Source organism: Narcine bancroftii, chromosome 11 (assembly GCF_036971445.1).
Source record: "Narcine bancroftii isolate sNarBan1 chromosome 11, sNarBan1.hap1, whole genome shotgun sequence".
Taxonomy (NCBI): Eukaryota; Metazoa; Chordata; class Chondrichthyes; order Torpediniformes; family Narcinidae; genus Narcine; species Narcine bancroftii.
Window position 1 is genome coordinate 69096351 of NC_091479.1, and position 72089 is coordinate 69168439.

At 43.3% G+C, this 72089-nt stretch overlaps 2 protein-coding genes across 9 annotated transcripts in view; both read right to left on the minus strand.

The window, feature by feature from the left end:
- Positions 1-3231: 3231 nt before the first annotated feature.
- On the minus strand, positions 3232-44466 carry LOC138745859 (transcription factor ETV6-like). 7 transcript variants are annotated; one of them, XM_069903278.1, is made up of 8 exons: positions 44332-44466; positions 34702-34825; positions 26096-26260; positions 20138-20269; positions 17393-17938; positions 13824-13966; positions 5122-5222; positions 3232-4616 (listed from the first exon to the last, which is right to left on the minus strand). In XM_069903278.1, exons 2-8 carry the CDS (start codon positions 34787-34789, stop codon positions 4511-4513), a joined length of 1281 nt encoding a protein of 426 aa, XP_069759379.1. In that variant the 5' UTR covers positions 34790-34825; positions 44332-44466; the 3' UTR covers positions 3232-4510. The 7 variants fall into 7 exon arrangements, with proteins under 7 accessions (XP_069759379.1, XP_069759380.1, XP_069759376.1 ...); XM_069903279.1 differs by lacking the exon at positions 44332-44466 and adding an exon at positions 44134-44298; XM_069903275.1 differs by lacking the exon at positions 44332-44466 and adding an exon at positions 44046-44129.
- A 25763-nt stretch (positions 44467-70229) lies between these two features.
- The window catches only part of pex26 (peroxisomal biogenesis factor 26), a 6461-nt gene continuing 4601 nt past the window's right edge, over positions 70230-72089 (minus strand). For both annotated transcript variants that reach the window (XM_069903285.1, XM_069903286.1), the window contains exon 5: positions 70230-70985. In XM_069903285.1, coding sequence (XP_069759386.1) covers positions 70882-70985 — 104 coding nt within the window. In that variant the 3' untranslated portion in view covers positions 70230-70881. The remainder of the gene's footprint in view (positions 70986-72089) is intronic.

Sequence of the window (72089 nt, forward strand, 5' to 3'; positions counted from 1 at the left end):
CGACAGAGCCACGCTATCCCTCTGCTTCCCTGGATATCCTTTCGATACACTGAGTATCCTTGGATATTCAGTTCCCATACGACAGCCATTCATTAGCCACAACATCCCACTTATCAATCTGTAGCTGTACTGAGGTCAGCTACTTTATTTCTTGTGCAGCGTGCATTTAAATACAAAACCTTTAGCCCTGTATTTGTCACTCTTTTTGACAGTGTCCTTGTTGCATTGCAACACATCCCCTTGACTGCAATTTTGACCTATCAGCCTGTCCTTTCACTCAAACTCCCTACCAATTACTTGTGCGCCAACTGCCTCTTCCTCTTCACTTTGTTTCTCCTGCTCTGCCAATCTAGTTTAAACCCCCCACCAACAGCATTAACAAACCTCCCTGCCAGGATATTGTTTCCCCTCCAGTTCAGGAGCAAAACGTCCCATTTACACAGGTCACCCCTTCCCCAGAAAAGGTTCCAACGCTCCAAGGACTTGAAACCCTACAGTCACTCATTTATTTGTTCTGAGATTATATTCGGAGTAATCCAAAGATTATCACCTTGGAGGCCCTGCTCTCCAACCTTTTTCTGAACTCCCTAAACTTAATTTGCAGAACTTCTACCCCATTCCTGCCTACATCATTGGAACCAATATGCACCACAACCTTTGGCTGTTAAGAATATTCTGCAACTGCTCAGAGACATCCTGAACCTGAGCATCCAGGAGCCAACACTATCCTGGAGTCTCTTTTGCTGCTACAGAATCTCCTATCTGATCCCTTAACTATAGTGTTCTGTGACTATCACTGAGCCTGACTTCATCCTTCCCTTCTGAGGCTCAGAGCTGACCAACAGTGCACATGATATACATTAATGATATGTAAGAGGGGACAAAGTGTGGTGTTTCAAAATTTGCTACTGACACTAAATTGAGTGGAAAAGCAAATTATGCACAAGTACAGAGGGACTGCAGAGATACATTAAGTGAGTGGGCAAGGGTCCGGTATATGGAGTACAATGTTGGTAAATGTGAGCTTTTCCACTTTGGAAGGATAAATGGAAGATCAGATTATTATTTAAATGGCAAGTGATTGCAGCATACAGAAGGTGTGCTTGTGCATGAATCTCAAAAGGTTAGTTTTCAGGTGTGGCAGGCTTTCAAGAAGGTATTATTAAAGGAATTGAATTTAGGAGCAGGGAGGTTATGCTGCAATTGTACAAGGAACTAAATACTGGTGAAGGCCGCATCTGGAGTACTGTGTGCCATTCTGGTATCATTACTTGAGGAAGGATGTACTGGCTTTGGATGTGGAAGAGTGTTGACTCCAGACATGAGGGGGGTTAGCCTATGAGGAGAGATCGAGTTGTCTAGGGCTATACTCGTTAGAATTTAGAAGAATGAAAGGGTATCTTAAAAATATATAAAATTATGAAAGGCATAGATAAAGGTAGGTAAGTTGTTTCCACTGATAGGTGAGACTAGAACTAGTGGAGTATCTCAAATCCTGGGTAGATTTAGGACAGAAATGAGGAGGAACTGTTTTCTATAGAGGGTGGTGAATCTATGGAATTCGCTGTGCATTGAAGCCATCTCAGTTAATATATTTAAGACAAGGTTGGATAGATTTTTTAATAAAATAGAATTAATGGATATGGGGTAAAGGCAGGTCGATGGAGATGAGCCTATCATCGGATTAGCCAGGATCTCATTGAATGGTGAAGCAGGTTCAACAGGCCCGATGGCCTACTCCCATTTCTTATGTTTTTGTGTAATGGCCTGGCTTCCACACACCTTCCCCCCACCCCCAGCAGTATCCAAAGGTGTATACAGTACTTGATGCTGAGGAGAACAGCCACAAGGGTGCACTGACTGCCTTTTCACCTTCCCTCTCCTATCATGCATTTACCTGCTTCTTGGATGTGACTGTCTCCTTATAACTTCAGGGAATCATGTCCTCTGCCTTCCAAACGATCCTTGAGTTCATCCAGCTTCAGTTCCCTAACACCACAAGGAGCTACAGCTGGTGCACTTCTTGCAGGTGTAGTCATCATGGACAATTGTACTGTCTCAGATTTCCCACATCCTGCATGGAGCATTCTACTGCCCTAGCTTCCATCACTACTATCTACTCTGGGTTACTATGAAAAGATCTTACCTGACCTTAAATGTAGTACATCCTCAGTCTCTAATCACCGAAGCCCCTCAAGCCAAAGCCTCTAACTTCCCACTCCTACACTTAGCCACTCTCACATTGGCCGCTCCACTTGTGGCTCTATTCTTTTTATTTGTTACTGGCTCTCTCTGTAGCACAGACTCTCACCAATTGCTGCTCTGCTTCACTTACAAATTCTCCTGAAGGACAGCTCCCAATGCTCACAAGTAGCAACTATACTCATTTCTGCCCCAGACTCTCTTGAATTTCTGGCCCATCAGAAATTTCCTGCTCAGTTATATAGTGTGGAAAGATGCCTTTCAGCCCAACTTGCCCATGCTGGCCAAAATATCCTACCCAGAATAGTTCCACCTGTCTGCGTTTGTCCCACATCCCTCACAGGAAATATGTTGTCAAGCTGGGAAGGGATGAGGGATCTCAAAATCATGAGGAATAGATCAGAGTCTTTTGCCCGGAGTAAGGGAATCTGTAACCAGAAGACATAGGTTTAAAAAAAAAGGGGGGGGAGAAGAGATTTAACAGGAATCTTAGGGGTTACTTTGTTTTAAAATACATAGTGGGTGTATGGAACCAGCTACTCGAGGGTTGACTGCAGGGTTGAGGCAGGTAACTATTGAAATTGGAATTGATGCATGGTCAGGATAAGGGGTTGTGAGCCAAACACAGGAATGTAGGACTAAAATGGATGGAATATTTTGGTCAGCATAGATAAGTTGGGCCAAAGGGCCGGTTTCCACACTGTATGACTCTATCCTGACTAAACTGTTTTCCAACCTTTCTAAAATGATATTTTTAGCTGGGCAGCCAGAAGTGTGGTCTCATCAACAAGTTGCGCAACTGCATCATGCTATCCCACCCATTGGAAGGCAAAGGTGCCAAACGCCTTCTCACCCTGCCCACCTGAGTCACCACAGAACATTAAAATTACTAGAATAAGGGATTTGGTCGTGTGAAAAAACAGCAGAACCTGACATATTTTGATAAAAGATCAAAAGGAAATTGCAAAGTGGTGTTTAAAATTCCAATTCCAGTGGCAGAGGACACAAATTTCAATTAACTACTAAAACTTGCATCGTAATGTTTTTTTTTACATACAAATGATTGTGATCTTATATTTACATACTCTGAAAAGGTAAAAACAGCTTAAAAAAATTCAGTAGAGATGTTTTCTCCCACTGCCTTCTACTTTTCTCCAGTCTCGATAAAGGATTTGTTATAAACATTGACTATTCTTTTTTTCTCACTGAGGTCTGACAGCAGAGTGTGTTTAGCTTCAGAAGGGAAATGGATAAATACTTAAGTATACTGAATTGGCAGTCAAAGAGCAGGTGACCAGGATACATTTAATGAGGTACACAGGCACAGATGGTTCAACCTGCTGTTTTGATGATTTAAACAGTGCAGAGAGCCTGTGCACCTTAAGGTTGTTAAAAATATCCATCATTTGAGTGGTGAAGGGAAGGGGAGAAAGGGAGTACCCTGACTTCAGTGGCCTGAAATTTGCAGCTCATATGCAGAACTGGTGGGGAAGATCGCTTGTTGGTTACAACGTGCAGCCATTGTTTTATGTTCAACACCCATCTACCCAAACCATGAGGTAGAGGAGACTTGGTTAAGAACTGCAACACTCAAAGACTGATTGAAAGTGGTGGCTCGCTCTGAGAGTGCATGATTCGCAAAATCACTCTCCGTGAATGCAACCCCTACCCTATACAAGCATGCCCATTTCAATTCCATTTTCATTTTAATTGAAGGTGTAGCTTTGTTTAAAAAGAGTTGATACAAAGTGTGTTTTGTCAGAAATGTGAATTCTCGGCAGGAGCTCAGAGAGGGAAAGAGAGCGAGAAATTGATTTGCGCAATTTAAAAATAAACTCAAAATTCAAGTTATAACTATCAAGAGAAATAGTGCATTGGACAGCAGGATAACCCACTCCCCCACCCTAGCAGGCTGACACAGACAGAGTTCCAGCATAAGATCTATCAGCCAGGCCTGGCTCTATTCTCCTGGCTCCTTCGCTCAGAGGTCAATTTTGATCAGGACATCAGAAATGGCAGCATCTTTTACTCCTTGTGAGCTTCTGGGTCCAAGTTGAACCTCGACTTGTCCTTTGTTACTCCCAATCACTGGTCAAATAAATGGTTGAAGGTCCTCACAGTAATGAAACAGCAGGTATAGAATAGATATAGCAATACACTGGATTACTAGGTGAGCCTCAAGTGTCTCCAGCACTTCACATAGAGCTATTTCCCGCTCCAAAACTTGTGGTTGCCAATCCAACAGCCATGAAACCTTGGCATGTCATTTGCATCCAGTGAGCATACCCAGTTCCCCCCACTGCCACACTCAGCATTCCTCGTCCTGGTACAGTGGCTCCTCCATTTCCTGGCACTCCAGGTGTTCCAGGCGGTCTGATCGGCTGTTCACAATTTCATCTGGCGTTTTCATAAATCTGACAAAAAGCCAGGGAAGAAAATTAATTTGAAGCACAGGTTAGGACTGTCCACCTCATCGTCTCTCCACTCATTGTGCCCTCAAAGCTCTCAGACGCAACACTCCCATGCTCCCTAACTTCCTTTTGTACCTCTTTACTGTCTGCTCACCACCTGGAAATCCTATCTCACCTTGGACCAACTGTCATTTTAATGCACCATTTTTCTTTTTGTCTCTCATTTCACTTTCCTATTTCTTCTTCTCCCATTTCACTCGTTCCCTCCTCTCCCATTTCATCCTCTCATTACCTCTTCTCCTACTTCATCCTCTCCTGTTCCCTCTTCCCCAACCCTCACCAGCCAACCTCCTCTATGACCCAACCCCATTCATACTTTCACATTTTATCCCATTTTCCCCTTAATGTTCCATTCCCCACCCCTAGAGACACATAGTGCCTTGCCTGCCAGCATAACATTTCCATTCCCATCTCTCAAATTTGAATGATCACCACATGTGCTTCATACCTGAATAGGAGCCGCTGGCCAGGCTCCTTCTTGATGATGTTGAGTTTGTAGTAATGACGAAGAGCCCTTGACATTTTCTCGTACGTCATGTTTGTTCTGTTCTGTTTAGGAGAGAGGTTTGGTTCATTAAACAGCTGGTACACTTTGAGCCTTTGTATCAACTATAAACTCTTCTAGCTTCTCTCCCAGCAAGTACATCATGGCTCACAGATTAAAATTAATCAGGCTGGATCTCAGTGGAAATGCCAGCTTGAGCTGCATTTGATGCTACATCTACTTAGGAAGCTGAAACTCGAGGGCATCACAAGGTCCTATACAACTGTAGAAAGCCCTCCCTGTTTCTATGCAGGCCAACATGCTATTTGTTTCCTTCTCCTGCTATACCTTTAATGGCTGATACACCATGACACCCAGGTCTTATGGCACCTTCCCATTTCCTAATATGTCACCATTCAGTTAATCTGTTATCAACACTAAAGTGGATAACCTAACATTTATCTACATTATACTACATTTTCCTAATCTGTCCAAGTCACTCTACAGCTTCTTGGAATCTTGCTCACAGCTCACTCTGCTATCCGGCTTAGTGTTATCTATAAACTTTACAGATATTACATTAAATTCTTTTTAGATCATTAAATAAATATGCGAATAGCTGGGGCCCAAGATCTGAACCTAATGGTATCCCACTATCAATTGCCCACCAATCTGAAGAACCCTTTTATTTACCACCCTCTGTATCCTGCCTTTCAACCAGTTTTCTATCTGTAATAATAATTATGCCACACTGTCTAATTTTGCACACCAATCTCTTATGCAGGAACTTAGTAAAAGCATCTTGAAAGTCCAAATTATATCTGATCAACTGCAATCCATTCTGCTGGTCACATTCATAAATCCATGCTGACCTGAACTAAACCCATCACTCCTTTCCAAATGCACAGCAGTGACATCTTTGAAAATTGACTTCATCATTTACCCCACCACAGAAGTCATATAATTCCCTGGTTTCTCTTCCTCTTTTTTTTAAAATGTAATGTCACATTAGCAACCCTCCATTCTAAAGGAACTGATCCAGAGTGTAGTGAATGTTGGAAAATGATCACTAATGTATCCTCTCTAGAGTCATCTTCTTAAGTACTCTGGGATGTAGACGATCAGGCCCTGGGAATTTATTGACTTTCAATGCCATTAATGTACTGAACACAATTTCAAAACTGATAACAATTTCCTTAAGTTCCTCCTCCATGCTCGCCACTCAGTTGCTTAGTGTCCCCTGAATGTTATGTGCATCTTTCTTATTGAAGACAGAATCAAAGAATTGATTCCATTTATTTTATCTTTTCTTTGTTCTGCATTATGTATTCCCCTGTTCTGACTGCAAGGAAACTACCTTTGGTTAAAGAACCAGTCTCTTCCTCTTACCTATAAAAGTTTGTGCAGTTATTTTTCATGTTCCCTGCAAGTTTACTTTCATACTCCATTTCTTCCTTCCAATTGGATCCTCTGTCTTTGTGTGCTAAATTCAAGGTTTAATGTGGCTTTATTGTCATGTACACTATATATAAATAAACAAAATTTATCTCCAGCAGTCCACAGCCTGGTTTGCACTTGTGGTCTCCTACCATGTAGCGTCTTCTCCCCAGCAGAGGGAGAGGGAGAGGGATGTACTCCTGCTCTGTTGCCCTGCACTGGTCCACCATGCGCCTGGAGCCCACAACCCTTGTAGTCTGGGTTGCTTAACAGGGACATCACCATTTTTGGCACAGACCCCATGGGTTGCCCGATGCTTTTTAAAAAAAATAAGTGCTGGTCCCATTATACAGATGGTTTGACCATCTGACGCAATGTCTGGACAGTTGGACCCTGTGAAGGAGAGCTGGAAGACGTGTCTCTGCTCCTATTGGGTCTACAACAGCTGCTACAGCACCACCACCTTTCAAATTCTAAATTTCTTCCAGTCCCTAGGTTTGCTGCTTTTCCTAACTGATTTACATGTCCTTTCTTTGGTTTTAATACTATCCATTAGCCTTCCAAGTTTTATTCTTATGGCAAATAGTTCATCCACGTGACCTTTAAATATCTGCTAGTATCTATCCCCCATCAACCCATTTTGACAGTCTATCCAAGCCAATTACCATCTCACATCATTACAGTTACCCTCTAAGTTCTAGACCTAAGTCACTCTCCATCCTAATGGAAAATTCAATCACATTGTGGTCATTCACACAAGATAATCCTGCCTCATTACACAACACCTCGTCTTGCATCGCTTGCTCTAAAATTGGTTCCCTGACACTTTTCAGGAAACCCCCTCCTCCTTTGTCTTGTTACCAGTTTAGTTCTCCCAGTCCACATGCATATGCGTCACCCTTGATAACTCCTGACTTTTTTGCATGCTTCCCTTATTTCTTGCTTGGTGCCATCCTCAATCTTACTACCACTGCTTGATGTAAAAACACAGTAATGGAGAAAATCAGCAATAGAACCTGCATTAGGAGAAATTCAATCAACTAGAAACTCAAACAACCGGCAAAATAAAAATCCGAGGAAATAAATAAATAACTACAATTAAAATAAATAAAATTTTAAATGAAAGTTTAAATAGGAGTGTAAAATTGTAAAAGTGAATGTTCTCCAAAACAACACACAACCCCTTGGTGAAGATGGGAGTACACATTTAGCCAGTGGAGTGCCCCGGTCATTCACCACCCACACCAGTGTTTGAATAAAAAAGTGTGGCAGATGATGTTTGTGCCCATACCCCATCATGTTGAAATAACGAGACCACACCTGAAGTTGTCAGCCAGCAAAGAGAAGAGTGTTTATTACATTATCAGGCTTGATAATAGACACACAACATGGACCTGGCGTCATGACATCTGAAGTGCTAACGACCTCATGACGTAGCTCCGTTGAGTAGACCAAGGCTTCTCAGTAGACCATGGGTGCTGCTGAGTCACTACACCTCGTGGCTGTAGTGGATAGTTGCCAGTAGAGAGCAGGCTGTTGTATCTAGCTGTCACAAGACAGGAGCTGTTAGCGCTGGTTCTGCCCGCTCCCTCCACGTATACCACTACAATAGCGTCACCCAGGAAGAAGAGCCGGCCGATGCCACTCAGCGCTGGATCAACTCTCCCATAGTATCTCACTATCCCTGCCTCATAAGAATCTTTATCTTTATTATTATTAGGAGATATATTATCTGTAAATTTGAGGGAGGGGGTTAATTTTGATGGCAGCATGGTTAGCATAGCAGCCAGCGCAACACTATTATAACACCAGCGACCAGAATTCAAAATTAAATTTTGTAAGTTACAGGAATTACCTGATTCAAGTGAACTTTACATAATTAAATAGTATATACTTTATATTTTGCATAGTGTGCCTCAGTTGACTGGAAAATTCACATTTACGGCATCTGTGATCCCCATTGGTGCTGGATAATGAGAATTTTATTGTACTTTATTTAGCAAAGATAAAACACATAACTAACATTTTGGGCTTGAGCCCTTCTGTTTGATGGTTTACACATCAGTCCCACCAATGTTTTCTGCCCACTGATGTCCCACAACTTAACTCAGATGGATTCCATATTATCCAAGCTGATGTGCTTCCTTTTCATTGCTTTACTCGGCAACCGGTGAATGTCAGGAGCTGGACGTTGTTACAGGAATGTTTAAAAGGTAAGTGGAGCAATGAATGGTTGGAGTCTGGGCTACAGATAGAACCTGCACCATACAAAAAGATGGGAAGCTCAAGCAGAGCACCAGTGTGGGGAAGCCCAGTGTCTGAGGTTTTGGCTCAAGGGCTTCAGTGAGCAGAAGCCGAGGATGTACAACAGGTAAGAACTTTGCATAATAACAAAGAGTAGGTCGTGCAGATGACATCTAAGACAGTAGAATGCTCTGATTGCAGGATGTGGGAAATCCAGAAGAGCACAATTGTTCCTGATGATGACTCCTGCACGAGGTGCATCCAGCTGCAGCTCCTTATGGACAGTATTAGGAAACTGGAGCTGAGGCTCCATGAACTCCAGATCATTTGGGAGGCAAGGGGTGATCGAAGCTATAAGAAGACATTCACACCAAAAAGACATGCAGGGAACTGGGTGACTTTTAGGATGGGGAAGGGGAATAGGCAGTCAGTGCAGAGCCCCTCTGTGGTCTTTCCCTCAACAATAAGTATAATGTTTTGGATACTGTTTGTGGGGGTGGGGTAATGATCTACCAGGGACAAGCAGTCGTGGTAAGCTGTCTGGCACAGAGACTGGCCCTTTGGCTAAGGGGGGAGGGAGGGGAAGAAATAAGAGAATAGCAAAAGTGATTGTTAGGCAAATAGATAGGAGGTTCGGTGAACAAAATCGAGACTTCCGGATGGTACGTTGATTCCCAGGTGTCAGGGTCAGGGATGTCTCAAATCTAGTCCACAGCATTCTGAAGCGGGAGGGTGAGCAGTGAGATGTAGTGGTCTATGTTGGTACCAATGACATACATAAGAGTAGGGATGGTGCAGGGGATAGGGGTTCAGATTTGTGGATGATTCGGATCTCTTCTAGAGAAGGTATGACCTGTACAAAACGGATGAGCTGCTCTTGAAGTAGAGAGGAACCAATATCCTGGTAGACAGGTTTGCGGGAACTGTTGGGAGAGTTTAAACTAGTTTGGCAGGGGGGTGGGAACCAGAATGTGAGGACAGGGAGAATAGAGCACAAGGTGGAAAGGATGATGCAATGCATTGTGGGTTTGGGAGGAAGGACTGGCAGGGGAGGAAGCATAATGCAGTCAGCTGGGGGGTTTTAAATGTTTTTATTTCAATGCAAGGAGTATTAGGAGTAAAGGATATGAACTTAGAGCATGGATCAGTATATAGAATTATGATGTTGTGGCGATTACCGTGACTTGGCTGACACTAAGAACAGGATTGGCTGATGCAGATACAGGGATTAAGATGTTTTAGAAGGGATAGGATGGAAGGTAAAAGGGGGATGGGGTAAGTAGCATTACTGGTCAGGGATAGTATCACAGCTGCAGAAAGGAAGGATGCTGTGGAGGGAGTGGCTTCTGAGTGGGTGTGGGTGGATGTCAGAAATGGGAAGAGAGCTATCACTGTACTGGGAGTAGTTTATAGGCCCCTAAATAGCCTGTGAGACACCAAGAAACAGATAAGTAGGTAGATTTTGGAATGGTGCAGAAATAACAGGGTTGCTGTTATGGGAGACTTCAACTTCCCAAATATTGACTGGCACCTCCTTACTGCGAGGGATAGGTGGGGCAGAATTTGTCAGGTGTGTCCAAAAAGGATTCCTGACACAGAAGGTGGACCGGACGACTAGAGGAGAGGCTATTACTGAATCTAGGGGAATGGTCAGGTGAGTGGAAGGTCGTGTCTCACGAACCTAAATGAGTGTTTTGAGGTGATAACAAAAGAAATTGAAGGTAAGGCAGTAGATGAGGCATATAGGATTATAGTAAGGCATTTGACAAGGTCCCCCATGGGAGACTCGTTCAGAAATTCTTGAGGCATGGGAGCAGAGAAAAAGTACTTTGCATGGAGGTCAGTGACTAGTGGAATTCCACAAGGATCAGTTCTAGGACCCCCTGCACTTTACGATTTTTATAAATGACGTGGATGAAGTAGAGAAATGTGTCAGTAAGTTTGTATATGCTACAAAAGTTGAAGGTGTAGTGAATAGTATTAAATGTGGTTGTAGGTGATCACAGGATATAGACAGGATGCAGCATTGGGTGGAAAAGTGGCAGATGGAGTTCAATCCTGAAACGTGTGAATTGATGCTTTTTCAAAGATCAAACTTGAAAGCAGAGTACATGGTTTATGGTAGGATACTTAACAGTGTGGAAGAAGAGGGTCCTTGGGGTCCAAATGTGTACATTTGTCAAGGCTGCTGTGCAGGTAGATAGGATAGTTAAGAAGGCTTATGGTATGCTGGGCTTCATTAGTCAGATTGAGTTCAGGAGTCCTGGGGTGATGTTGCAACTCTATAAATCTCTGGTGAGACCACACTTGGAATATTGTGTTCAGTTCTCGTCACCTCAGGAAGGATGTGGAAACTGTTGAGAGGGTTCAGAGGAAATTTACCAGGATGTTTCGATTGGAAAATGTGTCGCATGCGGCAAGATTAGCAGAACTAGGGCTTTTCTTTATGGAGCAAAGGAGGATGAGAGATGATTTAATAGAGGTATACAAGATTACGACAGGCATAGATAAGATCCAGCACCTTTATCCCAGGCACAAGGAGTAAACACCATAGGACATCTATACCAAGTGAAGGGAGGGAAGTTTAAGGGAGACAAGAGTTGTGGGTGCCTAGAATGTTAGGGGTGATGGTGGAGCCTGGAACAATCAGATCATTTAAAAGAATCTTAGTTAGGCATGTGGATTAAAGAATATCAGAGAGTTATGAGGTAGGGTGGGTTTAGTTTTTTTGGGTAGATCAGCACAACACTGTGGGCCTGTATTGTGCCGTAATGTTCTATTAATCTACTTAATGAGTAATCCTACCCAAACCCCTTTAGCTTTCAGTCTATCCTTTAAATGTTGAGTGCCCTTGAATATTATGTCCCCAAGCAAATAAAAAAAATTACTGGAGGAGTTCAGTAGGTCAGACGGCCTTCATGGGTAATTATGGCTATCAACTTGTCAGGTTGGGACTCTTTATCAAGACAAAACGAATATGGTAAGCTTAGTTTAAAAAAAATATGGTTGGGGTCAGAAAGTTTGGGGGGGGGGGTTCTTAGCAGTGGAGGTACAGTACATTAATGTGCAACATTCCAAAGGACACTAGATAAATACCTAAAGGTATGTGGAAGGGCCAGAGAATTGAGCCAATATGGACTCAATGGGCTGAGTGACCTCCCTCCACCAAATCTTTCTGTGATCTCTCTTTGTGGTATAGGGAGACAATATGGGCAAGATGCAAACCATGTCAAAGGTGGTATACTTTAGATCTTGGGCAGTTCCTTTACACCTCCTCACTTTGCTCTTGCGGTCACTCTGTTACAGGTTAAACTTGGTCTCAACTGTCCATTAGACTTTTTTTTAAGAATGCTATAGGCTTTCTTAAATACTTCCTGGCGAACTGTAATCCGGCCATCCTTTCTGGGGTTAACTGGTGGTTCGCATCTTGTAGTGCAGCCTCTATTTCTGTTCCTGAAGTCTTCTACAGACCGTAGTCATTGGCACATCCACATCTGCCCACTGAAGAGTTCTGATCTTTTGGAGATATGTTTGGGGAGTTTTCTTCATTATTATGAGAATTCCTCTGTCCTCAACAATGGAGGTCTTCCTTGGAATACCACTCCCTTTGTGATTACTCTTCTTAATCATGTTCCAAACAGTTGATTTTGCTAAACCTGTTTTGGGTGATGTCACTTACTGTTTTATTTTTGTTTCTCAGCCTCATAATGACTGAGTCTTTCTTTGCCACAACTCTGGAGCATGTTGAAAAATGGCAACTACGGACTTCAAAGGTGATGAAAAGCTTAGAAGCAAGCTTAGTTCTCTTATACCTGCACCAATGAATCAATTAAGCATATCCAAGTGCTCAAACACCTGTGAAGGCAAATGTCCTAAACATTATGGTGTCCTGAAATGAGGGGACTATGTATTAAAGAGTGCTGTAATTTCTATATGGTCAAACCAAATAACCTTGAATAAAATCTGAAATGTGCACTTTAATTACATGTGAATTGTTTGATTACAAATTTTAAACTGTGGAGCACAATAAAGGAAAAAAGTGTCTTTGTCCCAAACATTATGGAGGGCACTGAACAAAAAAATAGGATATCAATAAATGTGGAGGAACAGAGGGATCTTCCACAAACTGTGAAGGAAGCTGAAAAGATAAGCAAGAAGTTTAGGACAACTTATGGGATACTTGACTGTATTACATAGAATATGAGAGCAGGGAGATTATAGTATACAGAATTAGACAAACCACTATGAAGAGATCTGATCACCACACAACAGGAAGGATGTGGTCACTAGAGAGGATCCAGAAAGCTATTTCTTGGACTGGGAAAATAACATTGTAAACCATTAGGCTGAGGAGGTTTTCTTTGGAACAAAAGAACCCAAGGGGAGATTGAAGTACATCAAAGGCAGACAAGTAAAATAAAACAGAAGCTGAAACAGCTGGACTTTAGGAAGTTTGAATGATTAGAGGTGAGTTGGGAAAATTATTTCACTCAGTGAGAAGGTGAGTGTGTGGAATTCTTTGCCTGAATCCTTCTCCACATTTAGAAGTACTTGGATAAGTGCTTTATACATACAAACCTAGTCTCCACATTTCATGGTAGCAATCAATTGATCACAAAGGTGACTCCAGCCACTGCCCCCCCCCCCATAACCTTTAGAAGGATCAAGCCCAATTACTGCTACTTGTGGTTGCCCATTTAATCACATATCCTGACCTGATTACCCCAAGGTTTCCACAAAAAAATGATGATATTTTGGTGACCTAAATGATCACAAACCTGACTGCTTCTTGCCATGTGGAGACCACAGTAAATTTGTGGTACCTTCAGTAGATCTCAAACTCAGCAACCACTGACATCTGATAACCCTGTACTGTCCCTGGTGGAGAGAAATCTAATGCCCTTAATTATAGCAACTTTCACAAAACCTGGTCTACACACATCCTGTGGTAGCTCTGAAATGAGTCATGTCTCAACAAGCCTTACCTTGTGGTTTCCCCAAAGACGTGCAAGGCCATTGGGGTCCACGATTCGGAAAACCTTTGACTCATGGTCCTCCCATCGGATGAACGCTTCATATCTGTTGTCCGACAGTAACTGGTAGACATAGTCCCACAGGAGCCTACAGTCTGTGGGCAGCAACATTAACATAGAGAGATAAGCTACAGATCATGAACCTTCAACAAGCTCCTACATAAACTGTGCGCTTTATTTTGAAGGACGTGAGTTTAATTTATCTCCCCCAATCTCTTGATGAGTTGATCTGTGGATTATTTGACAGCAACTTCACCCCTGATTTGTGGTTTAGTCTTAAAGTCCCATTTCAGAGATTTGAACTCATCATACAGGTTGAGAATCCTGAGGGCAATCTGATTCAAGGTTAACACTACATCTTTGTTTGTGATACATTCTAACAATCCACAGCACTATCTGAAGGAGATGGAAGTTCACCTTGATGTCCCAGCAAATATTTATTCCAAAAACAAGTTTTAGTGGGATCCAGCTGTGTATGCACTGACTATGTTTTCTATAACTGTGTCTACCCACTTAACAGAAGTTTGAATTACAGAAATCCACATTTAGAGAATTCACAAATCACTAACAAAAAATTTGAGATGGAATAAAACTCACACTCTTGGAATTTATGTGGGGAAGAATGTAAATAAAACACAATTTTATTTTCATCCCTCTTATTTTGATGCGTGCAGATGACATGGCTTTGTGCTATGGATGCAGCCCATTTTCTTGGAATGCAATTCTCCAGAATGCATTGAAGCAAAATAATCCTAATAAGAACGTAAGCCATCTTCCCAATTTCTCTACAATCAAGGGCACTTTCTGGCCAAAAACTACCAAGCTTGGCTGGAGTTTGGAGTGAAGTCAGTAGACTGGAAAAAAATGAGAAAGGAAACCAAGAAATTATAGGCCAATTGGCACAATATTGGACATTGAAAAAATGCTGGCATCCATTATCGTGATGTTGTAGCAGGAAATTTAGACCACAAGACAATCAAGCAGATTCAACATGGTTTTAAAAAGAGAAGTTCTATTTGATGATATAGCAAGCAGGGTGGATAATTAGTATGTTTGGATTTTCAGAAGGCTTTTTAAAAGGTGTCCCATAAAAGGAAACAGCATAAAAGAACATGAGTTTGGGGATAACTACCAGAATACAGAAAGTCAGGATGAATAGGTAATTTTCAGACTGGCAATCATTAACTAGTGGAGCATTACAGGGATCAGTGCTGGCGTTACAACTATTTTTAATCTGGATTGACAAATTGGATGAAAGGACTGAGTGTCCTGCAGCCAAAGTTGCTAATGGTACAACAATAGGTGGGTTAGCAAGTTGTGAGGACGCAAGAAGCCTTCACAGGGACAGAAAGAGGTTAAGTAAGTCAGCAAGGTGTTGGCAGATGGAGTACAACAAATGAAAGCACAAAGTTATTCATCAAGAAAGGAAATTATTATTTAAATGGTACAGTGTTGTGGTTCTGGGGATCTGGTACTTGAGACAAAAAATTAGCACATTGATACAGTATTTAATGGAAAGTTGGCCTTTATTACAAGGGACATGGAGTTTTGGTGCAACTTTACAAGGAGTTAATAAAACTGCCCTTGGAGTAGTGCATATTTAAGGAAGAATGAGCTTGCATTGGATGCAGTGCAGAGAAGTTTCCATCAGGTTGATTCCAGGGAGAACGATTGATGCAAGAAAGATTGGAGCAAAGATGCTCTAAGAATGAGAGGTGATCTCATTGGCAAGATACTGAGAGCAAGTTACAGGGCAGATGTTACCTTCTACAGGGGTTCCCTAGAACTAGGGGCCACAAATTCAGAACAAGGGCTTTTAACATGCAGATGAGAAGGAATTTCTTTATTCAGATAGCCATGGAGGTGCGGAGACAGTTACTGAATAAGCAAACGTGTTCAAGGCCAAGATCGACAGATATTTAAACTAGAAGGGGCTCAAAGGGTAAGGGGATAGTGCCGAGAAAAAAAATCAGTAACGATCTTATCATAAAGGAAGCAGGGTTGAAGAGCTGCTCCTGTTTCTTGTGTTCTGTTAATTCAAGGTGCCCTTTTTTGCTTAGCTCTGGGTAAGGAAGGTCAACAGTGCTGCCATCAGTGCCATAATCAGCCTGGCATCAACCCAGTAACTTGCACACAAGTTCTCCATTGGTGGAAATAGACTGAAACTTGGCCTAGTAGGAGGCACTCACCCTGACTGCTGCTCTGCTTGAGAAGCGCCTAGTTAATGCATTCACTCAGGAGTTGACCAGATGAGGTGCTAAGGCTAAGTCTACAGAAGCTGAACCTGGAGAAGCATCACAAGGTTCTGTCCATAGATAAACAGGTCCTGTGAATCACAGACCAGGAAAGCCAAATAAAGTGGAGCAAAGCCAATTGCGAGCATGTGAGAATAACCCAAGGTGGCACAGTCAGGCATGGTAAGCATTCCTTGAGCCACCAGCTCCGAGCAGAGTATCACTCACAGTCACTGGCTCCAAGTTTCTCACTGTGCCTCGCTACTTGTGACAGTGAACAATTCACTTCTGGGGGAACCAGTGTTCCCCACTCCTACTCTGACTGATATTGAAGTCTGGCCCCAGTAGCTGCACATTCACTTGCTCCTCCTGTGTTTTCAGCTCCAAACGTGGCACTTGCCCCTCCTCTAGTCACAAAAGGACAGTTCGGGATCATTACAACGTGTCCCTCACGGCAGGTCTAAAAGAGAACCTGCAAAACTTGGAAAGCTGTATGAAGAGTGGAACTTGCGAGAGGCTCTGCAGGTGAGGCATCATCTGGAGAAACATTTGATGCCCCAGGTCAAAGACCTCTCCTCAGAACTGGGGAAGTGGTAAACCAGCTTGCTTTGAGTTGCTAAGAACCTTTTTTTTCCAGCTTCCATACCACCTGAAGTAATCCCTCACTAACCACAGAGGACCTCTGGCATCCTATGGCAGCGCAGATGTTAATAGAATCAGCTGAGAGGTGGTGAAGGGTTATCAATGAGCAATTGGTTTGGAGGGGTGGAGATAATGGGGGAAAGTGGAAGAAGTAAGGGCAGCGAGAAAGCAGTGTGAGATTTTTAAAAAAAGACAGTTATGGGAAATCAAACTAAAAGGTGAATATACAAAGTGGGGCTGGAGGATCAGGTGCCACCCATGGAGAGAAATGGCCAGTTAACATTTGGCTCGGGATCCTTTTTTGAGACTCCTGACCCAATACACAGACTATTTCTACCCATGGATGCTGGCTGACCCACCGAGGCTCTCCAGCTTCCCTTTTTCTCCAGAATTCCAGCAACTGCAGTTTCTTGTATTTCTAGAGAACTTAAATGACCTCAATAGGATGGGCAGAGCCTGTGGAGGGAGAGACAGATGTTTCTAGATCTGAACCAGCCTGTTCTGACACAAACACGAAGGCTGTTCCCTGAAATTGACCAGGTGAGTTGCAGCACATCTGAGCATGAGAGATCAGGTTATGCTCTTTAAATGTTAGGGCTATGGTGTAGTGATCCCATCACAAGATCATGGCTGAGTATAACCTACCTGCAATCCTTCCTATTGGCACCAGTGGCTCTTCCTGGGCTACCATGGGGACCATTAGATGATTCCTGTAGAGCATCTCCTCCTTATGCGAGAGATTTAAAGGCTTCTCCTTGTGTGGATTCTCCTCTGACAGTCTTGGCCTGAACTCCGATTGCTGCCTATTGTTAATGATAATCGGGTTCATCATGGAAGTAGGAATCAACTGGATGACACGAGAGATGTCTTGCGGTGAGCCATTTGGGTGTTGTGGGTTCAGGATCTGCTCGTTTCCCGAAGGGCAATGGTTTTCATCCACTGGGGAAATGGAAAGTCTTTGCTCCATATCTGGCGAGGAGCTGTGCGTGTTCTCCGCCTGTGACCGAGGGGTCTGGATCCTGTCCAACGGCGGAAGGAGGCTGTGTGAACTCTCCTGGTCCTGATTATCTCCTGGAGATAACCGGTGGTTATTGCGCACTGGGGATTGAAGCAATCGTTGCAGTGGTTCTGCCGAAGGCTGCATTCGATGGCCGACCTGATCCGAAGACCGCAAGTTTCTGTGCACCGAACCTACAGGAAGAAGAATTTATGCACACTAGCTTTAAAAGAAGGAAACTATCAAGTTCAGGAAACCACATACTCCCATTTCCACTTTCATTTCCTCTCCCTCAGAACTTCCTGTACTCAGCCTGTTACACACTGTGTTAACAAACTGGCTTCCGTCACTTGCTCTGGTTTCCTGTTACACCACTCAATGCTTTTCATAGTCCATGGAACTCATAGACTTTCTTTTCCTTGCTTGAAACTGCAATATTTCCATCTTAAAAGCTTCCCAGGTCCAGTTTCAGCTTTGCTAGCTGAATAGAATCCAATTTACCCTAACTTAATCTGTTCCTTGTCCTACTAAAAAATTGATTCCCATCACCTTGGAGTGCTTAGTGTCACTACAAATTCTATGATATTCTCAGATTTGCCCCCTCTGTCAAGATAACTCCTAGACCATAATCTCAACACACTGATTCTAAACCTTTCCCTCCAACACTCTCCCACTCTCACTCAGACCTCTCCTATTCAATAAAACACAGCATAAAATCTGTTAAAATGGATGTCTGCTTCCACTGGATACAATTCTAATATACATCATAGACAATAATCAACCTATTGTTCATTCTATCACCCCCATCTCTCTCCCTCCATACTTCATTTTTCCCCCACTCCCCATTCTTTTCATCACTTCCCTGTCTAAACCCCTCCCCATCAACCACTTCCCTCCCACCTCACTGTCCTTCTCACTCCCTCCCATCCACCTTCTGTCCTTCTCTCCCTCTCTCCTCACCCTGTCCCTCCATTCACCTTTCTTCCTCTCTCCTTCTCCCTTCCATCCATCCACCTTGTTCTCCTTTCTCCTTCTCTTTCCCTCCCCCTGCATGGTTAGCATAGCGGTTAGCGCAATACCTTTACAGCGCCAGTGATTAGGATCAGATCAAGGTTCAAATCCTGAGCTGTCAGTAAGGAGTTTGTATGCTCTCCCTATGCCTGCTTGGGGTTTTCCCGTGGGATCCAGTTCAAACCATACTGATGGCAAGGTTAATTGGGGAAAAATTTGGCAATACGGACTCATGGGCCAAAATGGCATGTAACAGTGCTGTATATACAAATTTAAAATTTCATCCATCCTCTTGAATCAATTTCTTTCTCATTCACTGGTTCCAATATTTTCACTAACATCAATCATCTCAATGACTCTTTCAACACAACCTAGCACAGGAGTGACCTGCTTTGGCTGAATGCTTGAGGCATCACCCTTCCCCTTCTTCCTGCTTCCCTTATTTGGAGCTGCTGCTATTGTCACGTGTTCTCAACGTGACCATTCTGCCACTGAGCCTCTCAGTGAAGCCTGACCTCTTCCAGGTTTCTGTGGGTTAGCTCTTCACCCTTGCACCAACTGGAGTCACAGCTGCAGCACTGAATGCAGCTCTGGTCAGCAATGGCAATCACTGCACTGAGAGGGTGCAGAGAAAATTCATCACGATGTTGCCTGGAGTGGAGACTTTCAGTTAAGAGGAGAGACTGGATTTGTTTTGTCTGGAGTGAAGTAGGTTGAAAAGGGTCCTGATCAAGGTCTACAAAATTATGAAGGTCAGAGAAACAGTAGATGCAGTTTCCCTGAGCCAAGTGGCGCAGTCAACAGAGGCTCTGACTTCCAGCTCTAGTGACCCATGTTAGATCCTGACCTCTGGTATTGTACATGTAGAGTTTATAGTCACGTTCACACCCCGCCCCCACCACCCACCCTGTGATGCTCTGATTTCCTCCCACATCCCAAAGACTTGTGAATTAGCAGGTTCACTGGCCCCATGCATTCAATTAAGTGGATAAACTACATGGGAATGTGAGAACAATTAGCTTGCAGTTGGTGTAAGTGGGTGAATGGTGATCAGCATGGACTCGGTGGGATTGCTTCCATGACTATATGGGTTATCTAAAACTAGAGGGTGTAGGTTTAAGATGAGGGGGAACTGCTAGATACTTTGAAGAGATCCAAGGAGCAATATTTTTACCAAGAGGATGCATGGATTCTAGACTACATTGCATGAGTAGGTAGAGGCAGACGCTCTCACAACATTAAAGAAATATCCAGACAACTACTGTAGTCACCAAGTGCTGGGAGATATATTAATGTCTATGGGTACTTGATGGTTAGCAGGGATATGGTGGGCTGAAGGGCCTGCTGTGGTGATCTCTGGCAGAAACTCTGTAAACACTTACTTTCCAAGTGATTGTGAAGGATGATTTCTGGTGGATTATTTGGGGTGTTCCCAGGCTGTAGAAACGGTGGGTACCAAACAGGTGAATCTCGCTGCTTCAGGATGTGATGAAGCAACTCGTAGAGGACATCTCCTGAGAGCACAAGGAACAAGCAACCATGAAGCTAATGGTAACAGTGAAGCAGGAGCAGAACAGCAAGAGGAGTGTCTGGGGAGGGATAACCAGATTAAGGGATGGAGAACAAGTTGAGAACAAAGCCAGTAGAGTGAGGCAGTAAAGATCACTGGCATTCAGAAGGGTCAAAACAGGGTAGAAATGGAAAGCAGCAGATGGAAAAGTCATGGGGTATGGATGACACTTTCCTTATTCTAATATATCCTAATTTATATCCTTATTTCAAAGCATCATCTTCCAAAGCGTGAGCTGCGATATCCCAAATTTAGATTTCTTTAATCCAACAATTCAAATTCTGTGGCTGTTACTTTGTGTAGTTTTAATTTGTTGATAGAACAGATAAACATTTTGCATAGCTTTGCAACAAGACTTTCATAATGGTGAATAACAAAGCATTTATTGTATAAAGATAGTTCTTTAGACTCTAATTACTTAAAAGTTGTCATAACAAAAGCAATAACTAAAGACTGATATAAAAATACAAAGATATATAGAGATACAAAAATATATGGAGAGATAAAAATTTAAAGAAAACTTTCTTATGCTCATGTTTCCTTCACATCTTGTAGAAAAAGGGCAAGTAGTTAGCCTGGGCGGATATTATGACTAATACATCATAGTCACTAAGGTAACACTACAAACAATAGTTGTCTTAAAGAGACAGGCACAAAATTAACTAAGAATCAAAAACTCAAGGTTTTAACCTTTACATGGGGCAAGGGAATGGAGGCAGCTGATGATCAAAGAGGCCAAAGGAAGAGCAGGGAAGGGAATACCAAGAATTGGGGGAAGCTTGTGAACAATAACTGCGGTGGGGGTAAAGAGCCAGCAAGTGGAAGGCAAGAATTTTGGAGGGGTAGATAGATTGGAGCATCAGAGATGGGTGGATAAAATCAGAGAGGAGGTGGTCAATGTAGAAAAGAGAGATAAACAAAATTTGAGGCATCAAGAGCAAAATGGTGCAGAACTTTTACAGATCCAAGGAAATACGCGAGTGGGGGAGGAGGTGGGGGGATGGGAAGGAAAACAAGTAGGCGGAGCCTAGAAACAGAGTTACAGGAAGCAAGTGGGAGCAAGAGAGGCAAAGAAGCAGAAGGGAAGAGTTTGGGAGCAGAGATTCACAGAAGGCTGAAGATTACAGAGGGGACAGGATCACGGGGGGGGTGGGTGGTTGGGGAGGTAGAAGAGGTGGGAACCCTTGGGTTGGATCAGAAGGGAGTTTGTTCAAGGGTCAAGTTTAAGGGAGGGTGATGCTGGACACAATGATCAGAAAGCAGGAAACAAGATAGGGCAGTGAGGGGACAAAGGGGAAAAAGATCACATGGGAGTGGGGGGGGGGTGAGGAACAAGGGGGCAGATCACAGTGGGGTGAAGGCTGTGGATGAGAAGCCTGAGGCAAAAGAGACAGAACAAGGAAGGTGGAGGGGTGATGAGATAATAGAGGAGAGGGTTCTTGTCGAAAGGGTTCTTGTCGAAAGGGTTCTTGTCGAAAGGGTTCTTGTCGAAAGGGTTCTTGTCGAAAGGGTTCTTGTCGAAAGGGTTCTTGTCGAAAGGGTTCTTGTCGAAAGGGTTCTTGTCGAAAGGGTTCTTGTCGAAAGGGTTCTTGTCGAAAGGGTTCTTGTCGAAAGGGTTCTTGTCGAAAGGGTTCTTGTCGAAAGGGTTCTTGTCGAAAGGGTTCTTGTCGAAAGGGTTCTTGTCGAAAGGGTTCTTGTCGAAAGGGTTCTTGTCGAAAGGGTTCTTGTCGAAAGGGTTCTTGTCGAAAGGGTTCTTGTCGAAAGGGTTCTTGTCGAAAGGGTTCTTGTCGAAAGGGTTCTTGTCGAAAGGGTTCTTGTCGAAAGGGTTCTTGTCGAAAGGGTTCTTGTCGAAAGGGTTCTTGTCGAAAGGGTTCTTGTCGAAAGGGTTCTTGTCGAAAGGGTTCTTGTCGAAAGGGTTCTTGTCGAAAGGGTTCTTGTCGAAAGGGTTCTTGTCGAAAGGGTTCTTGTCGAAAGGGTTCTTGTCGAAAGGGTTCTTGTCGAAAGGGTTCTTGTCGAAAGGGTTCTTGTCGAAAGGGTTCTTGTCGAAAGGGTTCTTGTCGAAAGGGTTCTTGTCGAAAGGGTTCTTGTCGAAAGGGTTCTTGTCGAAAGGGTTCTTGTCGAAAGGGTTCTTGTCGAAAGGGTTCTTGTCGAAAGGGTTCTTGTCGAAAGGGTTCTTGTCGAAAGGGTTCTTGTCGAAAGGGTTCTTGTCGAAAGGGTTCTTGTCGAAAGGGTTCTTGTCGAAAGGGTTCTTGTCGAAAGGGTTCTTGTCGAAAGGGTTCTTGTCGAAAGGGTTCTTGTCGAAAGGGTTCTTGTCGAAAGGGTTCTTGTCGAAAGGGTTCTTGTCGAAAGGGTTCTTGTCGAAAGGGTTCTTGTCGAAAGGGTTCTTGTCGAAAGGGTTCTTGTCGAAAGGGTTCTTGTCGAAAGGGTTCTTGTCGAAAGGGTTCTTGTCGAAAGGGTTCTTGTCGAAAGGGTTCTTGTCGAAAGGGTTCTTGTCGAAAGGGTTCTTGTCGAAAGGGTTCTTGTCGAAAGGGTTCTTGTCGAAAGGGTTCTTGTCGAAAGGGTTCTTGTCGAAAGGGTTCTTGTCGAAAGGGTTCTTGTCGAAAGGGTTCTTGTCGAAAGGGTTCTTGTCGAAAGGGTTCTTGTCGAAAGGGTTCTTGTCGAAAGGGTTCTTGTCGAAAGGGTTCTTGTCGAAAGGGTTCTTGTCGAAAGGGTTCTTGTCGAAAGGGTTCTTGTCGAAAGGGTTCTTGTCGAAAGGGTTCTTGTCGAAAGGGTTCTTGTCGAAAGGGTTCTTGTCGAAAGGGTTCTTGTCGAAAGGGTTCTTGTCGAAAGGGTTCTTGTCGAAAGGGTTCTTGTCGAAAGGGTTCTTGTCGAAAGGGTTCTTGTCGAAAGGGTTCTTGTCGAAAGGGTTCTTGTCGAAAGGGTTCTTGTCGAAAGGGTTCTTGTCGAAAGGGTTCTTGTCGAAAGGGTTCTTGTCGAAAGGGTTCTTGTCGAAAGGGTTCTTGTCGAAAGGGTTCTTGTCGAAAGGGTTCTTGTCGAAAGGGTTCTTGTCGAAAGGGTTCTTGTCGAAAGGGTTCTTGTCGAAAGGGTTCTTGTCGAAAGGGTTCTTGTCGAAAGGGTTCTTGTCGAAAGGGTTCTTGTCGAAAGGGTTCTTGTCGAAAGGGTTCTTGTCGAAAGGGTTCTTGTCGAAAGGGTTCTTGTCGAAAGGGTTCTTGTCGAAAGGGTTCTTGTCGAAAGGGTTCTTGTCGAAAGGGTTCTTGTCGAAAGGGTTCTTGTCGAAAGGGTTCTTGTCGAAAGGGTTCTTGTCGAAAGGGTTCTTGTCGAAAGGGTTCTTGTCGAAAGGGTTCTTGTCGAAAGGGTTCTTGTCGAAAGGGTTCTTGTCGAAAGGGTTCTTGTCGAAAGGGTTCTTGTCGAAAGGGTTCTTGTCGAAAGGGTTCTTGTCGAAAGGGTTCTTGTCGAAAGGGTTCTTGTCGAAAGGGTTCTTGTCGAAAGGGTTCTTGTCGAAAGGGTTCTTGTCGAAAGGGTTCTTGTCGAAAGGGTTCTTGTCGAAAGGGTTCTTGTCGAAAGGGTTCTTGTCGAAAGGGTTCTTGTCGAAAGGGTTCTTGTCGAAAGGGTTCTTGTCGAAAGGGTTCTTGTCGAAAGGGTTCTTGTCGAAAGGGTTCTTGTCGAAAGGGTTCTTGTCGAAAGGGTTCTTGTCGAAAGGGTTCTTGTCGAAAGGGTTCTTGTCGAAAGGGTTCTTGTCGAAAGGGTTCTTGTCGAAAGGGTTCTTGTCGAAAGGGTTCTTGTCGAAAGGGTTCTTGTCGAAAGGGTTCTTGTCGAAAGGGTTCTTGTCGAAAGGGTTCTTGTCGAAAGGGTTCTTGTCGAAAGGGTTCTTGTCGAAAGGGTTCTTGTCGAAAGGGTTCTTGTCGAAAGGGTTCTTGTCGAAAGGGTTCTTGTCGAAAGGGTTCTTGTCGAAAGGGTTCTTGTCGAAAGGGTTCTTGTCGAAAGGGTTCTTGTCGAAAGGGTTCTTGTCGAAAGGGTTCTTGTCGAAAGGGTTCTTGTCGAAAGGGTTCTTGTCGAAAGGGTTCTTGTCGAAAGGGTTCTTGTCGAAAGGGTTCTTGTCGAAAGGGTTCTTGTCGAAAGGGTTCTTGTCGAAAGGGTTCTTGTCGAAAGGGTTCTTGTCGAAAGGGTTCTTGTCGAAAGGGTTCTTGTCGAAAGGGTTCTTGTCGAAAGGGTTCTTGTCGAAAGGGTTCTTGTCGAAAGGGTGCCGGAGGGAAGGAAGAATATTAATGAAGAGGGAAACAAATGGACATCAGTCAGCAAATGGACAAAAGGGGAGCAGAGAGCCATTGGGTAGATAGCATAGAGCAGGGCAAGGGGCAAGCAAAAACAATGAGGGATGATCATAGGTGAGAAAGAGAAAAGGAGAAGGAAGGGAAAATTAGAAATGGGCATGCAACCTGTTTGGTCAGCGATCTGCCCACCAGCTCATACATTCATTCCTCCCACCACCAGTGCAGCATATCCCATCTGCAAAACACCCACCCCTCCTCCCAAGGCCGTGCCAACAGCACCCTCCATCGCAATACACAAAAGTGCTGGACAAACTCAGCAGGTCATTCAACATTAACAGGAGGTAAAAGGCAGTCAACGTTTCAGGCCTGAGCCCTTCTTCAGGAGTGCTGAAAATCAGGAAGAGGTCAGAATAAAAAGGTGGGGGGAGGTGCGGGGAGTGCACAGGTTAATAATTAAGAGGTAATGTTGGGTGCAGGTGGGAGGGCAGAAGAGAACAAAGCTGAGGCAATATGGGAGAGGGCAGAGGAAGGGGAGGGTGTGGGTGGCTGGAGGAAGGGAGACAGACAGGTGAAAGAAAATGAGAGACCCAGAGAGGGGGTTAATGGAAATTGAGGACTTCTGGTTGGGGACTGCTGAGGTGGAATACAAGATGTTGTTCCTCCAATTTGCGGGTGGTCTTAATTTGGCAGTGGATGAAGGCCATGGACAGAGATGTCAGTGTGGCAATGGTGTGTGGAATTAAAATGGTTGGCCACTGGGAGGTCCTTGCTGTTGCAGAGAACAGAGCAAAGGTGCTTGAGAGAACGATCGCCCAGTCTGCGTCCAGCCTCCCCAACATCCAGGAGACCACCAAGGACAAGGTCAGCAGTTGTAGGGGAACATCACTACTCGCAAGTTCCACCATAACTTACACATCATCCTGGATTGGAATATGTTGCCAGTTCTTCACCACTACTGGGTCAAAGCTCTGGAACTCTCACCCCAGCACTTGGGTGGGAGCACCTTCACCAGAAAAACTGCAGTGGCCCAAGGGGAATCAGGTATGGACAATGCAAGCCTCAGATCCGAGAAACCCAAATAATTAAACAGTGAAAAAGAGAGGAAGCCACCGAGAAAGCAGGGCACTTGAAAGAGAGGTAGCAGGAAGGGGCATGATTGAGACCTTGGGAGAGCAGTTGTGGAAGGGGCAGAGGTTCATCAAATGAGACGAGGTTGGAGAAATCGCAGGAGGAAACAGAAATATAAAGTGGGAGTGGTGCATGGGGGAAGAGGCAGGTTGACATGGATGATGCAATTTGGCAAGGAGGAGGAAGTAGTTGAAGATGCAGCTCAGAGATGGTGTGAGTTTGAGAGAGGAATCCTGTAACCACTGCCCCAAATCCCTCACAACTCCTTCCACCCCACCAGCCCATCTCTAGCCTTGACCATTCCTTGCCCCAGACAGTGAACTACTGGTGAATGACTTTTCTGGCAGTCATGTTGAAGGGAGGACTTTTACCTGAGTGTGGACACCGGTACCTGAAGTCCTCTTTGGTCAGCAGGCAGAGAGCTTTACCATTCATTTCAAACATGTCACAGTCCATCGTGTGCAGAGAGTATTCCTGCTCCGCCCATTTCAGCCACTGACCGACATCAAGCCTGCTCCAGAACACAGGCTGCAATCCTGCAGAGCGCAATCAGTGCCAGCCAATGAACACAGACACTCAAAACATGAAACAGCAGTCCACCCTACCACCCCGCTCCCCAAAGCCAGCAGAGTTAGCACATTGTAACATCATGCCCAATGGCTATCCCACACCTGAGTACAGCATGCAGTTCCAATTGCCACTCTACAGCAGGGATGTACACGCTCAGGAGAGGATGCAGAGGAGAATCATAGGGACATTGTGTGGGATGGAGCAGCTCAGTTATGAGAAGAGGGTGATTCTGTTTCCTCTAGAACGGGGGGGGGGGAAATGGGAGGGTTATGACAGAGGTGCACAGAATTGGGAGGGGAGACAGGAAGATTATTTTTATTTCTTTGGTGGGATGGTGTGTCTAAGGTAAGTTTATTAGAGACGAGAGGATTAGAGGAGATCTGAGGAGAACTTTTTCCCAGAGTGAGTGGTTGGCATCTGAACTGTACCTCAGAAAGGAGTGGAGGAAGAAGCCCTCTCCAAGTATATATCACTTTCTACAAGGTGTAGAGATGAATAGAATTTTGCAGGTATGGGAACAGATCTTTGCCACAGTACAGGTATAGGGACAGAATTTCCCCAAAGTCCAGATGTAGGAACAGAATTTCAACGATATGGGTGTAAGGGGTGATGAGGTATTGCAAAGAGAGTTCAGGATATTTGGCACTCATTTGAAGGACAGGACCCCCAGGGTTGTGATCTCAGGATTGCCATGGCACATACTTATGAGGTTAGAAATAGGAGAATAATGCAGCTTAATACGTGGCTAAAAGGAGATGGTGCAGGAGGGTTCACATTTCTGGATCATTGCGCTCTTTTCCAGGGAATGTAGGAATTGTACTGGCGGGACAGTTTGCATCTGAACTGGCGTGGGACTATTATCCTGGCAGGAAGGTTTGATAGTGCTGCTCCAGGGGATTTAAACTAGATTTGTGGGGGTTGGAAACCAGTGTACCATAGCAGATAGTGGAATTGGGGTTTGGAAAAAGATTGAGCTAAGACTGCATACAAAGATAGGAATCAAAAGGTTGTGCATGGTGAGAATAATGTTCTGAGTTGTATCTATTTAAATACAAGGACTATTGTAGGAAAGGCAGGCAAGGATACAGCATGGATTCACATGTGGAATTAATGATATTGTGGCCATTAATGAAAATTAGTTGCAGGAAATACAGGACTGACAGCTCAATGTTCCAGGGTTCCGTTGTTTCAGATGCAATGGAGTGTTAGAGTGAAAAGGGGAGGGGTGGCATTGCTCATCAGGGAAAATGTAACAGCAATGCTCAGACAGGACAGAATGGAAGCTTGTCTACTGAGGCTAGGGTGGAAATGAGGATTGGGCAAGGTATGACCACATTAATGGGAATATATTATAGACTGCTCAATTGTCAGAGAGAATTGGAGGTGCAAATGTGTAGAGAGATAGCAGACAGCTACAAGAAACATAAGCTGTCTTAGTAGGTGACTAACTTTCCACATATTGACTGGGACTCCCATGTTGTGAAAGGGCTGGATGGATTAATTTTGCCAAATGTGTTCAGGAAAGCTTTCTTAATCAATAATATAGAGGTATCAACTAGAGAGAGTCCTATTAGGGAATGAGACAGGACAGGAGACAAAAGTGTGTGTAAGGGAACACTTTGGGTCCATTCATAATGCCATTATGATGATAGGTCTGGTCCTCATGTTGAGATTCTCATTTGGAGAAAGGCCAATTTTGAGGAAATGAGAAAGGAACTAGAAAGCATGAATTGGGACAGGTTGTTTTCTGACAAGGATGTGCAAGGTAAGTGGAGGACCTTCAAAGGTAAAATATTGAGAATACAGAGTTCGTCTGTTCCTATCAGGATTAAAGACAAAGTTAACGGGCATAGGAAACCTTGGTCTTTGAAGGATATTGGGGATTTGGTTAAGAAGAAGAGGTGTATAGTAGATATAGGTAATAAGGAGTAAATGAAGTAATTGAGAGAATAAAAATGCAAGAAAAAAAAAATCAGGAGGGCCAAAAGAAGACATGACATTGCTTTGGCAGACAAGGTGAGGGAAAATCCCAAGGGCTTCACAGATATATTAAGAGCAAAAGGAAAGTAAGGGACAAAATTTATCTTCTTGAAGATCATAGTGGGCGGCTATGTATGGTGCCAAAAGAAATGGGTTTCTGCGTCTGTACTTACTAAGTAAATTGGCTATAGAAGCGAGGCAAACAGGCAGTGAGGTCATGGAACCCGAACATATTAAAGAAGGTTCTTGCTGTCTTAAGGCAAATAAAGGTGGATAAATCCCCAGTGCCTGACAAGATATTCCCTCAGACTTTGAGGGAGACTACAGAAGAAATTGCAGGGACCCTGGCAGATAAATTTAACATGTCCTTAGCCAAGGGAGAGGTGCCAGAGGATTGGAGGATAGCTCATGTTATTCCATTATTTTAAAAAGACTAAAATAATTCAGGAAATTACAGGCCGGTGACCTGATATCAGTAGTAGGCAAGTGATTGGAAGGTATTCTAAGAGATCAGATATACAAATATTTGGACAGACAGAGACTGATTAGGAATAGTCAATGTAACTTTGTGCACGGTAGGTCATGTTCAACCAATCTTAAAGAGTTTTTCAAAGAGGTTACAGAAAAGTTAATGGAGGAAAGGCAATGGATGTTGTCTACATGGACTTCAGTAAGGCTTTTGATAAGGTCCCGCATGGGAGGTTAGTCAGGTTCAGTCACTTGGTGTTCATAGTAAGGCAATAAATTGGATTTGACATTCGCTTTACGGGGGAAGCCAGAGAGTGGGAGTGGATGGTTGCCTTTCTGACTGGAGGACTATGACTAGTGGTGTGCCTCAAGGATTGGTGCTGGGTTCACTGTGGTTTTGTCATCTACTGTATATCAATGATCTGGATGATAATGTGGTAAAATGGATCAGCAAGTTTACAGATAACACTGTACGTGTAGTGGACAGTGAGCAAGACTTTCAAAGCTTGCAGGGAGATCTGGACCAAATGGAAAAATGGGCTGCAAAATTGCAGGTGGAATTTAATGCAGATAAATGTGAGTTGTTGCACTTTGAAAAGACAAACCAAGGTGGGGAGTGCATGGTAAATGGTATGGCATTGAAGAGTGCAGTGGAGCAGAGGGATTGGGAATGTGGTGTCACAGGTAAATAAGGTCATAAAGAGAGCTTTTGGCACATTGGCCTTCATTCCAGCTTTGGTAAGTGTATTTAAAAAGGGAGTGATGCGGGGACTCGGGCCACTGTTACCTCCTAGGTCCCAGGGTCCAGGATCAAGTTCACAGCATCTTGGGGGGGGGGGGGGGGGAGGGGTGTGCCAGGTGCCATGGTCTGTGTCAGAGCCAATGACGAAGACAGGAGTAGTGATGAGGTCCTGAAGAGGAAATATAGGGAGTTAGGAAAGAAATTAAAAAGCGACACCTCAAGAGTGGTAATTTTAGGATTGCTGCTTATTGCCACGTGCCAGAGAGGATAGGAATAGGAAGTTGTAGCAGATGAATGTGTAACTGAAGAGTTGGTGCAGGGAACAAGGGTTCAGATTTGTGGAAATAAAGATTTCTTCTGGGGAAGGTCTGACCTGTACAGAAAGGAAGAGCTGCATCTGAACTGAGGAAGGACCAATATCCTGGTGGGCAGATTTGCTAGAGCTGTTGGGGAGAGTTTAAACTTGTTTGGCAAGAGGGTGGGAACTAGAATGTGAGTGCACAGAATAGGGCAGAAGGTCAAAAGGATGATGCTATGTGTTTCGAGTTTGTGAGGAAGGACAGGGAGGGGACAAAATGTTATCGGAGCCAGTTAGAGGGTGGAAATGTATCATTTCAACACTAGGAATATTAGGAATAAAATGGATTAATTTAGAGCATGGATCAGTATGTGAAGCTACAATGTTGTGGCCATTACAGAGACTTGGTTGGAGGAAGGCAGGATTGGCAGGATTAGGTGTTTTAAAAGGAATAGCATGGGAGGGAGGTAAAATGGGTGGGGGGGGTGGGAAGAAGCATTACTGATCAGGGAGAGTATCATAGTTATGGAAAAAGAGGACACTATGGAAGGAGTGTCTACTGAGTCAGTGGGGGTGGAAATCAGAATTAGGAAGGGAGCAATCACTGTACGAGGAGCAGTCGATAGGCCCCCAAATAGCACTCGGGACACCGAAGAGCAGATAAGCAGGCAGATTTTGGAATGGTGCAGAAAATATGGGGTTGTTATTATGGGAAATATCAACTTCCCTAATATCAACTGGCACTTCCCAAATGCAGGAAGGAAAGTTGGGGTTGAATTTGTCTTGTGCATTCCAGCAGGAACCCTGACACAGTATGTGGACCAGTATGTGGGGAGGCCATACTGGATCTAATTCTGGGCAATGAACCTGGTCAGGTGGCAAACCTCTCAGTGGGTGAGCACTTTGGTGAGAATGACCACAACTCCCAGAGCTTTAGCATAGCTATGTACAAGGATAAAAGCAGACAAAATGAGAAAGTGTTTAATTGGAGAAGGGCTAATTACAATGGCATGAGACAGGAACTATCAAGAATAAATTGGAAACAGATGTTCAAAGGTGAAAGTACAGAACTAATGTGAAGGAAATTTAGGGACCACGTGCTGGGTTCAAGATAGGTTTGTTCCACTGGGACAGGGAAGTGTTGGTAGGAAAAGGGAACCATGGTCAACAAAACAGGTGTCGCAGCTAGTCAAGTGGAAGAAGAAAGCATACATTAGATATAGGAAACAGGAAGAACTCATGAGAAGGAGCTTAAGAAAGGACTTAGGAGAATTCGAAAGTGGCATGAGAAGGCCTTGGCGTATAGAATTAGAGAACCCAAAGGTGTTCTATGAGTATGTAAAGAACAGAAGGATGATAAAAATGAAGGTGGGTCTGCTAAAGGATAAAGTGGGCAACATGTGCCTGGAGATATAGGAGGTTGGGGAGGTCCTAAGTGAATACTTTGTTTCAGTATCCATAAGAGAAAAGGACCTTGATCAGTATGAGGTCAGAATAGAACAGGCTTGTGTGCTGGATAATGTTGAAATTAAAGAAGAGAAAATGTAAGATCTTCTTAAAAATATTAAGATTGGTAAGTCCCTGAGGTTGGATGCGATATACTTCAGCTTGCTGTGGGATGTGAGGGAAGAGTTTTTTGAAGAAGCAACAAAGGAAATTTATGTATAGGCTGGTAGATGTTGTGGATCTGTGATCTCTGTGGATTTTAGTAAATCCCCCATGAGAGACTCATTCAGAAAGTCATGAGGCATGGGCTCCATGAAAATTGGCTTGCATGTAGAAAGCAGAGAGTGGTAGTGGAAGGAAAGTATTCTGCCTGGAGATCAGTGACTAGTGAAGCTCTGCAGGGATCTGTTCTGGTACCCCTACTCTTTGTGATCTTTACAAATGACCTAGATGAAGAGGCAAGGTTGAGTCAGTAAGTTTGCGGATAATACAAAGGTTGGAGGAGTTGAGGATGGTGCTGAAGGTTGTCATATGTTACAAAAGGACATAGACAGGATACGGAGTTGGGCAGAAAAGTGGCAGGTGGATTTCAATCCGGATAAGTGTGACGGGATGCATTTTGGAAGGACAAACCAGAAGGCTGAGTACAGGGTTAATGGTCAGTTACTTAGTAGTGTGTATGAACAGAGGGACCTTGGGGTTCAAATCCATACATCCCTCAAAGTCACCATGCAGGTTGATAGGATAGTTAAGAAGGCCTATGGAATGTTGGGCTTCATTAACAGGGGGATTCAGTTCAAGAGTTGAGAGGTTATGTTGCAACACTAGAAATCTCTGGTGAGATCACATTTAAGAGTATTGTGTTCAGTTCTGTTCTGGTCACCTCATTATAGGAAGAATATGGAAGCTATGGAGAGGGTGCAGAGGAGATTTACCAGGATGTTGCCTGGATTGAAAAACAAGTATTCTAAGGCACGGTTAGCAGAGCTAGAACTTTTCTCTTTGGAGCTTAGAGGATGAGGGGAGACTGTGAGAGGCATAGATAGGGTGGAGAGGCAGCACCTGTTTTCCAGGGCAGGAAGAGCAAATACCAGAGGACATATGCACAAAGGGAATCAGGGGTGATCAGTCTTTATTTATTTCTTTATCTGACAGAGGGTGTTGTGGGTACCAGCAGAGAGTAGTGATAGTGTGGAACGAGCTGCCAGAAGAATTGGTAAATGCAGGCTCAATTTCGATATTTAAGAAAAAATGTGGAGAAGTACATGGATGGGAGGAGTACGAAGGGATATGGTCAGTGGGACTCGGCAGAAAAATAACTCACACAAAACTAGAAGGGCTGAGGGCCTGTTTCTGTACTGCAGTTTCCATGGTTCTATGGTCAAGGTATGGGAGCAGAACAAGATGTAGGATTAGACACACCAATGGTCAGCTTAGACACGTGCTGTACTCAATGACCACACAATCTTTCACAGAGGCTCCCAACTCATCTACTCCAACCCAACCCACATCAGCCCCTCGGACACAAAGTACCCTCAATACACTCATGTTTGCACACACACGTGCACACATACTACATGCAACCTTAAAAGAGCATAAATGCAGCACTGAGGAAGAACGTCCTCAGTACTAAAGAGTGAACTGATGTAAGGTAGACTATCATGGCAATGCAATAGATGGAGCCTATTATACTGACTGAAAAATGTTTACAGGCATAAAGAGGAGGGTAGAAAAGGTGAAACGAATTCCTTCATTTACAAAAACCATTTGGATAAGGCTTTACATTAAATAAGATCTCATGGGTGCAGCATTAGCAGAGAAAGAAGAAGGAAACCTTTGGAGTAAAATGTACAGCAATCAGATCCCAGATACTTATCATCTCTGTGAATGACTTTGAGTGTAAAGTAATGAGGTTTGCACAGAATAGGATAGCACACAGATGTCCAACAAGCAGACAAGAACTAAAGAGCGGAATGTAGGAAAACTCACTGCTGGAGGAAGGAAGGAATGTCAGAATATTGTTTAAACAGTAAAAAAAACAACAAACAATAGTGTGATCCTCAATTACACAAACCCACTAAAAATGCCAGTGAATTGGATGGGAAAAGGTACATTAGCCTTTAATGCAGAGGTGTTTGTCATTTGTCCTCAGCGATAGTGATAAGAGGTAGCAAGGCCGGCCAAGATTAAACTAATGCTCTGTCATGACTTGTACACACTACAACCTCGGTGTAAGGCTAGTGAATACAACACATGTCTAGTGAGAGGTTGATGGCTAAAGTCACATGAGTGACTTTGTCTTAGAGGGTACACCTCCCAAGCATGCCATCACACACTCAATTTGTGTGCCTTGTGGAATGACTTCAGGATGTCAGAAATTTAAAAAGCTAAAGGAACAAGGACAAGGCAATGATGCAGGATAGAGGAATGTGTTCTGGTACCTGGAGGTCTGTCAGGGAGGGGCAGAGCATGCTATGGAATGAGAACACCTCCAAACACAACATCATTATAAATTAGATGGTCACAGTCTTTTTTCCCCCAAGCTAGAGTCTAAATGTCGAAAGGACAATTGTAAAATTTACAAACATTTGGACAGGAACATGGATAGGAAAGGATTAGAAGGATATGGACCAAACACAGGTAAATGGAACAATCTTGGTCAGTATGGACAAGTTAGGCTGAAGGGGTCATCTCTGTGCTGTTTACTGGGTTTGTATCATTGAGGATCACACTATTGTTTGGTTTTTTTTAACTGTTTAAATTAGGGAAAACAATGAACTAAATGTACATAGTATTCATGACAAGATTAATGAATTATTACCATAATGAGAAACAAATAGGTGTGATCTAATAGCCATTAAGTGCAGTTACAAACAGAATTAAATATTGCAGAATTTTTTTTATTTAAAAAAAAATAGGCGAAATGGAACAGAGGGAGTATTCTTGACATAAAAGAATGAGATAAAGGCAGCAAAGGGAAGAGAGTTAGCTCATAAAATCCTGGAGTATAAACAGTTTGGATGAGGTGGACGTCCATCCTTCTAGCAACCATGCAAGGTTGAAGACTGGAAAATTTGAGATTTCAACAAAGGAGGATAGGGAAAGGGAAAGAATTGGTAAGTAGGCTTGAAAGAAACAAAATAAAAGCCTGTGAAAGCTTCCCTGGAAATGTAGCAGTGAGGAGAGGGACACAGAGGAAGAGAGACATGGGAGAAGAGAGGGAGAGGGTGGCGTTCAGAGATGTGAAGGATATTAAAAATGCTGGTTACTTGAGTGGGTAAATTGGCAGGAACAGAGAGGAGAAAGGGTGCAAGGAGTAGAAGATCGAGAGTGGAGAAGAGCAAGAAAAGTCAGGTAGAGGGATGGGAGGGTAAAAACAGAATGGGGAAATGACAGACTTTGAATTCATGGGCTAAAGAGAAATGAGCAAGGCATCTCCAACACCAAGGAACAATCCTTACAGGTTTACTTACGGAGGTAAGCAGGGAGATTGCTTGATCCATCAGCCGCACGTCTACTCTCGGAAGCAGCCCCATGCACGGAGCTGGGGAACGGAGGCATGGGGCTGACTGGGGGTGTGTAAGCGTTTCGCTCCTGCTGTGAAAACCAAATTTAACTTTGTCAATCACTGAAACATTGTTAAATGGAAATATTCCCCTCCTTCCAGCACACCATCAGCATATCTAGGTCCATCCCTTAAAAGTATGGAGGTGCGATACTTGTGGGCACACAAAATGTTCTCCGTATAACACTGGGGTACAGTACAGATGAGGGCAGGTCTGACATTGTATGATACTGGGGTACAGAAAGCATGTTGACATGTCTGACACTGCATATGCTGGGTTACAGTATTGGTGGTGGCACATCTATCACTGGGTAACACTGGGCTACAAAACTGGTGGTGTTAGGTATGTCACTGTTTAACAACGGGCAACAGTACTGATGGGGACAGGACTGTCACTGCCAGTTATTACTTTATACAGATGTATACCATTAATGAGTATTACCCTCTCACTACAGCATTCCTCCATCAGCCAGCTCCCCACCATGACTACCAGCCCCCCCACATCTCCATCGGGCACACAAAACTCAAAACGGTCAACCAGTTTACCTATCTCGGCTGCACCATTTCATCAGATGCAAGGATCGACAACGAGATAGACAACAGACTCGCCAAGGCAAATAGCGCCTTTGGAAGACTACACAAAAGAGTCTGGAAAAACAACCAACTGAAAAACCTCACAAAGATAAGCGTATACAGAGCCGTTGTCATACCCACACTCCTGTTCGGCTCCGAATCATGGGTCCTCTACCGGCACCACCTACGGCTCCTAGAACGCTTCCACCAGCGTTGTCTCCGCTCCATCCTCAACATCCATTGGAGCGCTTTCATCCCTAACGTCGAAGTACTCGAGATGGCAGAGGTCGACAGCATCGAGTCCACGCTGCTGAAGATCCAGCTGCGCTGGATGGGTCACGTCTCCAGAATGGAGGACCATCGCCTTCCCAAGATCGTGTTATATGGCGAGCTCTCCACTGGCCACCGTGACAGAGGTGCACCAAAGAAAAGGTACAAGGACTGCCTAAAGAAATCTCTTGGTGCCTGCCACATTGACCACTGCCAGTGGGCTGATAATGCCTCAAACCGTGCATCTTGGCGCCTCACAGTTTGGCGGGCAGCAACCTCCTTTGAAGACCGCAGAGCCCACCTCACTGACAAAAGGCAAAGGAGGAAAAACCCAACACCCAACCCCAACCAACCAATTTTCCCCTGCAACCGCTGCAATCGTGTCTGCCTGTCCCGCATCGGACTTGTCAGCCACAAACGAGCCTGCAGCTGACGTGGACTTTTTACCCCCTCCATAAATCTTCGTCCGCGAAGCCAAGCCAAAAGAAAGAACAGCATTCCTGTAGAGTTATGGGCCCCAACACAAGGGTAATATTCCGTCAGTATCTTGCACATTATGGGTTATTTCACTGTGATAGGAGCACATTATAATCCTGAAGGAACTTCAAATTTTCTTTCTGAAGATCATCATTGTCAAATGTGACTGCCAAATTTTACACAAAGTAGCTGCAATTAACCAATGTCAAGAAGACACAATACAAGGTGTTCATTGCAATTGAATTCATATTGTTCATTGCATTGGAATTAATGTTGATTGGCCTTTTAAACTGCAGTGAGAAAGATGTAGTCTTACTGAAATCCCTCTAGTTTAGACCAGGTCATGAGCAGACTCCAGAGACCCAAGCCCCCTGTCCCATTGACTGTACCTTCACAGATAGAAAAATTAGATCAGGACATTTAACCCAGGCTCTCATCTTTACAATTTTCCACCTATTTAAGAAGATAATTCTAATCTCAGTACCCTTTGGTCACCCTCCTCCACTAGCTAGCCAAATTTGTATATTGATATTCTTTACCTAGCTTCAACATAGCTATAGAAAAGGATAAAAACAGACAAAATGGAAAAGTGCTTAACTGGGGAAGGGTTAATTAGAAAAGGATGAGGCAGGAACTAGCAAGAGTAAATTGGAAACAGATGTTCAAGGGTGAATGCATGGAAGTAATGTGGAGGAAGTTTAGGGACCACTTGTGGAGGGTTCAAGATAGGTTTGTTCCACTGGGGCAGGATGGTTGGAAAAGGGAACCGTGGATGATGAAACTAGTCAGGAGGAAGAAGGAAGCAGACATTAAACATAGGAAGCAGGAAGCACTCACGATAAATATATGTTTGCCAGGAAAGAGTTTAAGAAAGGACTTAGGAGAGCTCGAAGGGAGCATGAGAAGGTTTGGCTTGTAGGATTAAGGAGAACCCCCAAGGCATTCTATACGTATGTGAAGAATAGAAGGATGACAATAGTGAAGGTAAAGGTAGGAAGATGTGCCAGGAGGCCGTGGAAATGGATGAGGGACCTTGATGATGGTGAGGACAATACGCGTGGGGTAAATGCTCTGGGGAATTTTGATATTGAGAAAGAGAATGTGTTGGAGAAGTTAAAATGCATTAGGACAGTTAAGTCCCCAAGGCTGACAGAATATTCCCCAGGCTGCTCCATGAGGCAAGGGAGGAGATTGCAGAGTCTCTGGCTAGGATCTTTGTAACCTCGTTATCCACATAAATGGTACAGGAGGATTAGAGAATGACAAACGTTGTCCCCTTGTTCAAAAAAGGTAGTAGGGAAGTCCAGGTAATTATAGACCAGTAAGCCTTATGTCTGTGGTGGCAAGCTGTTGGAAATTATTCTTAGAGATAGGATCTATGGGCATTTAGAGAATCATGGTCTGATCTGGGACAAGTCAGCATGACATATTGATGAGGGTAGTGTGGTGGGTGAGCTATCTGGATTTTAGTAAGGCATTTGACAAGGTTCCACATGGTAGGCTTATTAAAAAAGTCAGAAGGCATGGGATCCAGGGAAGTTTTAGAATTGGCTTGCCTGTAGAAAGCAGATTGTTGTGGTGGAGGGAGTGCATTCAGATTGGAGGGTTGTGTCTAGTGGAGTCCCTCAAGGATCGGTTCTGGCACCCCTTTGGATGAGGGGGTAGAAGGGTCACTTAGCAAGTTTATAAACAACACAAAGGTTAGTGGTATTGTGGATAGTGTTGAGGATTGTAGAAGATTGCAGAGGGACATTAATAGGATGCAGAGCTGGGCTGAGAAGTGGGAGATGGAGTTCAATCCGGAGAAGTGTGAGGTGGTACACTGTAAAAGGATAAACTCCAAGGCAGAGTTCAAAGTTAATGGCAGGATTCTTGGTCATGTGGAAGAGCAGAGGGATCTAGAGCTCCATGTCCACAAATCCCTGAAAGTTGCCTCACAGGTAGACAGGGTAGTTAAAAAAGCTTATGGGGTCTTAGCTTTCATAAGTCGAGGGATTGAGTTTAAGAGCCATGAGGTAATGTTGTAGCTCTACAAAACTGGTTAGATCACATTTGGAGTACTGTGTCCAATTCTGGTCGCCTTAGACATGGAAGTGTTGGAAGGGTGCAGAGAAAATTTACTAGGATACTTGGTTTTAGAGAGTATGCATTATGAGCAGAGATTAAAGCCCTAGCCCTTTGGATAGGATGATGAGAGGAGACGTGAGAGGTACACAAGATATTGAGGAATAGACAGAGTGGACACCAGGACCTCCTTCCCAGGGCACCACTGCTCAAGAGAGAATGGCTTTAAGGTAATGGGTGGAATGTTCAAGGGAGATATTAGAGGAAGGTTTTTTTTTACCCAGAGAGTGGTTGGTGCATGGAATGCATGACCTGGATCAGTGGTGGAGGCAGGTACATTGGTGAATTTCAAGAGACGACTAGACAGACATATGGAGGAATTTAAAGTGGAAGGTTATGTGGGAGACAGGGTCTAAAGGTCAGCACAATACTGTGGGCCAAAAGCCAGGTACTGTGCTGCACTATTCTCTGTTCGATTTATCTACCACTAACTCTGGAAGCAAATAGCTTCATAGCTCTCCGTAAGAATTCAGCTGCTTCTTCCAGATTTATCCATTTGATCTCATCAACTGGATTTCATCCTTTGAGAAGAACATGAAAGTAAAGATCAGACATTCCACTTGTTTTCCTGAATGGCTGGCACGACGAAAATGGGTATCTTGTCCAACTTATCAATTTCAGCAGGATCCAATGGAACTGTTTGTAGTTTTCTTTTTAAGACAAGGGGTGTTTACAGTTATCAAAGCTGAAGGAGACCCTCCAAATTGGGCTCAAGTTAGTAATTTATAGATATCCCTTACAGTAGGAAGCCCACAAAATAAAGATCTTTTAAATTCTGATATTATTCACTTTATTTTTACATGATAAAGCTGAGAATCCTAGCTTTGACATAATCTGAATCTGATCCATTTAACTATGCAAAGCAAAATTATATTTCACCTAATACCTTTAGCTCATTTCATCATATTAGTTACCAAAATGAATCAGCAATGTTCTCATACATGATTCCATCGCCATTTCCCTTCTTAATTTCAGCATTCCTAAGGAATTCCTTCAACAGCTCCCTGGTTCTGTCTCCTACCACCTTCTCATACAACCACCCACCTATGGCAACAAACACTCCTTCCAGATAGGGCAGTGATTCCCTTGCCATTCTTCTGGTGCACGCTGTAGCATTCAGAGTTCACAATGTGTTCTCCTCTATGATGGGGAAACCTTGCACTTGTTGCAGTTGTATCTGAGCTTCCAAGCACTCCCACCCTGATCTATATCTCTGACCTTATCAGGAAGGCCTGACGCAAGCTTGGGAAGCAGTGCCTTATCTTCTGTCTGAGGACAAGCAGCCTTTGGACTCAACAGCAAATTCAAACAAATTCTAATATTTAGGATTCCAGGAGAGTGTTAGGTGGCCAGTTCTGATAGAAGATTGTAATGGAAGATTCTAACCTGTTTTTTTTAAACTTGCAGCTCTGGGTTCTGCAAGGCTGAGAACCTGCTTGTGTTTTAGAATCAGCAGACATATGCTAAATTCTACCAAGGGGCCAGAGATGCTGTTATCTGACGAAAGGACATCTGTGTACCAAGAACATTTAATCTTCCTTCTTGTTTTGGTCACAGACTGTCAGAGGCCTAGCCTTGATGCAAAATAAACCATTGTATTCAAAGTGATAAACTGAAAATTATGTTATTCATTAGAAGCCTAGCATGCTAGCTTGCTTGCTTATCTTTCTTGCTGTGCTGGGAATAGGTGCTTGGGTAAGCAGTTTTTGGGTAATATAAGTCATGGTCCCGCTGCTGAAGTTTGAGACTCTCAGAGAGGTGGCAACATCTCTCAGCAAGAAGAAGAACTTCTGGAGTCCAGCCAACGTCCCGGTCAGGGGAGGTGGAGAAGCTGCTACCAGCGCCCTGACAACCTACTACAAGTGTGCAGTCGTTGCCTCGCTTCGGCAGTTGGGACCAGTCCAAGCGTTGATAAATATAGTTGGGAAGGGCTTGCATATTGTAGTGTGAAATCAGCTTTTGAATTTGTAATAAGCATTTGTATAAACTGAACTGCTCTTGGTGTGTGTGTCTATTTTCTTTTGATAGCTCAAACACTGTGACCAATCTAAAACGAACAAAATAAGAGGTATAAGTTTACCCAAGACAAAGATCAACAGCCAGCAACGCTGACTCCATGTTTCTCTCTCCTGACGCATTGAGTTTTTTTGTTACTTCAACTGTCCAGCAAGTGACATTCTGCATCTCATAGCGATTGCTCTTGCTCACCCCCTCTGTCTTTGTTCACTATTCTCTTCACAACCGACAACAGATCAACTGCAGTAACTCCTTCCTTCAGCTAGCAAGCACATCACTAGAATCACTCTTCAGAGACATCGCTGTCCCCTCTCCACCTCTCCCCCTTCTCTAGTACCTGTTCACTAACTTGCCCCTGTTCTGAAGAAAGGTCATCAACCTGAAATGTTAACTCACCCCACAGGTGGTGACTTACCTGAGTGTATATCCAGCCATTTCTACATTTTATTTTTTTCTTTCCCCCTACTGTTGTATTCCATTTGGCACATTTTAAACTTTTCCCATCATTTTATCCAAAGCTCTTTAGAATTTTTGTTGCCTTTAAAAATAACAATGTCTCAGACACTCGTTTCTGTGCAAATACGGACACCAGCAATCCCCCTGGCTCCTACTGCAATCATTGAACAAGATCACCAGATTCACTTCCAACCACTCTGAGAAACTACAGATTGCTTCCTCCATCCATCCTTCAAATCCAGACTCATAACAGGAGCAGGAGTCGGCCATCTGGCCTGCCAAGCCTACTCCACCATTCAATGGGACAAAGGTTAATCTGGCCATGGACTTACCCACCTGTTCCTTATAACCTTTATTCCCCCACTATTCACATAGACTTGAAGTATTGGGTCAGAATGGATCGTCAGTTACCTTGATCAACTACATGTCTTCACTTCTATTACCCCTGGAAAACAACTGAAATAATGTTTGTACTCGTCACCCTTCCTTTGCTTCTACTTTTGATCTGGGTTTGTAGGGCAAATTAATCTCTCTGCTCCAGAGGTCTGTGTGTCTCCCTCCCCACCCAACTCCTGCTTGCTCTGCTGTCATTAGCCAGTGAGCTCTGCAGGAGGTCAGATTCATCTCCACCTTGATGCTCTCACTGATAAGATTATTTGAAAGCTGCAGCTTGTTCCCTGCACTGGCCAACTACACGATCTGGTACACGAGCACAGGAGGTACAAAAGCCTAATTAAATAACGCCAAGAAAAACAAATTCTGCAGATGCTGGAGTCACGAGCAGACAAGAATTGCTGCAGGAACTCAACTGGTCAGGCAGCATCCATGCGTAAAGATAGTCAACATTTTGGGTTGGAAGACTAGAGGATACATATACAAAGGGAGAAAAAAAACTGTGGAGGGACCCAGAAGTGGTGAAAGGTGGAGAGACAGATACAGGGAGAAACCTTTGGGAAGGGGGAGGGAAGAAAAGTTAGAGAGAGGGGGAGATTTTTTTTTATAGGAGTAGGTAGAGAAGAGCTAGGAACAATGGAATCAGATGTGGGTGGTTTATTTAAATTGGGGGAAAAAAACAACATTCACAATGTTAGGCTTAAGGCTGTCCAGGAGACATATATGTTATTCCTCAAGTTTACATTTGGATTCACCCTGGCACTGAATCACTGTAGGAATGGTTGGGGGAGTTAAAAGAGGTTAGCCACACCAGGATTAGGCTGGGCGGGGGTTGGGGGTGTGTGTGTGTGTGTGTGTGTGTGTGTGTGTGTGTGTGTGTGTGAGAAGCTCTGCCTCAGCTGGAAGATCTGTTGTGGTCCTTGATGGGGGTGAGGGAAGAGATGTAGGGAGAAGTTTTGCATTTTCTGTGATTACAGCAAGAAAAGCTGAAGGGGACGGAAAAGTAGGTGATGACTGGACAAGAGAGTCTCGGAGAGACTTATCCCTGTGAGAAGAGAATGGTATAAAGTGGGGAAGATGTGGCTGGTAGTGGGATCTCATTGAAATTGGCAGAAATTTCACCTGTTGGATGTGGAGACTGATGGGATGAAAAATGAGATCCAGAGGGACTCTGGAGTAAAACACAATAGTCTGCAGACACTGTGATTGTAGTAAAAACATAGAAATATTGGAGGAACTCAGTAGATCTCGCAGCATCCATAGGAGATAAGGATATATAACTGATGTTTTGGGCCTGAGCCCTTCTTCAAGGTATGAGTGAAAAAAACAGGCATACACCTGAATTAAAAGTCGGGGGGTGTGGGGGCAAGGAAAGAAAGGGCAGGGGATGGAACACAGACAAAGGGTGATAACTGAACATATAAAGGAGAATAGGAGAGGAAAGGTAAGAATTGACCAGAGGAGGGGGTGGTTCTGCAGTACAGAAAACAGAAACCGGAGAAGTCAATGTTAATGTCATCAGTTGCAAGACGGAGTATGATATGTTGTTCTTCCAATTTGCAGGCAGCCTGTTTCCATTAGCCCCCACCTCCTATCTCCATTTCTTCTTCCCTCTAGCTGTCACTCTCTTTCCTTTTCCCACTGTTCTCCCTTCCTCCAGCTCTGCATTCACAAAGCCACTCACTTCCCCAATCAATTATCACCATTCCTCTCCTGTCCTCCTATCCTTGTCCTTTTGTCTGTGCTCCATCCCCTGCCCTTCCTTTCCTCCTCTCCAGCCTTTTTACTCAAACCAGGGATGACCCGCTGAATTCCTTCAGCATTTGTGTGTCCCTCCTTTTCTGCCTGCGGGAGGTGGGGTACAAGAAATGGGGAAGATACAGGTGCAGGGTTCATCAACAGCAGTTGAGGAGGAATCCGTGTTTATTAAAAAAGACATTTCAGAGGTCCTTGGGTGGAAGGCCTCATCCTGGGGACAGATGCAGGAATTGTGAGAAAGGGATGGTGGGATTATAATTTAGGTAAATGCACAAGTCAGTAACTTTGTGTTGCTGTCAACTCTCTCCCCTTTCTTGACCTGTCTGCACCTGAGGGGAGAAGCTCACCACAGACATCTACGACCAATCCGCTGGCTATCATCACCCCCTTTCCTCTTGATAAAGGTCCAGCCCCAAAACATTCACTGACCATTTCTACCCATGGATGCTGTCGGACCCACTGCCTTCCTCCAGCAATTCTCTGTGTGCTCAATCAATCAATGCCACTGGGAGTTCCTGAAGTCAGTGGATGGAGCCAGGTGGGTGGAATTGAAAGACAGGTTCTTGATGGCAGTCAACACTGGCACCAAGTCCCAAACCTGCTGCGGAGAGATGTGGTAGGACGACCTGCGTCACTGTGAGACCGAGTGCAGAACTGGAACAGAGAAGTACTTGCCCGAGGGCTCGCTCAACCAATCAAATGCTTTGGTGAAACGTCTCTGCCGCAAAGTAACCAAAAAAAACAACTGGCCATTTGTTTCAGAAACGGGGAGTGTGGATCGGAGCCGAAGTCTGGCCCGAGAGGGGAGCCGCCGTGTAGATCGATCCCTCCTGCTGTCAGCCCAGGAAAATAAAACTCAGCGTAGGGTTGAAACTTGGCGTTTCAGCCCCCCACCCCCCCACCTTGCAGTTTAAATTTGGGGCACAGACTCCAGGCTCAGCGACCTTCCTGGAAGTGTGTGCGGGGAAGGGGGTCTCATTCAATAAATGCCCAACTTCCCGGGAGAGAGAGACGAGCCCCCCCCCCCCCCCCCCAGCCTTTTCTATTGTGCTCATACACCAAGTGGAAGAAGCTAAAGACCGCAGGCCGGATCCCCACCCCCAGTCCAGGCGAAGGAAGTCAAACCAAAGTCAAACCAGTTCCAACTTGGAGATGGAGAGTCGGCTCCAAACTTTGTGTGTTCACCTTGATGTGTCGCTGGGCGAACGCCTCCGACATGTCTGCAGCCGCCGCCGCCCCCCCGCCCGCCTGCCCGCCCCCTTTGCACCCTCACTGTCGGGGGAAGCGGCCCCGGGCCGGCCCGCAGCCGCTGCGAGGTTCCGGGAAGCCTTAGCGCCGAGCTGGAGGAAGCAGCGATCCGGCCGGTCGCTGGCTGCCCGCTTGCCAATCACATCCCTGAAGCGCTCTCCTTCCGGGAAGAGGAAGCCAAGGGCTTGTTGATCTCATTGTTGGTCACAAATTTCCAGCCAACCTTTGACGTGAATTCCCAACAGCAACAAGCGGGCGGGAACAGGGCCGCCGCCGCTTAAAGCGGCACCGCCGCGGTGGAGCAGAAACGCCGCGTCTCGGCCGCACGGCTGCTTTAACGCGGGCCCCGCCAGCCACAGGAAGGAGGGCCTGCCACACACGCACATGATCAAGCGCGCAGGCCTGGCCAGGCTGGGGCCGAGCTTGGCCTGTCTGTGCACAAAGGCACAGCAGGGCTCCCACCCCCCTCCCCCTCCCCACCCCCCTCCCCCCTCCCCACCCCCCTCCCCCTCCCCACCCCCCTCCCCCTCCCCACCCCCCTCCCCCTCCCCACCCCCCTCCCCCTCCCCACCCCCCTCCCCCTCCCCACCCCCCTCCCCCTCCCCACCCCCCTCCCCCTCCCCACCCCCCTCCCCCTCCCCCACCCCCCTCCCCCTCCCCACCCCCCTCCCCCTCCCCACCCCCCTCCCCCTCCCCACCCCCCTCCCCCTCCCCACCCCCCTCCCCCTCCCCACCCCTCTCCACCCCCCTCCCCCCTCCCCCTTCCCCACCCCTCTCCACCCCCCTCCCCCTGCCCACCCCGCAGCCAACTGGCCACCTCCACGCAACTCAGGTGGTCACAGCATCAGCCGAGGCGGGAGAGTGTTGTTGGACAAAATTCCATTCCCTCCAGTTCAACATCTCTCCACTGATGTCAACTCCTCCTCCTCAAAAACTCTCCCACTCAACCCTATCTTCCACCTCACTGGTAAAGCTGACTCTCATATATATTGACAGATTTCTGATTTTATGGTCAGAGTACATACATGACATCCCATACAACCCTGAGATCCCTTTTCCCTTGCAGGCGAGGCAGAATTATCACTAAATGGTAGTGCAAAAATAAACTGTACCGAGGGTAAAACATGTAAACAAAGAACAGATCATGAATGTAAACAAACTGAAATACAGAGAAAACAAAAAAAAAATCAAGTGCAAATGTACAAAAATTGCCACTTGTCACAGCTGAACAGGTACTTTAAAAGAAACAACTAAATAAAAATGAAGATAATATTCACAATTTCTTCAAGCAAAAAAGAAGACTCAGCAATGGGCTTTTTTGTGTGTGTCAGGAGTCCCCGATTAACAAGAGGTCTGATAGCTGTTGGGAATTGTTCTTGAACATAGAGGTGCTGGTCTTCAGGTCTCTGCACCTTCTGCCTGAAGGTAGCAGTAAGAAAGGGTTGTTGCTGGGGTGGGGGGGGGGGTGGTTGGGGGGATATTCTTGATGGGTGTTGGCTGCTTCACTGAACCCCAGAATCATGAACAAAATGGAAGTAAACAAGAAAAATTAGTGAAATACACAAAATTCTGGAGAAATTCAGGGTGAGGCAGCACCCCACTGAACTTCATCTCCCCAGTAACACTCCAATTGAAACCCCTATCCAGAACTCTCCCACTCAACCCCCTCTATAGTAACCCCCACTAAACTCTATCTGTTCAGTAAACCTCCCACTGGATCTCCTCAACAGTCACACTCACTTAACCCTATCTCAGTAAGCCTCCCACAGAATCACACCTCCCCAGTAACTCTTCCACACTCTCATTTTCCCTGGCATTAACACACACATTTATTTTGTGTGAAGACATTGTTTCATGGTTTTATTGTATATGTTGAATATTTATTGGATTTGGAGGGGGGAGGGAGGGTAGGGGGGAAAAAAGGGAGAAAATGCCACTGTGTATATTTAATGAGAAATGTTTGTATATATTTTGGTTGATATGGTTCACAGTGTGAAAAATAAAAATTTATTTAAAAAAACACACACATTTATTTCCACCCCTCCTGTGTATTTAATCTTCCACCAATATCAGGTAGCCAAGGAGGGCTACTGTCCTTTAAGTTTACATTTGACCTCATTGTAATAGGAGTCTACAGACAGGCAGGAAATCCAGGCCCACCTCCACAGACTGAAAGCAGGTGTAGGACCTGGTCACCCAATCTGTGTTTAATTTCTTCAGAGTGGAGGAGACCGCATTGTGAACTCTGAATGCAGTTCCATGTATTTTTTTGTTACAGAGGTGGAAGTGAATCCCTGCTTCACTTGAATGGACTGTTTGGGTGCCTGCATAGTCAGAAGAGGTGAAAGGACAATGGCTGCATTACCTATGGTCACAAGCAAAAATGTCTGGAGAAAGGAGTGCTTGGTAAAGATGAAAGAGTGGAGCAGGGATTTGCAAAGGCAGTGAGAATAGCTGGGTGTATCACTGATCTGTCATGGACTCAGATCCACATAGTCTCCTGTTCCCCATAACCCTTAATTCCCCTATTATTCAAAAATTTAACCATCTTAAAGCAGCAGTGGAGGGTTCCTTGGGTATCCTACTCTGAAGGAAGCAATTTCTCCTTTTCTCTATCTGAAATCTGCTCCCCCAAACTAGTTCCAGACTCATGGGAAACAACCTCCCTGCTTCTAACTATTCCTTTCATTCATTTTATGTTTCTGTAAGATTCCCCCTTATCCTTCTAAACTTCAGCAAGTACAGACCGAGGCAATTCAACCTCTCCTCAAAGGCTAACTCCCTCATTTCCCTAATTAACTTCCCCTGCACCTCCTCCAAGGCCAGTGTATCCATTCTCAAGTAAGGAGGCTAGAACTGCCCACAGCTGTCCAGAAGGGAAGTTCTGGTGGAGTGGTGCATGTGATTCACTTTCAGATTCCCTTTATTGTCATACACAGATGTTACGAGTTCAGTGAACCCCATATACCAGCAGCAATAGAAATACACCAAAGCAACAAAATAAATGGTTCCTTAAACAAAATTAGTTTAATTCTTTGAGTATAGAACATCGAGATCAACACAAAGTTATTTACACAATCCCTCCCTCCCTCCCCCCCACCCAACCTAATCTAAGCACAAGTGAGTAATGTGTTTTCAGGAGTCTTTTTTATTGGTCAATCTTCCATTGTCCACGATTTCAAGGCAACAGTTTCCAATAATCTTCAATCCTGTGCACAGAATCAAATAGTCATTACATTCAAGCAAACTTCAATGGTTTACTTAGAATTACCAGGCAGGAAAGTTGTGGAGGGTTACAGAGAAATGGTTGTTGCTTGTTGGACACTCCAAACAGGAGTTTCCAGAAGAAACTTGTCTTCTTTCCAGGTTCTGTCAAATTGTTTATTATTAAAAAGGAAGAAAGAAAGAGAGATATTACCAGAAGCTTGTATTCAGACAGTTGAACGTAATGAGAACAAAGGTTTCATACCTGCTGAGGAGATTATGAATGTATTCAGACCTTTTGTGTCAGAGGGTTTGATTTCTGTGAATGAAGTAACTTCACAGGTGCCTATTAAAATTCTCAGAGACATGGGGGCTGCCCAGTCATTTTTGCTGGAGAATGTCTTAACCCTTGATCAGAAGACTGACTCAGGAAAGACAACTTTGATTAGAGGTATTGGAGGAGAGATGGAATCAATTGCCCTACACATTTGCAGTGAGAGAGTTTGTGCAGGAATCATTAGGTTTTAGCCCTTTTGAAATTGTTTGGACATCAAGAGAGAGGACCTTTAAGGTTGTTAAAAGAATAGTGGGTTCATAACAATGTTCATTTGGACTTCCTGGATTACATTTCTAAATTTAAAGATCGGTTAGAAAAAGTTTGGACTTTGGTTTAAGAGAATTTAAAAATGGCTCAGGGAAAAATGAAGCGATTGACAGAAAGTCTCAAATTAGGAATTTTAAGCCAGGAAGTAAAGTGTTAATTTTGTTTCCAACACATGACAACCCTCTTAGAGCAAGATTTTCTGGGCCGTATGAAGTTAAATCAAAACTCAGGTTTGTCATATCAATATGTTGAAGCCTTACTATAAGAAAAATAGTCTTGTAGAACAGGTTGAATCAAAGGTGTTGGCTTTTGACAGGGTTGAAGAAGTTATGGATCATAAGACTATGGAAACAACATCTTGTGAGGGTTACCTTAAAGAAACCATAGATCCTGTGTGTCTGTCTAATTCAACAGTTTTGTAAAACCTAGATGAAAAGTTATGCCATTGTAGAGCTCGTCGAAAGAATCAAAGACGTTGATCCAAACCAAGGCTTTTATTAGCAAAAGACAGGAGCTCTTCACAGGTGGCCGACCAGTCCGAAATGATCCGACCTGGCTAGGGACACAACCCTTTAAGGCCCAGACAGTAGGCGTGGCTTAGCTCTCAGCCAATCGCTGTAAGCACAGTCTAGATACTGTAACTATATACACTATATACATTGGTGATAGATCTGTACTATCACAGTCATCTTATGCCACAAGAACGAAGGTAGTTGAAACATTTGCTTTTGAAATAAGCATATTTGTTTCCTGATGGAGAAGCAAATCCTATAAAACAACACTACATATCGAATTAACATTGAAAAAAGTAAGATAATAGATAAGGAGGGGGAATGCATGTTGGAGAATGATATTATTAGACCTTCTTATTCAAATTGGAGTCCTCCTTGTGTTCTTGTACCTAAAACAGATGGAACTGTTAGGTTCTGTACAGATTACAGGAAAGTCAATACAATAACCAAAACAGATGCTTATCCTGTTCCTAGAATAGATGATTGTGTTGGGGCAGCTAAGTTCCTTACTAAGGTGGATCTGTTGAAGGGCTACTGGTATGTGCCACTAACAGAGAGAGGAAGTAACTATGGGTGTAGATACAGTTACTTGAAAGGGATTATCTTGGGTTATAGATACAGTTCCTTGAAAGGGAATATCTAGGGCTATAGATACAGTTCCCTGAGAGGGATTATCCAGGGGTATAAATACAGTTCCCTGAAAGGGAATAACTAGGGGTACAGATACAGTTCACAGAAAGTGAATATCTAGGGATATAGATATATAGTAACCTGAAAGGGAATTACTAGGGGTGTAGATACAGTTCCCTGAAAAGGAATATCTAGGGGTATAGATACACTTCAAGGAAAGGGAATATCTTGGGGTATATATGCATAATTCCCTGAAAGGGAATATCTAGGGGTGTAGATACAGGTCCCTGAAAGGGAATATATTGGGGTGTAGGTTCATAGTTCCCTGAATGGGAATATCTATGGGTATAGATACAATTGCCAGAAATAGAATATCTAGATGAATAGATAGTTCTATGAAATGGAATATCTAGGGGTATAGATATATAGTTCCCTGAATGGGAATATCTAGGGGTATAGATACAGTTCTCTGAAAGGGAATAACTAGTGGAATAGATACAGTTCACTGAAATGAATACCTATGGGTAAAGATACATAGTAACCTGAAAGGTAATATCTAGGGATGTAGATACAGTTTTCTGAAAAGGAATATCTCAGGGTGTAGATACAGTTCACTGAAAGGGAATATCTCGGGGTATAGATACATAGTTCACTGAAAGATAATATCTAGTGGTGGAGATATGGTTCCCTGAAAGGGAATATCTAGGGGTATATATACAGTTCCCTGAAATGGAATATCTAGGGGAATAGATACAATTCACTGAAATGGAATATCTAGGGGTGTAGAAACAGTTCTTTGATAGGGAATATCTATGGGTATACATACAGTTCCCTGAAAGGGAATATCTATGAGTATAGGTACAGTTACAGGAAAAGGAATAGCCAAGTGTATAGATACAGTTCTCTGAAATGGAATATCTAGGGGTGTAGATACAGTTCCCTGGAAGGGAGTATCTATGGTATAGGTACAGTTGCCTAAAAGGGAATATCTAGGGCTATAGATACAGTTCCCTGAAAAGGAGTTTCTAATGGTGTAGATACAGATTCCTGAAAGGGAATATCTAGGGGTGTAGATACAGTTCCCTGTAAGGTAATATCTAGGAGTATAGATACAGTTCCAGGAAAGGGAATATTTAGGGGTATAGATACAGTTCCAGGAAAGGGAATATCTAGGGGTATAGATACATAATTCTCTGAAAGCGAATATCTATGGGTATAGATACATATTTCCCTGTAAGGGAATATCTAGATGTATAGACACAGTTCCCTGAAAGGGAATATCTAGGGGTATGGATACAATTCGCTGAAGGGGAATATCTGGGGATACAGTTCCTAGAAAGGGAATATCTATGGGAATAGATACAGTCACCTCAAAGGGGATATTTGGGGGAACAGATATTGTTCCTTGAAAGGGAATATCTAGTTGTAAAGATACAAACCCATGAAAGGGTATGTCTAGGGGTGTAGATAATGTTCCCTGAAAGGGAATATCTATGGGTATAAATATAGCTCCCTGAAAGGGATTATCTAGAGGTATATGTACAGTTCAATGAAATGGAATATATAGGGGTATAGATACAGTTCCTTGAACAGGAATATGTATGGACATAGATACAGTTCCTTGAAAGGGAATATCCCTGGGTTTATATACAGTTCATTGAAAGGCAATATCTAGGGATATAGATACAGTTCCTTGAAAGGGAATATCTAGGGGAATAGATACAGTTCCATGAAAGGGAATATCAAAGGGTATAGATACAATTCACTGAAAAGGAATATCTAGGGGTGTAGATACAGTTCACTGAAATGGAATATCTAGGGGTATATGTACAGTTCCCTGAAATGGAATTCCTAGGGGAATAGATACAATGCCCTAAAAGGGACTATCAAGGAGTATAGATACCGTTCCAAGAAAGAGATTATCTGGAGGTGTATATGCAGTTCCTTAAAAGGGTATATCTAGGGGTGTAGATACAGTTCCCTGAAAGGAAATATCTAGAAGTGTAGATACAGTTCTTTGAAAGGGAATATCTATGGGTATAGATATAGTTCCCTGAAAGGGAATATCTTGGGGTATAGATACAGTTCCTTGAAAGAGAATATCTAGGGGTACAGATACTTTGAAAGGGAATAACTAGGGGTATAGATAGAGTTCCATGAAAGGGAATATCTATGGGTATAGATACAGTTCCCTGAAAGGGAATATCTAGTGTTATAGATACATATTTCCCTCAAAATGAATATCTAGAGGTGAAGATGCATTTCCTGAAAAGGAATATTTAGGGGTATAGATACAGTTCCTTGAAATAGAATATCAAGAGGTGAATATACAGTTCCCTGAAAGCGAATATGGAGGGGTATAGAAAGAGTTCATTGAAAGCGAATATCTATGGGTATAGGTACAGTACCCTGAAATGGATATCTAGGGATATAAATACAGTTCCGTAAAAGGGAATATCTAGGGATATAGATACATAGTTCCCTGAAAGTGAATGTCTAAATGTATAGATAGAGTTCATTGAAAGCGAATATCTAGGGGTGTAGATACAGTTCACTGAAAGGTAATATCTAGGTGTGTAGTTACAGTTCCTTGAAATGGAATATCTTGAGGTATAGATACAGGTCCCTGAAAGGGAATTTCTTGGGTTATAGATACAGTTCCCTGAAACCTAATATCTGCAGGTACAGATACAGTTCCTTTAAATGGAATATCTGGGTGTATAGATGCAGTTCAATGAAAGGGAATATCTAGAGGTGTAGATTGAATTCCCTGAAAGGGAATATCTATGGGTATATATACGGTTTCCTGAAATGGAATATCTAGGGGAATAGATACAAATCATTGAAAAGGAATATCTAGGGTTTTAGATACAGTTTTCTGAGAGGTAATATCTTTGGGTATATATACAGTTCCCCAAATGTGAATATCTATGGGTGTAGGTACAGTTGCCAGAAAAGGAATATCTAGGGGTAGAGATACTGTTCCTTAAAATGGAATATCTAGGGGTGCAGAAACAGTTTCCAGGAAGGGAGTATCTCGGGGTATAGATACATTTCACTGAAAGGGAATATCCAGGGGAAGAGATACACTTCACAGAAAGGGAATATCTAAGGGTATAGATACATAGTTCCCTTAAAGGGGATATCTAGGAGTATAGATACAGTTCCCTGAAAGGGAATATTTAGGCGTATAGATACAGTTCCCTGAAAGGGAATATCTAGGGGTGCAGACACATTTCCATGAAAGGGAATATCCAAAGGTGTACATAAAGTTCCCAGAAGGGCAATATCTAGGGGTCTATATATAGTTTCCTTAAAGGAAATATCTAGGGGTATAGATACATAGATACCTGAAAGTGAATATCTAGGGGTGTAATTACACTTCCCTGAAAGGGAATATCTAGGTGCAAAGATACATAGTTCCCTTAAGGGGAATATCTCGATGTGAAGATTCACTTCCCTGAAGAGGAATATCTAGGAGCATAGATACAATTCCTTGAAAGGGAATATCTAGGGGTAAGATACAGTGACTTGAAAGGGAATATGAAGGGGTATAGATACAGTTCCTGAAAAGGATTATGTAGGGGTATAGATACAGTTCCTTGAAATGGAATATCTCGAGGTGAATATACAGTTCCCTGAAAGGGAATACGTAGGGGTATAGAAAGATTTGCTTGCAAGAGAATATCTATGAGTATAGATACAGTTCCCTGAAAATGAATATCTAGAGGTATAGATACATAGTTCCCTTAAAGGGGATATTTAGGGGTATAGATACAGATCCCTGAAAAGGAATATCTAGGTGTATAGATACAGTTCCCTGAAAGGGAATATGTATGGGTGTAGATATATTTCCATGACAGGGAATATCTAATGGTGTTGATAAAGTTCCCTGAAAGGCAATATCTAAGAGTGTAGATATAGTTTCCTTAAAGGAAATATCTAGGGGTACCGATACATAGTTCCCTGAAAGGGAATATCTAGGGTTATAGATACATAGTTCCCTCAAAATGAATATCTAGGGTGTACATACAATTCTTGTAAAGTAATATGTAGGGGTAAAGATACAATTCTTTGAAAGTGAATATCTAGAGGTATAGACACTGTTCCTTCAAATGGAATATCTAGAGGTATAGATACAGTTCCTTGAAATGGAATATCTAGAGGTGAATATACAGTTCCCTGAAAGCGAATATGGAGTGGTATAGAAAGAGTTGTTTGCAAGAGGATATCTATGGGTATAGATATAGTTCTCTGAAAGGGAATATCTACCGATATAAATACAGTTCCCTGAAAGGGAATATCTAGGGGTGTAGATACAGTTACAGAAAGGGAGTATCTAGGGGTATAGATACATTTCCCTGAAAGGGAATATCTAGGGGAATAGATACACTTCACTGAAAGGGAATATCTAGGGGTATAGATACATAGTTCACTAAAAGGGAATATCTAGGGATATAGATACAGTTCCCTGAAAGGGAATATCTAGGGGTGTAGATACAGTTCTCTGAAAGGGAATATCTAGGTGTATAGATACAGTTCCCTGAAATGGAATATCTGGAGGTGTAGATACAGTTGCCTGAAAGGGAATATATTGGGGTATGGATACATAGCACCAACATTGAAGTACTCGAGATGGCAGAGGTCACGTCTCCAGAATGGAGGACCATCGCCTTCCCAAGATCATGTAATATGGCGAACTCTCCACTGGCCACTGAGACAGAGGTGCACCAAAGAAGAGGTACAAGGACTGCCTAAAGAAATCTCTTGGTGCCTGCCACATTGACCACCGCCAGTGGGCTGATATCGCCTCCAACCGTGCATCTTGGTGCCTCACAGTTCGGCGGGCAGCAACCTCCTTTGAAGAAGACCGCAGAGCCCCACCTTACTGACAAAAGACAAAGGAGGAAAAACCCAACACCCAACCCCAACCAACCAATTTTCCCTTGCAACCGCTGCAACCGTGTCTGCCTGTCCCGCATCGGACTTGTCAGCCACAAACGAGACTGCAGCTGACGTGGACATTACTCCTCCATTAATCTTCATTCGCGAAGCCAAGCCAAAGAAAAGAGATACAGTTAATTGAAAGGAAATATCTAAGCGTATAGATACAGATCACCAAAAGGGAATATCTAGCTGTATAGATACATATTTCCCTGAAAGGTATTATCTAAGGGTGTAGATACTGTTCCCTGAAAGGGAATATCTCATGGTATTGATACATAGTTCCCTGAAAGGAAATATTTTGGGGTATGGATACATAGTTCCCTAAAAGGGAATATCTTGGGGTGTAGATACTGTTCCTTGAAAGGGAATATCTATGGGTGTAGATATAGTTTATTGAAAGGGTATATCTAGGAGTATAGATATAGTTCCCTCAAAGGGAATATCTAAGTGTGTAGATACAGTTCCTAGTAATGGAATATCTCGGGGTGTAGATACAGTTCCTTGAGTGACATGGGGTGCACATATAGTTTCTTGAAAGTTCTAGAAGTACAGATACTGAATGTTGTCACACAGGTAGAGAAGATAGTGAGGAAGGTGTTTGGTATGCTTCCCTTCATCAGTCAGAGCACAAAGTACAGAAGTTGCAATTTTATGTTACAACTGTACAAGATGTTTGTGAGATGATGCTTATGACCACTGAATGCTGTTCTGGTCACCCAGCCGAGAAGGACATCATTAAGCTGGAAAGGATGCAGAAAATATTCAAGGGAATGTTGTCAGGACTGGTCAGTTTGAATTATAAGGAGTGAATGGATAGGTTGTGACTTTTTTCCCTGGAGTTCGGATGCTGAACGGGACCCCTAAAGGGATGTATAAAATCAAGAGGGGTCACATTCTTTTTCCCCCAGGGTTGTCTGAAGCCAGATGGCATAGATTTAAGGTCAGAAGGGAAAGATTTAAAAGGGACCTGAGAGGAATCTTTTACAATTTTACACGCAGTGCATGGTGGGAAAATGAAATGAGCTGCCAGAGGAAGGAGTAGTGACAGGAACAATTATTATCCTTAAATGGCTTTTAGATAAGTACAAGGATGGGAAATGTTTAGAGGGAATTAGGTCAAATGCAGGAAAATGGAAAAAAGCATCTTCATCAGCATGGATGATAGGGCCAAAGGGCCTGCTTCTGTGCTGTAAACTTTATGACTCATCAGTACTATCTTATACTTCAGCACAACCTTTCAGTACTAACCCTCTATTCCTTGATTCTTTTCATATCTAAAAACCTAGTTACATCAGTGTTGAACATACTCAGAAATGGAACCTCCTTGAAGAGAATGCCAAAGATTCACCATCCTCTGGGTTAAGATATTTCTGCTAATCTCTGTCCTGAATGGCCAACCCCCATTTTGAAACGCTCTCCCTAGTTCAACACACTCCAGAAGGGGAAACGTGAACTCTGTCTACCTTGTCAGAACTTGTAAAAAAAGTCTGTGCATTCCATTGACATCACTTCTTTTTAAGACTCAAAATTGCCCAGCCCGATTCATCTCTCCTCATACAAATAAAAATCCTGCATCCCAGGAATCAATCTGGTAAACATTTTCTGCACTCCCTCAAACACAAGAATATTCTTCCTGAGAGAGGAAGATCAGACCTGTCAACATTATTCCTCACTAGTGCAATGTATAATTGGAGCAAGATGTCTGCTCAAAACTGCTTGCAATGCATGCCTACCTAATATTGCCTCACTAACTGCCTGCTGGAGGTTAACTGAAGGTGACTCGCGTCCAAGGGCACTTAAGTCATCCTTCTCATAACAAGCACTGCCATCTAGCATCGTATCACCAGTAAGTGTGGATGTAACACGTGATCCTTTATCTGAATTGGTTGCTATTTTCTCTTTAGAATTTGAGGAATTTTTGGAAGATGACAACTGTGTATCCACTATCTCCATACACCAGCTCCTTCAAGACCCTGGGTCAGTGGGCATTGGGCATTTATCTCAGTCTCATTAATTTCTTCAATACCAGTTTCTTTCTGCAGCTCATAGAAGTTCCTACAGTTGCCCTAATGTTTCTCACTTGCCCCCTCTCACAATTAATTCTGGAATGGCCCAATCCTCATACTCACTGTTGTTTTTGACAACACTAAGCCTTTTCTTTTTTTATATTTTTTTAATTAGGAAATTTCAATTAACACACTTACAAAATAAACAAATTTTAAAAATACAGATATATACAATAAAATACCAAAACTGAACTACATGTTGATATACAAAGAAAAATCAACATGATCACAATTATCAAATTCTGCATTATTGATTATAAATTTTAAATTACATGCTGTGCCGATCCTTCAAAGAAAAGTAAGAAAGAGAAGAAAAGAGAAAAAAGAAAAAGAGAAAGGCCCCCCTCCCCTAAAGGAAAAAAAGAAAAAGAGGTAATTCTCCCATATGATGTGACAAAATCATCTGTTTTCCAAAAGCATTAATTACACACAGATGAAACGTTACGTGATTCATCCAGAGCTTACTTCCTCCCTTAAGGGATAAATGTCTTGACATAGACATCACTAGGGATGCTGGAGATAGTGGTATTGGAGACTGGGGGGGAATCATCGAAGGTTAACCCCTGTATATCTTAAATATGGGTTTCATATTCTTAAAACATATTGTTACAATTTCTGAGGTTGTAAATAATCTTCTCCAGAGGAACACAACTATGTATTTCTGACTTCCGGTGGATCAGACTGATTTTCCAGTACCAGCTATGCATTTCCTAGTCACTGTTAAGGCGAGTTTAACAAATTTCAATTGATATTTTGACAACCTCATTTTAGTTCTTATATTTGCTAATTTCCTCAATAAAAACAATTTTTGCACCTGATGGTATCAAATTCCGGTCATTTGTTTCAGGATATTCCCCAGAAGGATATCACCTTAGGGCTTGACCAGATCAAATGCAAAAAGGTCCCTACATCTTTGCCGCATTGAAAACATAAATTGAATAGTTCAGTTTGCAATTTAATTGTGGAGTAAGGTACAGCGGATGCAAAACAATTAAATTGCACGCGCCTATACCTTACATTAATTGTATTGCTCATACTGTCCTAACATAGGTCAGACCAGCAAAATGGATCCATTTCTATACCCAAATATGATTCCCATCTCTCTCTTGACTTACCTAGCCCTTGATTAGAAGTTTCTGCAGGAAGTTAGAAATATATTTTTGAGATAAATTTCTTTGTGATCCCCTTTCGAGCCAGAGTCTCTATTTCAGTACATTGCGATAAGGTCAGTGCTGGACCTAATTTATCCCTTAAATAAGATCTAAACTGAAGAGAGCAGTAAAAAGATGTATTTAAAACTCTAAATTTATTCCTGATTTGTTCAAATGTCATAAATTGACCCTGCTCAAAACAATCTTCTGTAGCCGACTGCTACAAAGAAACACACGCACACAGTGTGGCAAGTTAAGTTCACTTTTATTAGGGCTGGAAAGGCTACTTTTATACTGTTCAAGTTCCCGCCATTTTTGCTGATTGACTGAGACAGCCATATGAATAACAACAGCGGGCGGGAACTCCCTTCTTCCCCAACCTGTTCCTGCTGAGTTAGCTGAACAGTTTGACCAATGCCATTTTAGGGCTGTTGGTCTGATGCTGCCCCAGCTTCTACACCCGCCAGTTCATTGTCCTGGGAGTTGCTTTAGCAATCTCTGTCCGCGTCTGCCGCCGCGTGATGTGCCGGCCCAATCTCCACAATTGCAGGCTGCCACACTTCAATATATTTGATTGCACTCTGAGACCAAGTTTCTAGAAATTAATTTTTTTGCATATTTTATTTATTGTTTAAAAATAAGGCATACAATCAAATAAAGGACACAAATATACAAAATTTTCTCCCTTTTCCCTCCCTTCTCCCCACCCTCCTCTCTCCCCCCTATACTACCCAAAAGAAAGAAGGAAGAAGAAGGAGTTAACACATACAACAATCAATCTGTTGCCATATTTGGTGCCATCTCAACACAGAGGGAAAAAAAAGCTCTACTATATATTTAAATCCATACATTTCATTTATGGACTCCACACCTTAACCAAAAAAGAATAATTATTATGTAAATTATGTTATCTTTTCCAATGGAATACAGGATCTCATTTCCATGTGTCATCTTTAAATACTCAACTCAATTTCATTTTTCCAAGTAATAGTTAATTTTTTTCTTGCCACAGCCAATGCTAATCGGATAAATGCAATCTGAAACTTATCTAATTTTAAGTCCAGACTCAATTTCTTCATATATCCAAATAAAAATACTAAAGGATCAAATGAAAGCTTAAATTTAAATAAACCTTCCAAAAATTCCATAATTCTACTCCAAATAAGCTTCACTGTCTCACAAAGCCAAACTGATTGTAAAAAAGAACCAACCTGTTTACCTCTTCAAAAACACAAATCTGAAGAATTAAATCCATATTTCCTTCACTTCTCAAGAGTTAAATAAAGTTGATTTATAAAATTATAATGTACTAACCTGTATCTTACATTCACTAATTTAGTCATGCTATCTTCACATATAGTCATCCTGAGGAATTGAAATAGACAAATCCTTTTCCCACTTAATTCTCATCTTATAAACATCTGGTTAAACATTTTCTTTTTCTTTCTTTGGCTTGGCTTCGCGGACGAAGATTTATGGAGGGGGTAAAAAGTCCACGTCAGCTGCAGGCTCGTTTGTGGCTGACCAGTCCGATGCGGGACAGGCAGACACGATTGCAGCGGTTGCAAGGGAAAATTGGTTGGTTGGGGTTGGGTGTTGGGTTTTTCCTCCTTTGCCTTTTGTCAGTGAGGTGGGCTCTGCGGTCTTCTTCAAAGGAGGCTGCTGCCCGCCAAACTGTGAGGCGCCAAGATGCACGGTTTGAGGCGTTATCAGCCCACTGGCGGTGGTCAATGTGGCAGGCACCAAGAGATTTCTTTAGGCAGTCCTTGTACCTTTTCTTTGGTGCACCTCTGTCACGGTGGCCAGTGGAGAGCTCGCCATATAATACGATCTTGGGAAGGCGATGGTCCTCCATTCTGGAGACGTGACCCATCCAGCGCAGCTGGATCTTCAGCAGCGTGGACTCGATGCTGTCGACCTCTGCCATCTCGAGTACCTCGACGTTAGGGGTGTGAGCGCTCCAATGGATGTTGAGGATGGAGCGGAGACAACGCTGGTGGAAGCGTTCTAGGAGCCGTAGGTGGTGCCGGTAGAGGACCCATGATTCGGAGCCGAACAGGAGTGTGGGTATGACAACGGCTCTGTATACGCTTATCTTTGTGAGGTTTTTCAGTTGGTTGTTTTTCCAGACTCTTTTGTGTAGTCTTCCAAAGGCGCTATTTGCCTTGGCGAGTCTGTTGTCTATCTCATTGTCGATCCTTGCATCTGATGAAATGGTGCAGCCGAGATAGGTAAACTGGTTGACCATTTTAAGCTGCAATAAAGCATACATCTCTGAAATAAAATCATTTTTACCACCTTCAGTCAGTAAGTTTTCTAATCTAGTCCGTCTAGGTAACCTTAAACTACATCCAAAATTACCTAGCAACAAAACTCGAATCTGATAGTAAGTAAATAACATATTCGAGGAAATTCTGAATTTTTCCTTGTCTGTGAAATGAAGCAAAATACCCAGCTTCATAGCAATCTTCCACCAATCTAATGCCTCTCTGTTCCCATAATTTCAAAAGTTGATTATTCATTGAAAAAGATAACAGTTTATTCTGGAATTTTATTATCAATTGTTAACAGAATTAATTTATCTTGAGCTAAGGGGGTAGTGGGTGAGAGGCTTCTCTGAATACCAATTTGACCATTGAGTTTATTCCAAATTGTAATAATGTTTTAGTAAGAGGCTTCCTTGGGACCAAATAGTAATTTAATATTCCATTTATATATAAAACTTTCTGCAATCTTCTCACCAACCTTATGCAGTTCCAATTTTACCCAAGAAAACTTGTCTCCTCCATTAAAGGGGGAGGTGGCAAACTTCATTTCGGTTGTAATATTTTTTTAAAGTCTGGGAGCTTTAATCCTCCCAGTTCATAATTCCAGGTTAATTTACTGATGGAGACTCTGGGAAACTTACCCTTCCACAGAAACTTCCAAATATATTTATTTAAATTCTGCAAGAATCGCTGTGGCACTAAAACAGGTAGGTTTGTGAGCCTTTTCCTGTGATCAAATATGACCAAAAACTTTTGATAACATTAGCTGGACCACACTTTGCCTGGTGAGTTTTTTTTTGCTTTGAAGGGCTATATATTATTTGTAAACTCTTAAATATTCGCTTGTCACGTCCCAGTTCACAAAATGGCTGGTGAACGCGGTGATCGCAAGGGACCAACGGCGGTTATCCCACTTGACCCCTGCATAGCAGGAACGGTGAGAATGCCAGCCAGTCGGAGGCTGGAGCTGTGATGATATCACTCCTGTTGTCAGAGGTAAGGAGAGAATGGAAACAGAGTTGGCAGAGCAATAAATCAGTCTTCAACATATGTATGTGTGATTCTTGTTTTTTAATATTTTATTTATGATTTTCCAGTCTCAAGCTCAGTTATCAACATTATCGGTATCAATGTTAACATGGTCAGCATTAACAACAATTTACAATTGTCCACTTTATACAGTTTCTACAGAGTTCAAGCTCTTTTTATCTCCCTTCCTCCCCAACCCCCATATTCAACAAGTTTAAATAATCACAATTACACAAGACATTAAAGACATTCACAGTAAAGGGACGAAACGTAGGTCAGGATTTTGTGGGTTTGTCCAGGTACAGCGGTCAGAACCCCAGGCTGATTCATGTTCTTGGCTTTACCTAGTCGTGATGAGTTGGGCCCACCATTCGCCCTACCCCAAATAGCTGAGGAGTAGGCAGGTAAGGAGGGGTGGCAAGACACGACGGTCCACCTATAGTCATCCTCCCATGAAATTTAAATATGGTTGCCAAATTGTTTTGAAAGTATCTTATTTTTTTCCTTAAGTTATAAGTGATTTTCTCCAGGGGAACACAGCTTTGCATTTCCATGTTCCAATGCATAATTCTCACACAGGAGTTGGATTTCCAGGTAACTGATATGCACTTCCTTGCCACTGCTAATGCAATCATTACAAAATTAATTTGGAATTTGGACAGCTTCATTGTAAGACTTATGCCCATTATGTTTCCCAACAGGAACAATTCAGGGTCCTGCATGAATTCTTTGCCTATAATTTTTCCAAGGACTTGACTTAGCTCCACACAAAAGGGCCTCACCTTGGTACATGTCCAGGTTGCATGCACAAAGGTTCCTGTCTTAATGCCGCATTTAAAACATTGATCTGATCATTCTGATTTAGATATGTTCAATTTTTGCTGGTGCAGAAAATTGTACTGCACCAGCCTGTACCGCGCATTGGTGGTTGTAGTCATTCTGGTCTGACATAGATCAGATCAGCATCGCTCATCAATCGTCATTCCTAAGTCTGATAACAACCTCTGCCTTGATTTGTGAAGGCCAGGTTTGAGTCTTTCTGCTTGGAGCAGGAAATACATTGCCAAGATGAACTTCCGTGTGCTCCCCCTTCGAATCATGGTCTCTATGTCACTGCATTTTGGCAGGGCCATGTTGGACCTAATTTGTCCTGCAAAAAAAATCTTATCTGAAGGTAGCAGTGGAACGTCTTGTTTGATAAACCATTCTTATGTCTGAGTTGTTTGAATGAAATAAGTTGCCCCTGCTCATAACAGTCCTCCATGCTCCTGATGTCGTTCTGACACTGAGTGCCCATGACCTTGTTACCTACCATTAATGGTATTTATCTATTAGGAGTCAGGGATGTTTTTGGGGACAGCCCCACTTAGATACCTAAATGTTGCTTCATTTTATTCCAAATGATCATGATTATATTTTAATATAGGGCTGCCTGCTTTTCCAAAAAACAATTTAGCATCCCATTTATATATAAAGTCCTCTGCCAACTTCTCATCCACCAGGTGCAGACCAATTTGTGCCCAGGATGGTACATCTTCTCCCCTTGAAGAGTGAGATGATGTATCCTGACTGGGCTGCCCAATAGTATTTCTTGAAGTCTGGCATTTGTATTCCACTCAGACTACAATCCCAGGTCAATTTTTCCATAAGAGTCCCTGGCCATCTTTCCATACCATAGAAATGTTCTTCCCCATGAGAACAAATTTTGGAAGAATCCCCAGGGGCAACACCATGGGTAGTGACTGAAAGAGATACTGGTCTTGACAACACATTCATTTTAATACAATTGACCCTGCCCTCCAAGGTTATTGGCAGGGACGTCCACCTATTTAAGTCCTCCTCGATTCTTTTAAACAAGGGGGTATAATTTAACTTGTATAAATTTTTCAAGTTGTTATCTACTCTAACTCCTAGATATTTGATCCCATTTTGTGGCCACTTTAGATAGCCATTCTGCTGATATTAACTGTAATTTTCCTTAGTGAGTGGCACAATTTCACTCTTATTGCAATTAACCTTGTAGCCAGAGATCTCCCCACAATCCTCCAGTGTAGAGTGCAGCCTGGACAACGAGTTTACTGGATCTGTCAGATATATCAATACGTCATCTGCAAATGTTGATTTTATGTTCTTTCTGGCCTGCTCTAAACCTTTAATGTCTGGATCCTGGCAAAAGGCTTTGGCTAATGGCTCCATGGCCACTATGAACAGGGCTGGAGACAGTGGGCATCCTTGTCGATTTAATCTTGTCAGTGGGAATGCTAGAGAAATTTGTCCATTGGTCACAACTTTAGCCTTGGGCACATGATACAGCGCCCATATCCAATTTATAAAAGTTGGCCATAACCTCAATTTTTCCAGCACTTTGAATATAAAATCCCACTCTCGCCTGTCAAATGCCTTCTCCATATCCAGGGCCACAGCTAGAACCCTCTCATTTCTGGTTTGTGCCAGATGCATTATATTCAACAGTCCGCTATTGTCCGCTACCTGTCTCTTCTGCACAAAGCCTGCTTGGTCTTTGTTTATTAGTTTTGGCAAATATCTTATAATCTGTATTTAACAGTGAGATAGGTCTACAGGAGGACGGCAATAGCAGATCTTTGTCTTTTTTAAGTATCGCCGCAATGGGAATTGCTGTTGAAAGATTCTGGGAGCGTATGGGTCTCCATTGCCTGGACCGTCCACCACCTCCATATAGAGGGGTATCAATAAATCTTTAAATTCCATATTGAACTCAGGTGGAAACCCATCCTCCCCTGGAGACTTGTTAGTTTGCAATATTACGAGTTCAGTGAACCCCATATTCCAGCAGCAATAGAAATACACCAAAGCAATGGTTCCTTAAATGAGTATAGAAACACAAGATCAACACTAAATTATTTACACAATCCCTCCCCCCAACCTAATCTAAGCGCAAGTGTGTGTGTGTGTGTGTGTTTTCAAGAAAGTCCTTTTTATTAGCCAATATTCCACTGTCCACGTTTCCAAGGCTAGTTTCCAGTAATCTTCAATCCTATGCACAGAATCAAACAGTCATTATATTCAAGCAAACTCCAGTGCTTTACTTAGAACTACCAGGCAGGAAAGTTGTGGAGGGTTACAGAAAGATGGTTGTTGCTTGTTGGACACCCCAAACAGGAGTGTCTTCCAGAAGAAACTTGTCTTCTTTCCAGGTTCTTCTCAGAGTTCTTCTCCTCTTCACCATACCGGGAAGACGAGCCAGCACTCCTGATTTCTACAACAGAGAGTGCACTCAGGCTACCATATTAGAACTCTGCCCAGTATTGAAAAAGGAGCCTTTTCTCAGACTACCTTCTCTTTAGTTTTCTGCCCCTCCCCTCCTGATGTTCCAGCAGCTTCCAGTCCTCGCTTGCAAATGTTGCTAAAGCCCAGAACCTTCTGTTTGCACCTGCCCTTGGAACTTTGCAAGGCTGTGTCTGTGAAATGCATGTAACCTAACAGCTAACCCAATTCTAATCCTTTTTATAAGCAGATATTTAATTAATCCATTGCGTCATAGCAGCGAGTTCAAAGCTTTCCCTCTCTTCCTCCATGAAGGGAAGGTATAGGCTATCCTGTTCTTCTGCATCCAAATTCGGACGGGATCCCGTTTACTTTATCAGACTCCGCTCCACCCACCCCCCCCCCCACCGTTAGCTCTTTTATTTTGAAAATTTTATTTAAGAATTTTACAAAACCAAAAAAAAACAAAGTATAATCTAAGACTAACCTCTACTACCCCCCACCACCACCCCCTCCCCCATCCCACCCTCTAAAACCCTTCCTCTTATGGAGCTTATTTTTAAAAACCCACAATATCAGGTAATAACAGGTTGTTGTATGGTGTGCCACCTTTTACATCTTTCATGAAAAGTTTTAAAAAATTACTCAACATCCAAACCCATACATTCCAAATATAAACTGTTCTGTATATAGACACTCGTAAAATTCCCTGAAGGTCTCATTGATCTCTTTTGGATTACACATGGTCCTGCCATTTCCAGTTGTATTGCATTGATCGTACTTGAGGCCTGTTCTGCCCTCAACTGCCAAGAGAGAATTTTATGGGCTCTCTCTCCCCCATTTCATAATATTTTTGTTTTGACTGTATTATGGCCTTCTCTATGCTATATGCTTGAAGCATGTTGTGTTTCATTTTATTTTTTGCTAGAGCCCTGTAATGGTCCTCTGAGCCTGATTTTTGATAATCCTTTTCTAATTGAGTAATTTCTTGTTCTAATTCATCCACCTCCCTCATATATTCTTTCTCCACAGTCTTGGTGTATCAATTATCTGGCCTCTCAAATATGCTTTGAGGGTATCCCATAGTAGGGATTTATCTGGTGTAGAGGTACAGTTAGCCTTGCAAAATATGTCTATCTGTGTTCTTATAAAACTACGGAACTCCGGCTTCTTTAACAGCAACACGTTAAGACACCATTTGTATGCTGTATACTACTTATCTGGCATTTCTATTGTTAGTGTCAGGGGTGAATGATCTGAGAGAAGTCCCACCATGTACTCAACTTCCATGATCCTATCCTCGATATGGGGTGAAGCCAGGAAAAAGTCAATTCTAGGAGTCGTACTGTTTTGAGTAAAGGAATGATCCCTCTCGCTCAGATGTTTCCACCTCCACACGCCTATCAAATTCAGCTCCTTCATATAATCAATGGTACCTCTCACCGCCTTTGTTTTAGCTAATTTCTTTGTTGACTTATCTAAGACAAAAATTAAAATCTCCCCCAATCAGGATGTTCTCCTTTCCTCTGCCAATCTTGGAAAGTGCTCTGTAGGAACTTTTTGTCATCAAAGTTGGGGACATATATATTTACTAGGGTCCAGGATTCTAAATATATCTGACAGTGTACCATTACAAATCTTCCCATTTTGTCTATGGTCACATTCTGTACTCTCACCTGAACACTCTTCCCTATCAAAATTGCCACCCCCTCCCCCCCCCCCCCCCATGCGTGCAAACTGAACAAGGAGGATATAACCTGACCCACCCGTCTCCTTTTGAGCTTTTGGTGTTCTGGCTCTATTAAATGTGTTTCTTGGAGAAAGGCCAAATCCATTTTTTTTTAAATGTGTGCCAAGACTTGTTTCCTCTTTACAGACCAATTCAAACCATTAACGTTAAAACTAATGTATTTTATGCTCTTGGTCATTGCACCAGGGTCCTCAAGATCCCTGTTCCCTCTGTGCCTCCACCATGCCATGTCTGTCCTCACCCAACCTTATTCCTCCAGCCATCCACTCCAGCCCGCCAGGCCCATGACAAACCCTGAGGAAATAAATCAGAGACAAGGGCCACAAGTCCCCGAGAGGTAAGTAAAAGAAAGAAGATTTGACAAAAGGAAGAAAAAGAAAAAAACAGATGAAGACAACATAAATTACATTGAACTTTACCACCTTCCCATATACTTTCCCTTCCCACATATAACCCTTCCTCCCCCAACCTCTGGTGACTTTACCACCTATATCATCACCATTTTGCACCCATCTGCCTCCCACACTTCTCCACTCTCATCCCCTCCCATTTCCTTTTCTCAAATTCTCCCAATAGCATATTTATATCCCTAACAGCTAAATCTACTATTACTCTCTTGATATATAACTATTTCCAACAATACACTCTTGTATACAACAAAATTACTAGCATTGTTCATTTGGCACTACACCTATATACATTATTTCTGACAAATCGGTAATTGCTTCACAAACTCCCAGGCCTCTGCTAAAAAAAAGTCACCTCCTAGCATTATGACTTTTAGGGTTGCTGGGTACCTAAGGACACTTTCATACCCTTTCTGCTTAGCTATCCTTTTTATTGGCTCGAATTTGTTTCTTCATATGAGGAGAGCTGCACTTATGCCTGGGTAGAATAGAATCTTATTTCCCTTCAGCTCAATTGCCCCCCCCCCCCTCACTTTCGCTCTGACCGCCACTGTCCTGAAAATTTTCTCCCGATCCTGGTGACACAGGAGGCTCACCAGGACCGAGCTACTTCCACCAGATTCCCCAATTTTTCCTTTCCCAAGACTTCTGGGAGCCAATGTTGCAAAAAAGCTACAGGACCTCTCCCTTCTAGGCCCTCCGGCAACCCCACAATCTTGATGGTATTTCTCCGGCTGTGATTTTCTAAGGTGTCAATCCTCTGCCAGAGGAGTCCCCTTTCCATCTCCCATGTGGTGACCTTGGTCTCCAATTTATTAATTATGTCCTTATTATCACCAGTTCTATCTTGTAGTTCAGAAACCCTTCTTGATAATCCACATTAGGGCATTCTCCCATCTATTCATTTTGTTATATAATTCTCCTCTTTTCCTTTAAATCTATGGCCAGTCTCTTTCATTCTTATCATGGCCTGTAGGATATCATAATGAGGACTCCATACCCCCACCCCCCTCTTGCCAATGCCAGCTTCCTGCCACAGTGTGTCCCAGGTCCTCCCTGCAATTCTCCCTTGACGATGCCTTCTGTTCGCTGTCAGCCTCACTAGGGTCGCTGCTAGAGCTGTCTCCCAACGCAGAGCCAAGGTCTTCTGCATCCCCAGGTGAGTCGCTCCCACTGCCCATCTTACTTCGCTCATTGTCTTCGGGGGAGGGACGCGACATGCAGTGTTCCAAAGCTCAGATCCCTCTGCAGCCCCTCATCTCTTGATGCTGCCTCTCCTCCCTGGGTTGATTTCACCTCCCACTGCTGTCTTGGGCAAGCCTCGTTCATTCTTGGCGGGTCAGACATCCGTCAACAGGGACTTCTGGGCCTGAACGACATCACCATCTTGGCCTTCACAAGGTGGGCTTGACTGGGTGCTGACCGTTCCTCGCACCTTGTTAGCTGCCTTCACTTAATTGATGCTCTTCTTCCCCATTGTAGCAAGGTGGGGGCTTTTATTTATTCTTTTTGGTCATTTTTTTATACTTTGACTTTTGAACTGTTTTTTATTCTTCTGGTCCTGGAGTTCCGGGGGATGACATCTTACAGCTTGCTCCTCATCACGTGACCTCACGGAGTACACACGCTACAAGCTATTGCTTATTTATAGCCATATCTTCCAATGCAGTTTGCCAATAAAGACATTACCTGATATTCTCTTTAGATGCTGCCTGCCTTGCTGAGTGTTCCCAGCAGTATCTATTCTTATACAGTATCAATCTTTCCCAATGCTCCATACCCAACTGAAATAATGTTTCCTCATCAGTTCCAGCCCATTAGTATTGGTAATTTGGTTTACACATTCTATATTCTACCTTGATCCATTGTATGTTTTTATTATAACCATTTTGAGGGTCTTGATACATTTTTATTAAGGTATCCCTGTTTCAGTACAACTCCGATTATCCAAAATCAGTTTTTACGAAATCCAAAGCAAATCAGAAATCCTCATTTATCCACATTTTTTTTTGGAGCCGAACTGACCAGGGATGTTGGACTCCCAATGGTGTCAACAGCCACAGACCTTGGGTTCCTGGTGGCGGAAACAGTGGACCTCAAGCTTCCAGCTGAGGTCAAGCTCCAGGGCAGGAGCAGGACTCTCGGGCTCCCAGCCCAAGCAGGGCCATGGCTTGCATTTTTTTTGGGTGAGAATTAAACATTGCATAAAAAGCCTTACCTTGTTGCTTGTTGTTGATTAAACACTCCTATGTGATTTGTTGTTGCTACTGGGCTGTTTTAAAAAAATGACTGGTTCTCCGAAATTTTTTTTTATCTGAAATAGGCCCAGTCTCAACCATTTTGGATAATCAGAGCTGTACTGTAATTACAAACTGGGGCATTTGTACTCTCTGCCATTTATGAATTCTGACATACCCCCAATGTGCTGAGTGCTGTGGTAAACTTTTTACTTGTTCATCCCAGATTTCTGTGGTAGCTTGGAACAGCTCTATAAAGCAGTTTTATAAAGCTCTGGTTTGACCACGCTTGGAGTAATGCATTCAGTCGGGATGCCTCATTACAAGAAGAATGTAGATGCTTTGGAGAAGGTACAGAGATTTACCAGGATGTTGCTAGATATAATACATGTCATATAAAGCAAGATTGACAGAACTAGGGCTTTTCTTTTTGGAGCAACAAATAATGAGACGACTTAATAAAGGTTTGGAAGATTATTAGGGGCTTAAATAGGGTGGACAGCCAGCACCTTTTTTCTGGGACAATAAAAGCAAATACAAGAGGACGTCGGTTTCATGTATCCTTATTCTGTACTATGTGCTCCTGTACAATACGTGAGTTGTGGCATTTCTACTTCATGGCATACGGCATGCAGAAAGATCCCTATGCAATTGGCGCAGTGACCTATTTAATCACGTACCATTTATGTGCAGTGATATTACAACCTGTACATTTTCTGTAGTTAACATCTGCTTCATTCAATTTACAAAGTAATTTACTTTTTCTTTGCAACCTGGGAGCATTGTTACAGCTCACCTATGCAACCAATAAGAATTTACTAAATATTCTGTGCAATTTCCACACCACGCAGCCTGCAATTATATTCATTTATTCACTCTTCAGGACGTGGCTGTTGACAAACTTAGCTTTTATGACCCATTCTTAATTGACTTTAAGAAATGCCCACCAATCTCCTTAAATGTCTGCAGCCCTTCAGTTCAATGGTCATACACTATAGAACAGGCCCTTCAACCCAACTAGTCTATACTGACCAATTTGGATTTCTGGGCTATCCCACTTTCCTGCATTTATCCATATCCCTTTAAATCTTTACTGTCCATAAATCTGACCAAATGCCTGCTTCTAGTTTCCTAGGTATGAATCACCAGGTATGAAAATTACCCCTCAGGTCCCTCCTAAATCTCTCTCCTCTGCCCCCTCACTCTAGAGCAGCCATTCTGAGAGACAAATCATAATGCTTCTCTAGTGTCATCTACTCAAGGGAAATAAACTGTGAGCATCCATTACCCTCATGATTTTGTTAGACCCTTCAATGAAACAATACTGGCAGTGGATTTACAAGCCAGGACAGTATGTGACCTGATCCTGCAGCTGCTAACTTTGTCCTTCGAGATGGTAAAGGTCACAGGTTTTGAAAGGGCTGTCAGAGTAGCCTGAGTGAGTAACTGCAGTGCATTCTGTGTATGGTGCATGCCTCAGACAGCAAACATTTAAAGTGATGGATGCCATACAGTGGCCAGTTTTGTTGTTGAAGGCACTGAAACTCTAGAAAGCTGCTGGAAGAGCACCAGTCCAGGCAAGAGGCGATTCCATCACACTCCTTATAAGCCTTGTTGACAGTGAGGCAGAAGGCCAGATTGTTACCAAGTGGCATATCTGCTTACTTAGCATTGTATGTACATGGCTGATTCAATTGTTTTCTATCCATGGCAACTTCCAGGGTGTTGCTGGGGGGCAGGGGTGAATAGGACTTGTATGTCGGTAGTTTGACTGTGCTGTTCAGCGTCATTCCCTGGCCTGCCTGACATGAGTACTACTCATCTTTTATCAGCCCATGCTACATTACCAAACTCTTGCTGCATGCAAGTACAGGCTGCTTCACTTGCCAGGACATAACTGGAAGTACCCCACCACTGACTGTAGATGCAGCAGCTGAAGAAAGCTGGGCAGGGAGCACTGTCTGACAGATTCCTGGGAATGGGTAGCCTGACCTCCAACCACCAGATGAGACGTTAAAGGCTTGGCATGGCTACAAAAATGTGTAATTCCCAAGAAACTTCCAAACCAACATTTTTCCAGTGTATCTTTATTGTCAACTACCCAGATGTTACACACAATATGATTCAAACCAGTGACTCACTCCCAGTTGTCATGTTTGACTAGAATTAGCCAGGAGATAGATTCTGGCCCAAAAGACATCACTTTTTATTCTGCTTGTAAACAAAAGTACAATTCTATTTATTAATGCAAAAATCAGACAATGACTGCTAATGCTCTGTTACTGTGATGTTTACTGGGGAACTGGCCTTATGATGCTGTGGTACGGGAAAGGGTCATGTTGTTTTTGGTTTGGTAAAGAAGCAAATGGTAATCTTGGGTTCACTAGACTACACTGACTTGAGAGCATAAATTTAAGTGTCCATCTCAAGCAGAATATTCAGTCCTTGAGTACAAATACTTAGGGTCCAGTTACCTCCACCCTCCCCAATTCATTCATCAACCCTGTGGGTTGACTGAGGGACTGAGATATTTAACTCGTTCAAATCAAAGTGCAACAGGGAAGGTTGAGGGCTGTGCCTGCTGCACATGGAGGCTGTGGACCACAGGTCTGATCTGCCAAGCTGGTCAGGATGTCAGGTTCCAACATCAAGCCTTCTTCAGTTGCACAACACTGTGGAACTTAACCAACCAGAGGAGGAACAACCATCTCATCATGCCAAAGTCACTTGCCAAGCCTTGCTTTGTAGTAAAGAGCAAAAATAGTGTCCCACATCGACTTAAGGAAGTGTTGTAGGCTGGTTAAACAGGACAAGGTAGCTGGGGAGGCTGAAGGGAAAGACAACACAGAAATATGTTGAGAATTAAAACAACACTGCAGACGCTGGAAATCTGAAATTAAAACAGAGGGTAATCAGCAGGTCAGGCAGCTTCCATGAAGAGACGAACAGTCAATGTTTCAGCTTGAACATCTTTCATCAGACAAATAGTAAGGAAATGAAAAGCAGTCAGTTGGTCCGACCCAATTAGCTATGAAACGGAAGAATGGAAGCAGTGACACCCCAAACACACGTTCTTTGATAGCAGATACAGGAAAAGGACAATGGGTTTCATCAAATTCACCTTGAAATCAGCCGACAGGCACCCAGGTCCAATAGTTTCCGGACAAGTCTGCCCCCCGATCTAGTCACAGCAAGTGAGGGCTCACCGTGCAGCTCCCTGTCTGCATACTGCTTGCTCTCTGCACAAATCTAGCCCACAACCAAGTGCTGGTCACTCTCTGTGCAGCTCTGGAATCATCTGGAGTCTATGAAGTGTTAGGCAAATCTACCCGAGAACAGCCGGGTGCTGAATTAATCAGCATCACTGGAGTCAAGGAATAGGTATGATCCAGTAGAATAACTGGTCTCAGTATCATTCTACCTCACTTTTAAAAATACAACATTTCTGACCCATCATTTCACTAAGTTTTTGGGTTGATTCAGGTTCATAGATTTTTGAAAGTGGTCGCACAAGTAGATAAGGTGGTGTAATGGAGAGATCCTGGCCACCACATGGTGGCGCTGCCGGACTCCTATTTGGAGAACACATAGCATGCCAGTCAAGGCTGGACTCGCCCCAAGCCATCAAGTTGACCCTCGTGATTGGCCCGTTCAAATTATCAGGTACTGGACTCCAGGCAGCCTGTCTGGACTTTGCCCTGACCTTTACTTAATTGGCCCAGGTGAATCACCTTGGTCGACCCCTGCCAAGCCCCTGCACGGCTTCAAACCATTGGTCACAGCAGCCAATGGGGCCCAGCCTGCCCCCAGTGATTGCCCCCCCCCCCATACCTGCTGCAAGGTTATAAAGGACCATGCTTTCCTTTGTTCCCTCTCTTTTCAGCTCCTCGTGGCCCATATCACCTTTTGTGTTGGGTTGGCATGAGTCCTG

Coding starts and splice junctions, on each gene's coding strand:
- LOC138745859 (XM_069903275.1), bottom strand. CDS start 44,078: ATGTCGGAGGCGTTCGCCCAGCGACACATCAAG. Junction 17,939..20,137: donor CCTTCACAATCACTTGGAAA/GTAAGTGTTTAC, acceptor TTCTTCCTGTAG/GTTCGGTGCACAGAAACTTG. Junction 13,967..17,392: donor GCCAATAGGAAGGATTGCAG/GTAGGTTATACT, acceptor TGCTGCCCACAG/ACTGTAGGCTCCTGTGGGAC.